This window comes from Dromaius novaehollandiae, chromosome 16 (assembly GCF_036370855.1).
Source record: "Dromaius novaehollandiae isolate bDroNov1 chromosome 16, bDroNov1.hap1, whole genome shotgun sequence".
Lineage (NCBI taxonomy): Eukaryota > Metazoa > Chordata > Aves > Casuariiformes > Dromaiidae > Dromaius > Dromaius novaehollandiae.
In genome coordinates, this window is record NC_088113.1 from 19,734,489 (window position 1) to 19,805,397 (window position 70,909).

Genomic DNA, 70,909 nt, shown 5'->3' on the forward strand with positions numbered 1-70,909 from the left:
TGAAAACAACCCACTTCTGAATGAGAGCACAGCTCCTTATCAGCACAGAGAAAAGGCTCCCTCCCAGGCACAGGAGCCTCAGTGACACCTGAAAGTAGCCTGTGATCAGCAGGAGCAGACATGGGAAACAGCTCTCTGTGGGATGATGAGAACAGTACCTGCAGCAATGCGGGCAACAGCTGCTACCTGGACAGCAGCATGAAGTTCAACTTCACCTTCCAAGAGCAGGCACCCGATTTCTATGTTGTCCTCCCTGTGATTTACTCTGTGATCTGTGCAGTTGGGCTCACAGGCAATACCGCTGTCATCTATGTGATCCTCAAGGCCCCCAAGATGAAGACCGTGACAAACATGTTCATCTTGAACCTTGCTATAGCTGATGACTTGTTCACGCTTGTCTTGCCCATTAATATTGCTGAACACCTCCTTCACTACTGGCCCTTTGGAGAAGTCCTCTGCAAGGTCATCTTGTCCATAGACCACTACAACATCTTCTCCAGCATTTATTTCCTGACAGTGATGAGCATAGACAGGTATCTGGTAGTACTGGCTACAGTCAGGTCCAAGAGAATGCCACATCGCACATACCGAGCAGCCAGGATTGTCAGTTTGTGCATCTGGGTCCTAGTCACCATCATAGTTCTCCCTTTCACCATCTTTGCCAATGTCTACATAGATGACCTGGAGATCAAGAGTTGTGGTCTAAATTTCCCCAAGCCTGAAAGGTTTTGGTTCAAAGCCAGCAGGATCTATACCCTCATCCTTGGCTTTGCCATTCCAGTATCCACCATCTGCATCCTCTATTCCATGATGCTCTACAAGCTAAGGAACATGCACTTGAACTCTAATGCTAAAGCCCTGGACAAAGCCAAGAAGAAAGTCACTATCATGGTCTTCATCGTCCTGGCTGTCTGCCTCTTCTGCTGGACCCCCTTCCACTTGGCCACCATTGTGGCTTTGACCACTGACTTACCCCAGACCTCCATGGTCATCGGTATATCCTACTTCATTACAAGTCTAAGCTATGCCAATTCATGCCTGAATCCTTTCTTGTATGCTTTCCTCGACGACAGCTTTCGAAAAAGTTTCCGAAAGATGCTGGAATGCAGAACTTCGTAAAACAGACTGTTGGGGTTCACAGATCCTTTCCCCCCATAGCTTTGCAGGGGCAACTTTGTAAACTTTGGAAGGGATGGCTAAGGAATGCACAAGTGCTCTCCTTTCTCTTTGATTTACATGTAATGTATGTGCATGTTTTATTTTTATTGTTATCATTCACATGGTTTGTACTGCTTACTTGCAAATCTTGTGTTTTCCTCCTCTGCAGCTCCCAGCTTCTCAAAGTTGCATCCTTGTATTCTTGTTTTTGTCACACCTTGAAGCATTAAAGGCAGAACGCTACCTTTTCAGAGGTGCACTTCTACTACATAACAGTCCTTTATTGCCATCTGCTGTACAGTACAGAAAAGCTGAGTTTCTTCCCATATATTACTATTGAAAAAGACCAGCATTTGAAGATTGATGTAGTCTTCAGTTCGTAATAGATTTATCTGGAGGATTGTTTCACGGAGCAGAGTTAACTACCACTCATCATAATGAGTTAAGAAAATGGACATAGAAAATGGAAGATAAAGGAATATTTGGAAGAAAAAACTAAGCATTTTCATGTCCGTGTATGTGCACAAGTGTTTTGGTTGTGTTTTTGATTTTGAGGGATGTCTAGCTCCTCTCAGATTCCTTCTTTCCTGAGCTGTTAACACAAATTCAAATTTAAACCAAAAGCAAAACCTGTATCTCAAAAACAGTGTTGAACAACAGATACTACAGCAACTGTGGGAATCTTTTTTGCATTAGTAACAATTTTTAACAACATCATTTCTGTTAAATGTCAAAAATATATTTAAGTGTCTGATGAAATAAAGCTCATGGAAAAAGAGTGTGCTCCTCCTTTCACCGAAGGAAGCTGTTATACTAGTTATCCCATGTCATTGCCTTCTATGTTACATTTTACCTCCTGCAAAATAGGATATTGCTGATGTATAACACAATCAGGGTGTTGTAAGCCACAAGAAAAGCCCTAAACAGCCTTGCACATAAAGGTCCTTGTTTAACAGCAAAGCTAAGCACTTGAACATAACCGAGGCCTGAGAGGAAGAGAACCTGGAGACCAGAAAGCCACAGGAACTACCAGCAGCTTGTTGGAAGCCCACCCTGCAAAGGGCCCGTCCGTGAGCAACACCCGGGGAGCTGGAGGTAGGAGCACAGCTCCCCAGCAGTGGGGCCATCCTCCAGCAGCGCAGGGTTAGGTGAGGCGCTTTTCTGAACATCAGCCGCATTCTGGGTCACTTGGCTCAGCCAGTGCCCAGGGCTGTAATGAGAACATCTCTTCCTCACTGATAAATGGGGGGATGAGAATGAAACATCTTCCCAGCTTTCACAGCTGGGACAAAATCTCCCCACCACCATACGCCTGCAGAGACGAATGGGGCCCACTGCCACATTCGGTCCCAGAGCCACATTCCCAGAAGGGCAGTCCTCACAGGGAAGAAGGGATGAGGAAAGGATGATGAGTGCACTCTTTAAAGGTCTTTCTCTTCTTGCTCTGAGCAAGATGTGCTTTATCCCAGGTATGTATCTATACACATAACGTTTTACACTTATCACCAAATGCCCCTGACCAGTTATGCTCTCAGACCAACTCCCTGGTTTATGCACAAGCTTTCTACATGTATTAGACCAATTCACAATACTCACACATAGCTACAGCACCTCCTTGGCTCCCTGGGGCCAGCAAGGAGACTGGCAGTAACACAGTGACACAACAACATCTGGAGCAGCGGTGTCACTGATCCAGTCTGAACATACTGGGTTCAGTGCCAGTGGACAAGGCACTGCAAAATCCTGCAAAATCGCAGCCTGGCCTCACCCCCAGAGCAGTGCCACAGCACTTGGCCAAGAAGAGAGGGTTACTGCAACATCCTGAGGTCTTGGGATGCTCAAGGCTAATACCGACCTATTCATACTGATCTACCGCAGCCAGGAATAGCACACATGTCACAGCTCTGTTATTCTGCCTCAGTATTAGCCACCAAACCACCTTGTTAAATGTGGATGACCATTTTTGTTCAAATGATGCCAAAGATTAACCTCGCCCCCCCCCCCACACACACACACACACATCACCTCCCTAAAGAATTAACCAACACCAGCCCTCATCCTAGAGCATCAGACCCAGCAGAGTACAACAACAAGCGAGCCAGAAGCCAAGGGTGACCACAGCAGTGGGGTACAGACCCACAGGGCCCAAGCACAGGAGGCAGAAACAGGTTGGTAACAGGACTCGTCAGCAGCCCCAGACAGAACAAGTCATTACCAGGTCCCAGGTCCACTCTGGGCCAGACACAGGACTGGACACAAGCCACTGTGGCCCTCACCAACCTTCACATGGAGGGAGGGAAGTGCCAGCAGCAGATAAGGGCGTGCAGAGCCCTTGCACGTCCATGCAGCCTCTGGCCCAAGCGAGGCTGGAGCAGAGGTGTCCGCCTGCGCCGGGCAGGGACGTCACGGGTAGCCACATCTTTAGCACGGTTGCCACCTGGTGGCAAAGGACTCCCCAGTTTCCAGATGAAAAAGGCTCTTTGAGTGCAGAAAGCTGGCTGCAAATGATACCACCTCATACACAATTTGTCTGACTAGCTAAAACGTCACTATTCATCAGTGTTAGGTCTGTAGGAAAGGTAATACATTTTATTAGGCAGAAAGCCAAAGTACCTTTTGAGCATAAGCCACCCTCTTTCAGACCTGGCGATGCCATTGACAGTTTTTTTCCCTTTTGGATCAAATGTCATGATTGTTTCAGACTGTGTTTGTCATTTCCCTATAACTAATGCACCAATGTCCTGCGTGCAGGTGGTGATGCACAGGACACCGCAGGAACCCGTGGCCATCATCTCACAGGGTCGCTGAGGTTGGAAGGCAGTTCTGGAGACGGTCTAGTCCAATCCCTCTGCTCAAGCAGGATCAGCTGCAGCAGCTTGCCCAGGACCAGCTGCAGTCGGGTTTCAATTATTTCCAGGGATGGAGACTCCAGCACCTCTGGCAACCTGTTCTAGCATTCGATCACCCTTAAAATAAAAAAGTTTTTTTTCATATGTTTAAATGGAATTTAATTTAGTCTGTGCTTGTTGCCTCTCATCTGGTCACTGGTCATCTCCGAGAAGAGTCTGGCTCCATCTTCTTTACTCCCTCCCGTCTGGTTTTTATACACACTGATAAGATATCCACTGCGCCTTCTCGTCTCCAGGCAAAGCCACCCCAGCTCTCAGCCTCTCCTCATGCGACAAGGTCCCGCCTGGGTCCGTGCTAGCTGAGCGCCGTCCCGCCAGCGCATCGAGCCTGCCCGCAGTGCCGGCCACCGCTCCCGTTGCCCTGTGCTTCGGCGCAGCTTCGCTAAGCGGCACTCTCTCCTCGCTGCTCCCCGGCGGCATCGCCGCGTCTCCCGGCAGCACCGCCAAGCCTCGCGGGCGAGATGGGATGGCGTGGCTGGGAGGAAGCCTGCAAACTCCCCGCCGCACGCTCGCATCAGGGGCCTCTGCTCGCGGTGCCCGAGCAGACTACTGCTGCTGTGTCTAGCAGAGCAGAAATCACCTCTGATGAGACATTTGCCCATGCTTTGCACAAGTTCACTCTAAGGAAAACCCGTGCGTCTGTTCTTTCGTCTGAATTTCATCAAGGTTGTTGCGGCTGGTTTGCTGCAGATCACACCAGACCCACATTAGCCGCATCCTGAACACAGAGGAAGAGGGGAAATAAATCCCCTTAGCAATTTGCCTAATAAATTCCCTGCTATTGCTCTTCTAAACCAACCGTGCCGTCCAGGGTTTCTGGAGGCTGAGTCGGTGACCTGCACGGCTCCTGTCCTAACCCTGCTTCCCAGCCGGCCACGCGTTGGCCCAGGGAGCCAGCTCAGCCCCAGAGCAGAACTGGGTGAACGTCCCTCCTGGATGGTCCGGGGACACCTTAATGAGTGCAAAGGTGCTGGGTAACCTCGGCACTCCCTGGTTACCGCAGCAGCTAAAGGTTGTAGGACTTGCTTCTCGCTGAAGCAGCGCTGAGGAAGGCAGCAGACTTGTCTGCTCTTCCTCTCCAGGAGTTTCTTTTTCTCCCTTTTTTTTTTTTTTTTCTTTTTCTTTTTCCCTCCCTTTTCTCCCTCAGACTGGAGCCACGAGCACAAACAGTCCTGGAGGACTGTGCTTCATCATCCTTGGAGGAGAGAGAAAAAGCCGTTTTCTGCCTGAGAAGCTTGAATTAGGGCTCATATAGGGCTCATATTCCCACCACCAGCTTTAAATGCAAGCCTCTGAGATAAGAAGCGGGGATCGGAAATTACTATTGCTTTTTAAGTCTTTACACAGCAGCAAGAAATAATGACTGTATCAATCAATTGTCCTCGTCTGAGTTAGTCTGCGACTTGTTCCCACGCGAAGTCGTAATCCCCTGTTACTTACGCCGTCTCACGCTGTCTCCTACTGTCGATCACGATTTTGGATGAGAAAAGAAATAATACACCACTGAGGCACAAAGGCCTCGTTTTCAGAAGTATCTTCAGACGCAAAAAAAAAATCTGAAATAGAGATCTAAAATGAGTGAGTGGAAACTTGAAATATTGCAGCTATGAAGCAGAAGGGTCTCTAGAAGATACTGTCAAAAAACAATCTAAAAGACGTACTTTGCCCCCATTTTCCACAGCACACACCTTGCTGTCTATGGGATGCTGGGACCCCCCGGGTGCCATCTCCACTGGAGAGGGATGGTGTTAATGTGCCACCAGCCCCAGCACTCCCTGACCAGCCCAAGGAAATCACTTTGGTGATCCTCCTCCATTCACTGTCAGTTCTGGGGGACATGAGCCAGGTTTGATGCCTTCAGGGGGCCTCAGCACCTCAGGGTTTAAACTTTCCACCAGCCTTTGAAGGGAATGGGAATTGCCAGCCTGAGATCTCTTTCATCCGGCGAGTCAGGAGGCCATTTCAGGACCATCTTTGATCCATGGGGAGACAGCGCTGGCGGCTCCCTGTCCCGGGCCCTGGGCAGCCCAAGTCGAGTCTTGCCCCATCCACAGCGACACTGTAGGCCCAGCTTTGTCTGGAGCAGGGCAGGACCTCAGGGTAATAAACCCATGGAGTCAGGGCTGCTGGAAGAGCTCCACACATGCCTTTATCACGAAGTCAGATGACACAAAAATCCGGCCAAAAAAAAAAAAAAAGCTTTCCAAAGAAAACCCACTTGCAAAGCTAACCGTTATATTGCCCCATTTCATTTCCCCCATCTCTTCCTTTCTGGAAGGGAGGAAGAGGAGTTAACTCAAAGCCAAATGACAAGTATAAGGACAGTAAATATTGCCAAGAATTTCTCACTGACATTTGCTTTTGGTAAATAAAGATGCAGAGGGAAAGATCAAAGCTGTCTGAATAGCTTTTAATTACCAGCCTCAATTGCTCTATTTTCTCCCAGAAAAGTATTACAATTATCTAACAAAGCTCTTCAAGTGGAATTAGACACTAGCCGGAAGCTTCAAGGGCTGTTTAGTGGCTATTTTCCCTTTAAAAAAAATATTTGATGTCTAGATAAAAAACAGGCACTCCCGTAAGTGCCTAAAGCCAAATCCGGTGCTCACTACATAAACAGCGAGGCTGCAAAGCTCTCTCCAGGAGGAGATAAGCAGCCTCGGTCTCACCTGCAGCTTATCACAGCTCTGCTAAACCACTCCCTGGCAATGCCCCCTCTCTGGGGCCTCGCGTGCTGGTGCCCAGCCACCCCGGCAGAAAGTTTTATCTTATCTGGGTAGCAAACATTGCTTTGCTTTAACCTCTAACTGCTTATTTCACCACCAGCAGACACAGGCAATGGGGATCCCCAAAGCCGAGACGGGGACATCCCACCCAGGAACCACAGCAGTGGCAGAGGAACAAGCCACAGACCTGGATGAGGGCCAGCTGGGTTTTCAGGCCTCCCCTGATGGAGACATGTATTATTTTCATTCGTTGCTTTTTCAGGTGTTTCTGACTCTCACCAGGGCTGCTGGTGGCCCCTCAGCCCCAGGTGCCATTTCTTTTCCCCTCCCTTGGTGAGGTTCCCTCGCCCACCTCTGCTCCCCTGGGGCAGACAGATGGTCCTTGCAAGCAACAGAGCATGAAGAGGGGAGAGAGAGGAGAAAATAAACTCTAATTTGGGAGCAAGACCTTTGACAACCAGGCCCTTTCTCTCCAACTCTTCCACATGTCTCTGTCACCTCCCCATGCTCTGCCTCTTTCCGTGCACAGCTAATGTCTGAAAGCCAAGACATCTCAGGAGAATCCAAGGCCCAAAACATCCACTGGAGAACACTCAATAAGACAGACGAATAAGGAAAGCAGAGAAATAAGGATTCAGTTTCACAAACTTAACCCTCAAACGAGATCAGCAGCTGATAATGAATAAAGGCAGATTTCAATGCAATGAAAAACATCCCCCGAGACTCAGCCCACTGCTGCTTTGTATCGATGCAGATGATAGGGGTGTAATTACATTTCTCCTCTTAGCAGCAGTGCCGCGGACCGCTCTCGGACCACGCTGCCGGTGCAGCTCCTGCCTCGCTCCTTCCCACCGTTTTGCCGTGGAGGTGGCTGGAGGGGACAGGGCAGAGCCTGATGGATCCGTAGGCAAACTTCACATGGAGTCACTGCGTGGAGAACATCCCCACCGACCTGGGTCAGCAAGCACACGGGGCTGTGGCACAGGAGGAATCTGCACTGGCCATAAATTACCCTTTCTGCTTCTTGTAGGTAACGAGGGCTCAGTTTGGAGCCAAATAATGCTCCGGTCATCACCGTACACCAACCTGGCTGATAGCTACGTGGCAGAAGGGCTTGGTTACTTGGCTAATACATATTAATCAGAAGACAAGAAGTATTTTGGGGGCAACTGAGCGTGTTCAAGCTCTACCCTCATTCAGATGCCAAGGCAAACTGTGGGGAGAGTGTCACCGAGAGGATTTCCATACCTACCTCCGTGCCTTCCACGGGAATGCAGGGAGCGAGGATAAACAGTATCACCGGAGGTCGGGCTCATTTTCTGCTCTTTTACACTTAATCCCTGGAGGCAAGTGATTATCTGCAGGAATTTTCTCCATGGTTAAGCAAAGCAAAAACAGTGGAGTGCTGAGATTAGGGAAAGTCCGAGATGTGTGAACAAACGACCCGAGCACATGGAGAAGTTGCTATTAATGCCTAACATTGAACAAACATTAAGTAGCCAAATCACAGCACAGGATTCATTTTACTCTGAGGAAAGCAAGCTGAAAAGCCATTAATCTTGATTATATATTGTCTACATAGCTCATGTCCGTGTTCCCCATCACTGAGTAAATCGGCATGGCATGGTCTTTCGACAGCACCCACTGCGCTGGCAGACCAAAACCCCACAAAAATCAGTGCATATGAAATGGATAGAGCCGGTTCAAACTTTGTCTGTTTTCCTCCCTGTTACCAAGAGAAAGGTGATCTGATGTAATCAAAAACCAGACTCTGGGAATGCACTGATTCGGCCAGCAGTTTCTGTGGAAAAAATCAAATTTCCTGCTCCTGGTTTCTTGCAAATTCATCTTCTGCTTAGCTACTCTAAAACCCGGCTGTGTGGCAGGGCGGGTGCAGCTCGGCTCGTGGCTCCAGCCCACCCCGGGCTCCCAGCAGCAGGCCTGGAGGGGATGGAGGGAGGGCGGCGGGTGCTCTCCCTTCCCAACGTGCGGACAGGCGGGAAGGATTCCCAACAGCGTTCCCCTACCTCCCGCAGGAACACGCGGCAGGTACCTCCCACACACAGCAATACCGGAGAGATGCCTTTTGCTTCACGAGGGGCTATTTGCACAGGTCAAGAGTCTTCCCTGGTCTCTGCAGGTGGGCATCCCACCCAGCTCCGATACGGCACAGGAGGGCATTGAAGGACTGCAGAGGGAAGGGGATACAAGTAAAGCAGGAACAAGAGGCAAGAACGTGCCAAACACCACGGTACCAGGAACCATAAACGATCCAGCCTGCGTGTTCCTGGGAAGGGCCGCAGCCTGCCTAGGTGGAGCGATGGCGTTTGCTCCCAGAGGCCCTCGGAGCCGCTTAACTGCGGCAGGAGCAGACACCCCGGCAGCAGGACACGAGAGACGGTCTCAGGGGAAGGTGATCTCAGCTCGTTTTGGACCTTACCCTGCGCTTTCTATTCCAGGCAGTATTTAATGAGCTTTTGCGGTGCTGAAGCAGAAACCTTAAGTGTTGCACTGTGCGAGGAAGCAGACGCTCTCCCCGCAGCGCAGGGAAAGGGCTGTCTGCGTCCTTCTCCGCTGCCGAGAGCCCGCGCCGCTCCTTCGCCGCCCGGACAGCTGGCGTTTCAGTGCATTAAGGCAGAGAGCGCGCAAAGTGGGTTTATATGCTTGATTAACATCGTCGTTGCCAAGATACATGACCATGCTGCTCTACGTATCGATTATTTCATTGTCATGCAATTTATCCAGGCTGCGGGGCCCTGAAAGGGCGAACAGAGGGAGAGGATGAGCCGTGGGGCTCTTTGGCCTCGATCACCCTGCCCCGCGAGCAGTCCCTTCGCAGGCCTCCCTGCCGCTTGGCAAACTTCTGAAATGGGTCAGCCAAGGCAAAAATGAGTTACTAGCCCCAAGCCTGGCCTTAGCATGGATCATGTGTGTTTTGGGCAAAAGTTGCACATTTTATGCACGTTGCCCCCGTCTCGGTGGACAGGGGGGCAGGGTCAGGCACCCACTCGGGGTCACTTTACACCAACGCGCATCAGCTCAGACACAGCAAGGGTTCCTGTAACATCACCAACCCCATCAACAGCAAAAAAAATCATGCCAAGGACCAACCACACACCTTGCTCTGCTTTCTCATAGTCCATCTCTCTTCCTCACTTTGGACCATGAGATCTTTGGGTTATTGGCTAATGCCAAGACCTCAAGCACTCCTTCCTGCTCTCCCTTTCTGTCCCTCACCTTCCAGCCTCCCCAGCTCACAAGCCTTTTTTCCCCATGAAGATGAGCTCTTTTCCCCTATGCAGGAGCTGCTGCCAGGAATCGTCCCTCCCTGCTCAGCTACACGACTCTCCTCAACGCAGCATTTGTGGAGAGGACCAAGGAGTAAGAACCAGCCCTTCGGGCAGCCCTGAGCCAGGCTCAGGAGATGCCGGTCGCCACTGGCTGAACGCACACCGCAGCCTGGCAAGTGCCAGCACACCACGAAGTCCTGCAAAGTCGGGGCAGTGAAGCTCCCCACAGCCCCACGCATTTGCATGGAAACCCGGCAGAAAATCACGCACACTCAGTCCAGGCACCAGCGTGGGAGCTGTCAGGAGCAGGTTCACCTGGCTGAAGGAAGGAGAATTTTGTTTATAGAAAAATACCCACAAAAATAGCTGAAGGAAAGCAGAGGGAAACAGGTGGGAAAGCAAACTGTGGTCTTTCCAGCAAAGCCTGCTTCCCTGGCTGTTTAAAAGCCCCCTCCTCCGAGCAGGCAGTAAACACTGTGCTGGCCCAAGCAGCTTCTGGAGAGTCCTTTTCACTTAAATATCGAGGCTGTCACTACCAAGAGCGCACACTTTCTCCGCACAGCTGTAAAGCAGCACAGCACAGCCCATATCCCACTCCAGGCACAGCCGATCCCACCAGCAGTGACATCCCCAAGCACCCGAGACATATCAGAGCACAATTACAGCTCTTTAAGGAATCAATGAACTTTCTTTTCGAACACAAAAAAAAAAATCCCCAAAATATCTAGACATTTACAGTGTATCTCCTCACTAAAACACCTTGGAAAACCAGGCATGGCATCTTCTCAGCATCAGACCACAGCTGCGTTAAGGCAAAGCCCAGCATCATGCACCAATGGCATCCACATGGGGCAAACCACTGCTGTTACTTTCCTATAGCCAGGGTTACATCTGGATGGTAAATTGATTTAACACTGGAGTCAAGATTCAGCCAGGAATGGAGAAATTTGGAGGATGTGGAAGGCTTTGAGCTTCTCCTGGGGAATTAGGGGGATGATTTTGACTGAGCACTTGCCTAAACCAGCTAATCTCAATCTGAGCTGTAGCCAGGTAAGGGAGAGCTCAGCCCTTTCCCAGGCAAGTTCTTCCCATGGCATAAAACCACTTAAAGTTCAGTGCAGGTATAAAATCTGCATGTCACCTCTGCTTTTAGGAATTGTGATTCCTCTTGGGGGAAAATTGGTGGCTGAAGAGTCAGGGCAGGAGCTGCAGCACCAGCTGAGCCAGCATCACACAAATTCCATAACACCAAATAAGAACCCAAATACTGAATAAGTGCCCTAAGAATTCACCCCTGGGTGCTTATAATCTGCTGAACTAGAACAGAAATAAAGATTTGGGGTTTTTCCTCACCAACTTTTTCTTTTCTGTAAAAAGAATTGCCACTGCCAATCAAGAAAACCCTCCTGGTATTGCCTGACTCAGTAAGAATATTGATCTCAGTGCAGAGAGCAGACATGTTTCCTTATTGCACAGCTCACTGCCTTATCCATCCTTCTGGGCTGCAGAACAGAGCTTTGGTTTTATTTTCAGAGCAGTCCTGTAATTCATCACCATGCATGGTCATGCCTAACCCTGCAAGGCCTAGGAAGAAAGGGTGACTATTTAGGAAGAGCTTGTTTTAGTCTGGCATCCACCTTTACCTCTGAGAGCAGGTAGCAGCCAGGCACCGCGTGCAAGGCCAAGTGCAAGAGCCGACGGTTATGACACTCGGAGCAGCTTCGGCAGCTGGCAGGGTGCCAGCAGCTCGTGGTCATCTTCCACTGCCAGTTTTCTATCATTTTCGCATCTCCAGTTTCCAGATTGCCTCTAAACAAAGCCAACATAAAAGTTCCCACTGACCTGAATAAAAGGATGCTTCAGTGTTGTCACGCACGTTCAGCAGTGGTTTCAGCTGGAAAAACAAGCCCATGTGCAAACATCCCGGCAGCTCTGTTAAGTCTTTCAAATTCCACAGCATTCAAAGCACAGGAGTTTTATTTTTCCTTTATTAAAGCACACAAGTAGCCACCTAGGAAATTGTCATTTACACTGCAGTAATTGTAAAATCATATGAACACAACCATTTCAGAAGAGAATTAAAGCACCTGCATCCCAGCCAGCCAGCTGATCACAAGCCTTTAATTCCATAGGCACAGTACAATAAAGCTTTTGCTTTCAGGTTTCTTGCTCTTATAACAAACTCCACTGAGCATTGAACAGAATGTCTAAACACATTCACCGCAAGGGCCACGAAATTACCCAAAAGCTTAGTAAACACACATTTATCGAGTACTTGATTATGCAAGATCCTTGCAGCATAGTCATTATAACAAAATTATAAAAATTGCCAAATACCAGTATATTTTTTTAAGAGGACATAAGTCTATTTAAAAACCCAAGAACTAAAAAGGGCAGCTGCTCCTTAACCAGCTGCTACCAAACTCTCTCTTGCTCCCTAAGAGCCCAAACTAATTTTCCAGGGGCAGAGATGCAGCTTGCCAGCAGCGAGGTCCGCAGGCAATGCTTCTTGGCACGCTTGGGGTTTTAGCCTGGGTAGTTGTACGAGATTTCCCAGGGAGTACTTGGGGGTAAATGTCCACTGCAAAGTGCTTGAAGTGCCCAGATTTCCACCCCTCTTCCCCCCCCCTCCTCACCCCCCAATTATTCGAGAGAAGTGATATTTGTAAAGTTTTCTCTGGTATCCCTCCAGATTCCCCATCAAATGCTAATCAGCAAGAACATTCTTCCAGCTTGTGCAGTTTACAAGGAATCTGGGTCCTCTATGTGGGACATCAGAATTGCATCTATATTTTAAGCCCAACCATAAGGGAAACTCTCTACCTAGAAATATAACATTGGATTCTTTCATATAGCATATGTAAAGGACATGACAGCATTAAAATATTGGCAATCAATACATTAAAAATACAGAATCTCATAGACCAGAGCACAAGAAATATATTCACATGAAGACTGTACAGTTCAGATGCTGCTGCCTTTTCTCACACTGGAGTTGACCATCCATCTCCAAATAGAGATCAGAGCCTTATTTTCTGGTCAGCTCCACTCACCACCACTCCCAAAATTTCCTGGGGCTGTTGCAGGACAGGGGGAATACGAGCCTACCCTCCTCACCTGTGCAGACAGTGCTCAGAGGTTCAACTCTTCCATTTCCAGATGAAGTGACAGGGCATTTCATTTTACATGCATTTCTGTCCTACTGGGAAAGGGGGGGGAAAATCAATCTACAGCTGGCAGGAGGTGTGGTTCCTCAGCAGCATCTCCCAGGCTGTTGAGGGAGAAGGGGCTCGCTCTCTCCACTTCGTGTAGATCATTTCATTAAAATGAAGAAAGAAAAGGGAAAAAGAGACAAACTCCCCCCTTTTGGTATGTTTTGTACACTGTTCCTCACATGGAGCTGGTGGGAATGTCCTAGGCTGCCCCCTCCTAGCAGAAGTGTCCATGTCTTTCGGAGGAGCTGCCATCCCAGCTCTTTTAAAACAGCTTTCTCCTGTACATAAATACACATATATTTAGGCCACTTCGTTCCCTTCTCCTCTCATTAGGAAAGCTCTCCAAGGCATGCTTGGCAAGATGAAATCCTATGATACATCTGTACCTATAGCAATATAGAGATGTGTCTACATAGATACACACTGTCCATTATTATACTGAAAATACAGGGTTAAAAGAAAACCATTAGCAGCATGTAAACAAGGATTTGTGTTCATCTCATGTCTTTCCTTTGCCTCTTTTGGGCTACATTCATCACTTTTGACAGTCCCTTCTCACCACCCTGCTCGCCCCTCAAGGCGGAGGGTTTATTGCAGACCTCCAGTCGCAGGAACCGGCGTTGAACTTGTCCCCAGGCTCTGAGCCAAGGCTCTCAGCCAGGCACCTCACCTGGCTCTGGGCAGTCTGAATTTCCCCTTCTGCCAGCCTGTCCTCTGCTCCCTCCCTACTCCCTTCCCTGCATGATGACTCATCCTGGAGATGATCTAGGGTTTTGTCTGACAGCTGTTCCCCACGTTGGCTTCAGCAAAGTCTAATTTCAGAGCAATGCCGCAGGAATAAAATCCACACACGAGCGCCTGGTGAGCCATATGAGCCGATAGCATCTTAAACAGCTCAAGGAGGAAAAAGAATAGTTTGCATTTTGTCTGTCTCCCAGCAGCAATAATGTAAGGCCCAGGAGCAATGCCTGGTTTAAACCCCTTAATTCCTGAATTCTTGATAGAGTTGCAAACCACCAGGGGTTCTTAGGAATCAAAGGGCTGATGTCAAACACATTCTTCAGTGCAGAGCGCACCGGAATTGGAAATGTGTCAAATTGGCTCACTTTTTCTGCATGCTCTTGCAGGATCCGGTTTTCCCAACCCCCAAAATTGCCTCCATGGTTTCTTGCCTCTCAGTTTTGAGGTCCTGCTAAAGAGCCGTTATCTGAGTTAGCTCTGACGTGGGGGTGGTTGGACTCTGCTGGGCGACAGCCACCATGGGAATTTCCATGCCTAGTCAGGCCGGATTGTTAGTCCCCTCCGAGTTCTTGCAGGCATAAGCCACATCCTTGGCAATGCTGCACATCCTGTTGGACATCTGGAGCTCGGTCCTGAAGGAGGTGGGGAAGCAGAACTTCTTGAAGCATGCCTTGAAGTTCTCATCCAAGAAGGCGTAGAGCACTGGGTTCAGGCTGCTGTTGGCATACCCCAGCGCGGTGCAGAAGCAGGAGATGGCCAGCTCGAGCTCACTTTCTGCCTTGGCACCCAAGCACTGGACTAGCACGAAAATCTGGATGGGAGTCCAGCAGATAATGAAGACAGCCACCACCACCAGGACCATTCGGGTGATGCGCCTCAGGTTTCGGTCCTTCTCCTTAGAGCCTGAGAGGACACGGACATTCTTGAGTCGCCTGATCATGAGGCTGTAGCAGATAGTTATGATCAGCACAGGGATCATAAAGGAGAAGAGAAAGACACAGATGCCAAACACTGGATCCCAGTAATCCACGGGTGATGGGAGTTTAATTAGACAATCAATTTCTGCAAGTAAAAAATAAAGAGGAGGAAAGATCAGCAAACCTGTATCGAGAGCAAAAGCATCTGTACATTCAGTTTAATTTAGGCATGTTTAACACTGGAAAAGCAATGGCAGTGATGCAGACAGGCAAGGGCAGAGAGGAAGGAGTTAGACAGCCTGAGAGCAGGCAGCTTAACCCACTAAGGGAACTGGTATCTCTCCCCAATGGGTGCCAGAGCCCAGAGGTTGCTCTGGCCACCAGCACCTCCCTCCCCCAGATGCATTTTTACTGACCGTTGTTTTCATTCTCTGCAGATCCCATCACCATTGCCGGGATGCCAAAGACAGAAGCCAGCGCCCAGATGCAGACGTTCACCACTTTGGCCTTGTGGGGAGTGCGGATATCCAGCGCTTTGATGGGGTGGCAGATGGCGATGTAGCGGTCCACACTCATCATCGTCAGGGTGAAGGTGCTTGTGAACATGTTGTAGTAGTCTATGGAGATGGCAATTTTGCAGAGGACATTGCCAAAGGGCCAGAAGCCCAGGAATGTGTCTGTACCCTGGAAGGGTAAGGTCATCAGGCACAAGGTATCAGCCAGAGCAAGGTTAAAGATGTAAATGTTGGTTGCTGTCTTCATCTTGGTGAATCTAAAATGTAGGAATGAAACATGGTCAGAGCTCCACCTGATTCCTAATTAGCATTTAAACATGTTTGTTCTTTGGAATGATCCCATTTCTATTCTCCTAAACCCCAGAAGGAACAAGATGAAGTCCGAAAAATTTCATCCTAAGCATTTCATGCAAATGGACACAACTGTTTCATATTTTTATTCTCCCATCTCTCTGAAAAGTCACTTGAAGATGAAATATCAGAGAAATGCATTCACCTAACAGCCTAGAAACACAAGGACAGTGATCTTGCAAGGGTGAGGGAGAGTATGTGTCTCAAGACAGGATTTCCAGAAAGGCCTGAGAACAGGCAGGGGCGGGGAAAAACACCATGAATACAGAGAGACCTAACTTACAAAGTTTTCACCATATTTTTGCAGTCAATTCCCTTGAACATCACATTTTTTCCCCTTAATGTTGCAAAAAATAGACATCAGAAACTCCCTACACAAGCAGCTCCCTGACTTATCTTGTCTTAGGAGGAAGACGGAGAGGAGGGAGGGGGCCAGAGGGAAACCATCTCTCCATAAGAAGTGATGGAATTGATTTTTAAAGTGTAATCTGGAGTACATATGTCTGGCAACTGCTTCGTAAAGAACACAAAACATCTGCAAATAAGCAGTAACTAGAGTCCTAAGACACTGGAATGAAACTTGTAAACACTAATAGCACATATAGCAGTAGCCAACAGCAAATCACTAATGGTGGATGAAATAGCAACATCTCCTTCTAACCAGAAAATACTTCTCAAGTAATGCAGAAAAAAAGAAATCCAGAAAAAAGGAAGTGTTTGGATCTGTGAGCCAGAGAAAGTGACTCCCCTCATGTCAAAGGGCACATTTCTATCCAGAAAACATTTTAGGTGATCATGTCAGACTGTGTAAAGCTGATAAAAAATACAGTAAAGATGCATTTTTTCAAAATGAAAAGGAAAGACTTACAGGTTTCACCCTGTTTGGCATCTGGGGAAGGTGATGAGTAGAGAACTGAAGTCTCTTGAAGAGCGCATTTTGTCACTTTAGGAAGGAGATGCTGTATTTTTCTTACATAACATAGGTTGAGCACCACCCTTTTATTCCTGCCTCCCACAGGCTTATTAACACACAGTTCAACCCAGCTCCTTCAACAGCACAAATGGCACTTTCACCATCGTCTTCACGGGCAGGAAAAGCTAATTCCCCACAGACTGCGAGTGAGGACCATGAAAACCCGAGGCTCTCACCTCAGACCGTGCTTTTTGAGAAGTGATTTCAGTAAGGCTAACTGAGGATTTTATCACATATGGCCTCATTATTATAAATACTTACAAGAGCTTTACCCGAAAAGCTGATTTGAAAGGCGTGATATGATCCAGGGGCAAGGTGATTAGCCATTTTCCATGGGCTTATGGCCAAAGACTATGGCTAATTGGGGCTGTCAAGCCAGAATGGGTGAGGCAGCCAGTCCAGGCTAGTGGCAGCTATAAACTGGCAAGAAATTAGATTTTTATCGGACATCAAAATATTACAATGGATCTTTCTAAAGAAATATCATTTTTGGATAAAATTATGAGTCAACCCAGTTCAAAGGGGGGTTTTGTCCTTGCTGTATTGCTTTTATCAGGAGGAATGTTTGAACCGACTGCCCCAAAACAGAGTTCGCCATGCTCTAATGTTTGTCATCTCCACTTCACAAGTGGGGAATGAGTCAAAGAAATGTGTGATCACCTTCCCGAGGTGCCTGCAGAGCCTGCAGAACGAGGAACTCAGCTGCAGCCCCTAAGCCAAATGCCTCAGCCACAGGGCACTTCTCACAGACATAATGAGAACTAAAATGCAGAGATAATTTTAAACCTTCCAGACATCTAGCACTTGCTATGCTAATGGCCTTTGTGGAGATGGTGCCAGACATGGCACACATAATGATGTGTTATTAACCAAGGGCAAGTTCATTCTGGGGCATCACTGAAACCCATGAACTACTGTATAATCTCCAGTTTGATATATATTGGAATATTATGGGGTTTGATTTGACCTAAAAATACCTTTTTTTTTTAAAAACCAAACTGATGCAGAACAGCAAAGCACACAACTGCACGCCTCAAATGGCACTGCTCCCTTCTCAGATGATCTGAGCTTCAACTCCTGGCAAATGACTCAAATGCTTGGAGGAATATCGTGTTATCACTCCCATGCTCTGAGGTCTATTGAGACACGCAGCAAGGTTTGCGGCAGTAAGAGCCAGGGAGCTCCCAGTCTGAAATAGACTCTACATTTCTTAGGAAATTTGGATTGTTTGGATTACTAGTCATATGTCTGAAAGTGCTATTTGCCAGACTGTGGCTTCAGACAGCAAGAATAAATGATCCTATGTTTGACCTTAATAGCCTGGGGAAGCTTTTGGGGCAGGAGAAATCTGATGGGAGTCCCTGATGTTCTCACCTAAACCTGGGTCCAGCTCCTCCTGGCCCAGAAATCACAACCACCAAGCATGCTGGCGGTGCTTAAGGAGCCAGCTGAGATCAGACAGACTTATATAACCAAAAGCAGTCAGGGAAAAATACCAGCATCTTTCCTGCTGGAAAGATGAACAAGCAAAACACATTGCAAATCCAACGTAATCAGAAAGCTGCAAGGGCTTGAGGTAACTTTGGGACTTCCTAAGTAGCTTTACACAGAAAGCAAAAGACTTCAGTGCCATATATCCCAGAGCATCATCACCAGGGAGGTAGGTTTTGCTTTCTTGTTTCAGTTTTTGCAATCTGCATAAACAAGGCAATTTGCACAGGAGGCATGGGATGGGTCTGAAAAGATACAAAGACTTTCTCCTCTAGGTCAGCAGCCTAAGTCAGCAGGGGGGGGAAAAAGAAATTAAATCACTATTCTGTATTCACCCACGTTAAAAAAGTGTTTTCAGCTCAGGCTTCAGAAAATTATCCTAAGGCTGTCTTAGCAAAGGTGTCCTGGGAGCCATGGACTGCCTTTGCATCCCGTAGACCTGGCTGGCCTTGCCCACACTTCCCAAAGGTCAAGCTTGTTCCAACCTATGGTTTTAATTCAGACTCCTCTTACAAGAGTGCATTCATCAAAACTTGGTGTCAGAAAATAGTGCTCCAGCCAGCCTTACAGAAAACATCTTTAGAAAGTGATATGGCAGAAGGGCGCTTAAACTTTGCCTTGGCATTTAAAAATGAAGAGATTCTGGGGAATGAGGCAATTTCTGCACTCAAGTCACCCAAGGCACATTGTTGGGTGCAACAAAAAATATTTCAAGATTGCTTCAGAGTCATTCTTCTTCTGTATGCTTGACTGGAGTTTAATCATTCCCATGCTATTTCAGAGAATAAATGCCCTGTTTTGTCTATATATTTATCTCCTGCAGCAGGGTTTCTTCCCATTTGCCCTACAGTGTTAACACGCCCTTTGCTCACTCAGTTCACTGACTGATCCAGGGCAGAAAAGAGGCTAAACTGAATTTCTTCTGCAGAGGGCCATGTGTCCCACCACCTGCCACGTGTGACACAACAGGCGCTCGGAGGACAGCGTGCCGCCCTGGCCAGCTGCAGCTCTGTCACCGCAAGGCCGCAACAAGCAGCGATCTTGATGAGAGACGTGCTGCAAAAGCTCACGCAAAGCATCCTTCCAGGAGGGCCGGACTTGGAGGCAGCTCGATATGCCCCCAACTCTGGCTTCTTTTCGACATATTCTAATTTGAGAGAACAACTGTATTTTAGAACAAAGAGGGGCCACAACCACTGGCAAATAAGAATATTAGGAAATGTTTTTTGAGCAATGGAAGAAAGAAATGACCTTCCCACCTCTACTAGGCTGGAACCATCCAGCATGCACAAGAGTCAATGTTGCCTCCACATGTACCCCTAACCCAGGTGCAGTGAGAAATCCAGGCCTAATGCTAAACTTGGGATGTCTAGATTGCAACCTTCACCTTCAAGCCCTCCCTCCAGGCTCCTCTTCCAGCCCACGAGGAGACCTTGCTGGACGAGCACAGCTCCAGCTCCCCCAAGGCTCTGGAGCAACTATTCAAGCAAGCCCCGGTGCAACACATTTTGCTCAGCCTGATCCTGCCACACTCCAACAACCCTGAAAAACCTACTCTGCCCCAAAACACAGCCCCTTCTCCGCAGGCAGTGTTGGGGGTGAGCAGCCTCTCTCCTTGCTGCCTCTGGCACTGGGAGACCGAGCAAGGGTGGCTGGCCCTCCACCACCTCCCCTCCTTCCGTCGACCTTCACACCACATCAGAGGCTGGTTTTGTGCTCTTGCAAGGTGGGAAAATTAATTTGCACCTAATTACTCCTAGCTCCACTTTCTCTGCACACTGGGAGCCAACCATCATTACTCTGACCAACCGATGTTCCCAAACATTTCCAGAATGTTCAGTACAAACAAAAATCAATTAATCACTTCTCTGTGGACTCTTTCTTTTCCCTGGGTACTAACAGTGTTCTGTCTTAATCCGCACAAAAAGACAAATTAAAATTTCAGGCTGCAGGATGCACTGCCCCCCCGCCCGGCACAGCTACGGCGTTGATAATCCTGTGGCCCCGTGGAGGATGTTAGCTCCCTGCGGAGCCATTTCTTGCGCCAGGTCACGAGTGCAATTTCCTGATGGAGCATCTTCCCACAGGGCTGCTCGGCCAGTTCTCAGCCCTCCGCCCTGCTCCATCTTTGCCACAGATGCCATAGTTTTGCCCCGCTCCTGTCTTCCCCCAGCTCCTGAAGCCTAAGGTGGAAAATGTACTGATGTTAACTCAGCATTTAGCTTCACCCTCCGTTTTGCTACGTGGACCACAAGTGAAGCTACGCAGGAGAAAGCCGTGCTCTGGCAGAGGAGACCTGCTGCCTGGAAGCAGGGGGACGGGTAGGCAACATCTCATCCCACACGTTGGGCTTTGAGCTCGTTTCCCACCAGGATGGATCCTGCCCCCGGCCGAGCTGCAAAGCTGTCGCCTGGCAGAGCCCACGGGGCCGCGAGCAGCTCCGCCAAGCCCCAGTGCCGACGCCAGCCGGCTGCAGCACGCGGAGAGCGTGCACCAGGGCTGCGGGTGCCAGGGCAGAGGGGGCACAGCAAAACCCACTGCCCCCAGGAGCCTGTAAGGCTCTCGGAGCCTCTCCGTTTGGCTCTTCCTAATTTGCAGCTGATTGAGCTGCAGACAGTGCTGCTCACCGCAGCACGCTCCCTCCGTCCCCTCCCCGCACACCCAGCTGTGGCACAGCCATTGCCACCGTCCCCAACGCACACAGGTCCGCAAAGGGGCAGGGGAGCAGCACGGAGCAGAAGGGGCTAGGGGAGGATTTCTGCAGAGCTGCTCCAACCCTCCAACAGTGCAAATCCGCACCGGCTCCCCGGCATCTCCGTTCCCAAACACGGCCTCAGCCTGCAGACGGTATAAAGGCAATACTCGATCTCGCACGTATGGCCATGGTGTGTGCTGCACTGCGCGCGCGTCCGCCCCGGTGCTCTCCGTGCCACAGCCAGCCCCTCCTGAAGTCTCTACCCAGTTTAAGTCGGTTTGCTCTTAATGGCTCAACAGGCCAGAAGCAAACAATAAATTTAAGAAGGACAAATTTAAATCGTTTCGAACTAAGAGGCCAGATGCTATTGCAAGAGCCATCAACAGCATAGACACATAAAAGCCAATTAATTACCTGGCAGGACTGCGACTGCCAAGCAGGGGTTAAGGAGCCGGCAGACAGACAGCACCAGCAGTGCTGCCCCGGGACAGGCCCCGAGTCTCGCTGCCGGTCTGGGAGACGGACGTGGAAAGCGAGGGGGGCCCTCCCTCCGCTGGTGCTCCCTGGGGAAGGGCCTGGGCATCACACGCAGGCAGCACGTGCATCCCCACGCAGGTGCCTGGCCAGCTGCGAGGAACGCTGCTTTGGCTTAAAGAAGGCGCTTTACATCCTTTCTGCAGCAAAAAAGCTCTGCAGCCATAAGCATGGCAGGCGTCCTTGGCCCTCGCTTTGTCATAGCCCCGCTGCCGGCCGTGCGCCCCGTGGTGCTCAGCCCCTCGGTGTTGACCTCCTTCCTCCACAAATCACAGCAATTCTCTTTTGCCAAGGGAAACGAGAAGCAGAGGGCACAGAAAGAGCAAAGGCCCTGAGGTCTGGCAGCCTTGCAGATGTCCACGGGGCCGGCACCATGTTAAACACTCGCTCAATCCCCACTCCGAGATATACGGCCGGTCAAGGCTCTTCCATTAGAGCTTTCTATTAAGAAGTCAGCATCGCTGAAATGTCGTAATTAACTTCATTTTCCACGTCGCATCACAGCCAGCCGCCCTCACCCTCTCCTCAGAGATCAATACCATTTCAGATGAGATGAAACGTGGCTCAGCCTCCCCCACACAGGAGGGACGCGCGATGCAGAGCTGCCCTGGGCACCAGCAGCCACCAAAATCTGGGTTTCCCACCTCCTGCACAGGGGATTCGCCAAGTCAATTGCACCAGATCTTCGAAGCATCAGACACCAGTGCAGGCACCTGCGCCGCTGTCAACGCAAAGCTCAGAGCCCTGGCGAGGTGACACCATTGCAGCCACACGAGCAGTTCTGCCCTCCGTTTTGCACAAAAAATGCGTACGATCAGGGATGCACAGCGTGGCCAAACCCCAGTCCCAGCCAGGAGCCCAGCCATGGGGGTAGCGAGCAGCTAGCGAGCCTTGCAGAGCCCCAGATCGGGGCTCCCCATGGGACAGGCAGCCCCTGCAGCGCTCTGGAGCTCTTTGCCAGCTCTCCGATGGCACGAGCAGGCGGGAGCATCCCGCCTTGCCCTCGATGGGCAGCTCAAACATGAGCAAGATCCTCAGCAGGAAGCATGGACGTGATCCCAGAGCTGCTCCACACAGCGCATCCTCACCATGGCCCAATAAGCTCCAAAAAGAGCCTTTTTAATTTTTGTAGTCACCTAAAAATGACAAAGCAGCAAATAAAAATCTGGGGGCCTAACAGCTCTAATCTGCCTAGGCAGCTGCTTAAACTGCTCTGAAACGGTGTTAATCAATACGGAGCATTGAACAAAACTCAGTGCTTCGTGGAGTGCCCTGGGCTCCCAGAAAAACCCGGTTTCAGGCAGGAGGGAAAGGCGCTAGCGGAGGAGAGATGACCCGGGGCAAGGCAGCAGCCGCAGTGCTGATGGGTGGCAGCACCCAGAGGAGCCCTGGGGACACGGCACCGCCGCGGGGACGGCCGGAGCCAGGAGGGCAGAGCCGAGGGAGCACGTCCTCCTCGCTGCTGAGCGTCACAGCCATCGGAGGATGGAGATGGGATGATGTGGGACACCTCGTCCCCGGTCCCCCTTCCCTGCCAGCATCTCCCTCCCTTTCTCTTTCCTTCCCCAGGGCAGCAGCTCTGGCCATGCTGCATCGCAGAGCTCCGTTATCAGACAAGGCATCTCAGCAGCCTGTTTTCTCCCAAACCCTCTCCACCTCGTGCCGTTCAACTCATTTCACATTTAAAGCAGTGCGGGAAACACACGCAGAGGAGCTCGGAGGAGCAAAAGCAGCAGCAGGCAGGAGCTCGGCGAGAAACACGACCCGGGAGCGAGCGGAGCAAAGCAGCCGACGGGGCAGCTTCCTACCGCGGGCCGGCTCCTCCGGGAATGGGCCTTCCCGACGGGAGCCCTCGCCATCGCATCCAATTAGCACCGCGGGAGGATTGACAGCCACGTGACAGCTGTAGCTATAAATTAATCATTCCAAATGTTAAATCACTCCGGATATAATAGAGATGTAGGCTGAGCTCTACAACAGAGGGGAAAACCCAGAGGCTTTGATTTTCTCTTTTTTCGTCCGAAATACCAAGAGGATTTTCAACTTTTCCCTCAGCACTGCAAGAAACTCATTCGAGATGAGCAAACAACAAGCCTTCCTGAAGCCTCCGATTTCCTCAAGTGCTGATATTAGTCTTTGTGTTTCCCAACTCACTGAAAAAACAGGAAACAATTACTGTCTACATCACAGCACTGCTCTTTTTATGGAGGATAATACACAGGCCGCGTGCAGGCAGCAGCAACAGTGAAAAACCAGCTTTTGCACAACGCAGCATACCTACGGATAGGGGTGTGACTCGGTGGTTTTGCTACTCTTCCATAAATGGAAGAGCTATGACATTAGAAAAAGTCCCAGAATTGCACATTCACTTGCCAGCACCCAAATTTCAACCCATTGAAACAGATACAGTTTAAGACACAGAGCCCAGAAGCACCAGCGCTGCAACCCCGGGAGAAAAGCTGCTCTCGAGAAGTCGGCTAGGCCAGGAGCATCCTCCTCGCAGGGCTGCTCTCCGGCCGCACAGCTCTGCGTGAGCACATTTACATGAGCGGGGTCTATGGTTTGAGATATTCAGCCCAGTTTTTCCCCCACATTTAAACCTGGCATGGACCTGGCTACCCCACCTGAGCTCAAGGCAAGGATGGAAAGCTCCTGGACAGAGATGCCCCCCGTTTCTGCCACCCGCTGACCCGCCAAGGACTATTTCCCCCAGCGTTACCCAGTAGCAGCCTCAGCCAGGAGCTCCTGAGGGGCAGAAGCAATAGGAAACAGCAGCCTCTTAGACACGTGCTGCAGAGTTTTAACTTTCCTCGGCACACATTACTCAAATGGCATCTCCAGGCTCACACAGCAGTTTTGGAGAAAAATAGGTGAATCCCCCAAAAGAATAGCCAAATAATACAAATATCTATAGGGTATTTTCTATATATAGGGAGTTACTGAGTGGAGGGAGTGTGAGGAAAAAAGGTTGGGGTGGGGGGAGGGCATTTGTCTTGAGTTTTTAATTGCTTTAAACCAGGAAAAAATGGAGGACAAAGTTAAGTTCCAGGGACAATTCCAGGGCTAAATCTCACTTTCCTTTCTTGGGTCCCATTTACCCAGCTGGAAGATGAGTCAGAAAGCAGCAAAAGAGAAGCTATTCTGGAAGCATGGCCTGGTAGCACCAGGTGCACGTCCACCTTGACCAGACTGGGATGCCGGTTTGGGGCAGTTCACATTCTTGGCAATAGACTTGCCGCAGCCCCCAGGCAGGGGCCGGCAGGCGCCTTCCCCGGTGCGTGCCCTGTGCATTAGGCAGGCGGAGGGACCGCTCTGCCCGGGGCCGGTGATGCCAGTTTTCATGGCCAGCAGCATCACATCCATGAACAGGAACCAGTGCCTGACCCACTTCCACTGGGACAAAATGACAGCAGCTCTCTACGTCCCATGAGATCTCTGCAGCCGGTGCTGTGATTCCTCCCAGGGCTTCTCCTTCCAAAATGTGTTAAGATTCATGCAAAGACTCCCTCCCTCCCCTACCTCCACGCTGGCCGTCAGTCCTCCCCAGGTGTTGCATTGCTGGGGGACAGAGACCCTTCGCTTGCAGGGATTCACAGCCCAGCAGCAGCGAGGGGGGCTCCAGCACCGCTGCTCCCAGGGCGCAGGCTGCTCTTGGGGATGCTCCAGCCCTACAGCACAGCATGGGGGGCAAGAGGGAGCCACACGGCTGGTGCAGGAGGGTCGGAAAGCCTCATCTTACAAAGACCAAGCCTACCTGAACAAATACTACCACACCAAGTAACATCAAGGCAAGAACTATCCAAACGTGGCACCACTGCACCGTAAACCTCCTCCCTGCTCATCCGAACTCCGTGCTGTTGCAATCCCTTCTCCCGGCCATAAACTCCTCCGCAGGAAGAGCGCTGACAGGCGACCTGATAAGCTGTGATGTTGCTTCACCCTTGCAGAAAGATGTAACCTCCATTCAGGCCTGCAATACTGCAGACCTCGTTCTGCAGCCTCTCCCCCGGCTGAGCCATGTATATTCACAGGAAAGATGCTCTGGAATCAGCAGGGTTCCCAGCAAGAGCTAGACAATCTCAGTGCCCAAATATCTGCTAAATATTTTCATCCTTTACTGAAGCAGAAGACAAATGTACCTGGTCTCTTTCGTGCTGACAGCATCTATCTGTACCAGGAACCTGCTCCAAGGTATGTATAAAATGGAAGCTTGCTCTTAACATCCAGGATGCACAGATCAGGAGGAGGTTGCTGGCTTTGGATGGAGGATCACAGCCTTAACGTACACAAACTTATTGTGCACTTAAAGGGGAGAAAAAGATTTCTGATATCAGAAAATAAGGGGGTTTAACCATAGCAGAGCCAGACAGGGACACTTGCAAAGCCAGGAACATGGCTTAGCATGCAGGAGGCTGGGCAGTGCTGCCAGACTGGTGCACGCTCCTCGCTCTGGCCCTCTGCAAAGGTCCCCCCACTCTCGTGGCCTCCAGGCAGGGAGCCTGTCTGCAGCCAGACAAGCTGCCCTCGTCCCCACAACATACTGTCACGTCTTATCTACAGCCATAATTTCAAAGAAATTCTTCTAGCTGCATTAATGATTTTCACCTGCGAAAGTAACACAGAGCCACCTGGCAAGCCCTTTCCCTGGGAACGAGATTTGCTTTGGAAAATGCCAGCTCCCAAACGGAGCAGCACCTGCAGCCAGGGCTGGGTGCACTCACCACCCACGAGGGAGATGTCCCATTAGAGTTTAGGCACTCTGGCAGCTAAACATCTCCAGCACTTTGCCCTCACAATTGCATCTCTCAATTTGCAGAGAGCCCTGCTTTTTTAATAGATCCGATTGCTCTATTCCATTCTCCGGGTTAAACTTTAGGAGGCACCAGAGGGCAGCTGAAAGAGCTGATGAGAGCCCTCATCACGCCTAGGAGGGGAGAAAAACAAATAAAACCAAAACAATAAAATGAATGCCACATCTTTACCTCTACAACACACAGCAAATACCAGGGAAGCACCTGCGTGCTTCAGCCAGAGCACTGATTTGGGCTGCTCCGCTCGCACCTCTCCCAGCAGCCGCCCGCGTGTCCTACCTGACAATCACATACATGACGGAGCAGTTGCCCACCAGCCCCACGATGCACACGATGGAGTAGACGACCACGATGGTGATCTTGATGCCCAGCGGCAGGAAGCTGTCCCCCGTGCCGTTGTTGAACCAGTTGCTGGGGAGGAAGCTCAGGTTCAGCATGGAGGAGTCGTTCAGCAGCTTTCTCAGGTCAGGGTCCTCCAAAATGTGGGCAGGGAAGAGAGGATCCATCCTGAAGCAAGGATTGCCAAGGACCTGGGGCAGAGAGACAGGTTTAAGACGCGCCGATCAAACGGCTGGCGGGGACCGCAGCAAAGCATGCACAGGAGAAACGCTGGGGGAGAGGGCTCGCTTATTGCCGGGCACAGCGCAGCCCCCCTTAAACCTCCCCAAGACCGCTTTGGTGGGCTGCAACCCTGCCGCATCCGCGAGCACGCAGGGAGCCCGCGCGTATCTGCACAGCCCCGCGGCCCCCGCCGCGCCGAGGCCGGTCCCGGTCCCGTCCCCGCCGCTCACCTGGGCGCGGGGACCCGGCGCTGCCTCCGCCGCGGCTGCAGCGGGCGATGCTGCGGGCAGGCAGGGCTGCTGCCGGCGCGGGGGGCTGCGCGCCGGAGCCCACGGTTTTAAGGCGAAGGGAGGGATGGGGGAAGAGGGAGGGAGGCAGGAGCGCGGCTGGGCAGAGCCAGCCCTGGCTGCCTGGTTTCTCCCACTGCGTAAAAAGGGAAAAAAGTAGGAGGAGAGAGGGGAGGAAAAGGAGAGGAAAAAAAAAGAAAAAAGCACGGAGCGAAAAGCAAGCCCACACCTGAGCGCCCCGAGCCCCGCCCGCCCCCTCCGCGCCGCGCAGGCAGCGCGCACCCGGCCGCGGCCCCGCACCCCCCCCCCCCCCCCCCCGGGGCCGGTTGCACCCGCAAGCCCCCAGACAAGGGGGCAAAACTGCAGGGACGCTTTTTTAGAAACGCGACTCAGGGAAGCAAAATCCCCTCTGCAACTGTGCGACCCGGAGGCTGCGCTACCGCAGGGGAGCCGGGGCAGGGAGGTGACCCAGCGGCTGCAGGCAGGGCTGAGACTGGAGGGAGAAGGCTGTTATTACCTTGAATTCTTTCAGCGGCATTTGCTAAGGATAATTTGTGCAGCCCAAGACATTCTGCACTTAGGATCAGAGTTGCAGTAGCACATTTATTTTGTTGTAATATGCAAAAGTAAATTCAATATATTGGGGTGGGTGCATGCAAACCTCAGCATGTCCCTGTGTTCCCAAATCCGACCTGCTGGACTCGGTGCCCAGGCGCTGCACAGCACCTTCGAGCCTGCTCTCAGCTCAGCAAATCCACCTTTGCACAAACAGGCTGCAGAGAGGTCTCTGGGCTCCACCCCCAGTTTGATCCCAGCTTAGGGACAAGTTGAGGGCTAAAAATTAGAGCCTTGTGGTCCAGCACCTCCCTGTTTCAATCACCCACCAAGTTCCCTTGGAGAAGTCAACTCCCAATTGCTTGGGCAGGGAGGGCAAGCAGGCACATGGGACATATCCAGCTCAAGGCATGTTACTGCTCACCCAAAAGGAGATCGGCTCTTTGGGCAGTAAATTCTGCTTCCCTTCCCTGCCTGCTGACAGCCCAGTGCAGAGCTGCTTGGGAACCCACTGGACATGCTCAGAGCCTACCCCTGACTGTTTTAATTCCACTTTAATGCATTTCTGGGGGTATTTGCCACATAAGCTGCCCATACTTTACATGTTAAGTCAAGGTAATTTTCCTGTTTCATAAGAATAGCTCCTAGCTCTGACAAGGAACAAGGGAAAAGCCTGACCCACAGACGAAGCCCTCCTGTAAAATACAGTCTTAGTCTTTAAAGAATTGTTTTTCAGTCAGCGCATTAACAAGAGTCTGAGATAAATACTAGACATTAATTGTTAATGGATTGATTTTCAAAGGCTGAAGGAAGGACAGCAGTAAATCAGTGCAGGAGAGCACAGCTGGACAGCCCAAGAGCCTGTGGGAAAAGCACTTGCAAATTCAGCTCTGCTCTCCTCTGCTGGCTCCCACCACAATAAACACGCTTAGCCCTTCAGATACCCATTTTATATTAATTCAGCGCAGCAAATACAGCATGTTCCTCTATTTATCTTGTGGCAGTGGTTGTTTTGACTTGACAGAGCCTAGCGTTTGAGGAGGAGCGATGTGCAGGGCTGAGCGCAGGGGACGGGGTTTGCCACCTTCAGCTACCAGGGCAGGGACCTAGGGGTTTTCCCCCCACCACCTACCTTTAGCCTGCCTAATGTACCCTGAAAACTCCAGAAGCACCACTACAGTCTACCCAGTTGTGGATAAGCAAACTTTATCTATTTCAAGGTAACCTCGTTCAGTACCAACAATTACATCTACAGCTGTTTCAACCAGGTTAACTTTTCAAACACTGCCTCTAGGTGGGGGGGATTTTTTTTTCAGAAAACATCCCACAGCCACCTGCATTTTGCAATAGCAACAGCCCACAATTCAGATTTTGTCTTTCCTTTCAGGAGGTAAAAATGTCTGTCAGAGCTGTTTTGCCACCTTTAGAGCAGTTGGCCTTGATTAAAACAGATCAGCAATCAGGAGCAGAGAATTAATTTTACAAGATTCAAAATGATTCTTCACACAGAAAAGCAACTGAGCTAGAGGAGAGGGAAGACGACATGTTGGGAAATGCAGAGTGGGTCCAAGATGTTGGAAAGGAAAGGCAGGAATTCAGCTGCCGCTCCTGGGATGAGGGGTGGCTGCCAAGCATCCACTAGATGCTGGTTAGCAACATTTGCACCCTAACCACTGGCAAGGCACTGGTCAGCAAAATCATATCTTTGGATATTAATCATTGCCTATTATAAATTTGGCAGCCAAGAGCAACATGCATACACAGGGAGGTGTACAGCCTCATTTCTCCCACCACTGTCCACAGCATAACACTGAGGATCACTTATTAAAACACACACACTCCCCATCAAAGCCAACAGCATTTTAGTGCATTACCATTGGTGAATCTACTCACTCCAGTTATCGTAAAACTGGGCTCAAGCCCTTTGTTACAAAGGGCAGGTAGATTTGCTCTTCATTGTTAAACATTTGTGCAAAAATTAGCACAAAAGGTCCTGCTTTTCTGATCAATGGTTGTTTCTGCTTCCATAGCCAGCTGTTTGTTCCTCATAACCCCCTCAAGTTCACCCTTCCAGAAAAACTGCATCCTAGAAACATGGGAAATGCCAGCATCCACTCCGTCCCGCACTGGCCAGCATCACTCCTGAGCTCTGGGATGCATCACTGCTCCCTCCACCGAGCCTGTGCTTAGCACAGACATTAACTTTGTCTGCAGCTGGTAGGAAAGGGCAGCACCAGCCCTTGCTGCAGCTTTCAACAAAACAAACACCAATGAAACAGCCAGACCAGGTATTGGGGTTAATTTAAAAAAAAATCTGCACAACAGCTACAAAAGCTATAGAGCAAGAGCTCCTTCAGAGCTGGAAAATGCAGAACACAGTATTTAGGGCAGCCAAGCCATGAAAGAGCAAGGTGAGCTCAGAGCACAGGGAAAAATTGCTGCTCACCCCTGCACTGGCTTCAGAAGGAAGAGCAAGAGACATTTGATTCAGTATAGGAAAACTTTGGTATATGAAAATCACAAATCTATGGCAAACAGCTAGACCATCAGAGAAACCAGCAGGAAGAAAGAAGGAAAGGTCAGAGCAGAAAGGAAGAAATTGTCTCTTGGGCCCAAAAAATGCTTCTCCAGAGTTCCTTCTACAAGGCAATTCTGCAGTATTTTGCAGAGATACTGCTGACAAACTCTTTTTCCCTGTGAAATAAGTCACACAATAAGGCAAAGCAAGAGGGATCCCCAAAGTGAATTATCTGTCTCCCATCCCTTAAGGACTAGTTTGAAGAATGAGAAAGAGCATCTTTTAAGGGGGACATTGACTTCTTCGATATTTGTGTTATATATTCATTGTAGCATCTGTATTTGCTCCATCAGCCTGCTTTTAGAGATGGCAGGTATCTCCACAGACTCCTTTTTAAACAGTCTTAAGCATCAGAACTGGGAAAAACAAAGAAAAATCACTTTGCTCACAAGGCTCAAACTGGGAACAAACACACTGGGGGGGAAGGGGAAGAAGTCCCTCCTCTATAGCCCCAAAGCCCCCATTTCTCTCCCACAAGCATTGGGCTCTCAGGAAGAGCACAGTCAAGACAGGGTCTTGGGAGAGGACCAACCCATGCAGTGGGACACAGGTACAGGGCACTGCTCATTTAACAGGGGAGACACCAGCCTCCCACAGGGCCCATCTACTTTTGGACCCCAGTATAAAAACAAGCCCAGGCACCTGATTACAGACAGCTTTTAGCTTTAGCCCCCTGGTCTAAGCCTTGCTGGTGTGCCTGGGCAGCAGCCCCACGCTGCCTGCTCTCCATGCTCCCTGCGCCAGGCATCCGCACACGCTCTTCTGCTGAAAACCGGATGCTGCTGCATCCCTGCTGTCTGCAAGCAAGGACTGGCCTGTAGGAACAGGAATATTATACAATAAAACAATTTCAAGCAAGAGACAGCTGCTCCCTGGGGGCATCTAGGCGGCAGAGCTGAAGTCAATTGATTCCTCTTGGCTAGAATAGCAGGACAGTGAGACAAGTATAATTTGTGGCCATCTCAAGCACAAATACACAAGAAATCTTACTACTTTCTCTTCCGTTCCTCTTTGTCTTTGCATTTGCCCTCCAGCTCCCAAATCCAGGAGCCCACAGTGTTGCCATGCCAAGAACAGCATCAGATTCTGCCATATACCCTGCAACCACGCACTGGGAGAAGAAAGCCACTTAACTCCAAAGCCCAAGCACAGCCTTGCAAGTGAAGGGCTTCTGCCCTCCCGCAGCCCCTTCCAGCACACCTTGCTCACAGGACAGGTCAAGAGGGAGATCAGGGTCCAAACCCCTCGGCTACAGTGAACAAGAGGGTGGTGGTAAGGAGAGTACTAGACTTGCTTCATGCTAGCAGCTGCCTTCATTTTGGCTAATGCAATCTGCAGCACTCACTGCTTACAGGTAATTAGGGTTTTTGTTGAGTACAATCCACTCATTTAGAGCAAAATCCCTCAAGCTCTAACTGGAGAAAGAACACACGATGCTACTCACTTCACTGATATTTTATTGTTTGCCATCATTATTTGCAATTTTCCAGGGACTGATCATTTCAGGTGATTGAGGACGGAGCCATTAAAAATCCTCTCTACAGATTCATATTCTTTTTTTATTGTCTCATTCCTCCTCTCCTCCTCAAAACCACAGACCTTCAAGTGAGCAAATCCTTCCACTCTTCAGAGACAGAAAACCTCCTTCCTCCTGCTATTGCCTCAGATATTTCCCACCATTCTGGGAATAAGCACCTGGCATCCAGGGCTCTCTATTTCCAAGTCCCAAGTTGCCTTCATGCTACAGCAGCACATAAAGAAAAACTTTTGCCCTGAAGATCTTAGTCCAGATGCTAGGAGAGGAAGGATCTGATTTAGGAAAAAAGTTGAGTTGTGATGACTGCATGACTTATAGAGATATTAAGTAAACCAGTACAGGGAAGCAGGTGACAAATTCAGATCCCAAAAGCCCCATCCCAGCATTTAAATCTCTTGTCCCTTGGGGAGGAAGACATCTGTGCCCAGTGATCTCTGCAGAAGCCCTTCAGAGTAAGGAATTGCTCATCACTTCCATGCTGCCCCAATTTCACATTGTGAACAGCTTTGAGGACAAATTCACCCAAAACCCTCCCCCAAAAGAAACAAAAACACACACACACCCCTAGCACCAGGATATTCAGTGTTCTTTTGCTGTTTACCTCCCCCTAACTGCGCTTGCTTCCCTCAAAGCAGTGTCACTCAAGAGCTTGCTGTTATTTGAATCAATAGCAACAGATGCCTGATAACTCGCTTGCAGGCATTTGCTTTCACAGTTTTGACCCCCCTGAACAGTCTCTCAAAAAAATATTCCTATATCCCCATTCCATTTTCTTGCAAGAGGAAAATGCAGCTATTCACCAAAAAAATCCAAGTAGCTGCAGAAGGAAATATGTTTCCTTTTATTTTTCTGAGAGTTGGATATCTGCCTTGAATGCTCAAGTCTATCAAATCTATAACTAGGAAAGGGGGGGAGGGAAAGCAAGGGAAGGGGGAAAAGGAAGACAAATGTCTCTGAAACATCAGGTAGGCACAGAATATTATGTAAATAATATGCAGCAAGCAGCAGATACATCCTGGGTTCTCACATATGCTATTTATGTTGCTGTCATGCTCACTCTGAAGATGTCATGCAAAAAGCCATGGCAGAAGTACTGTGTGCGCTCTCCAGGTCCCCATAATTTTATGCAGGATTGAGAGTCAGCAGCTCTGCAGGGAGAAGCTGGTTTCAGCAAAGCTGTGCTACCTTGCAGGAGCTAAGAACTAGGGCATAAAGACTTGACAGAAGAAAAAAAACACTTCTAAATTTGACTCACAGAGATGCCAGCAACAGTGCCCAGACCCATGCCCACACACTGGTGTGCCAGTGTCATTCACAGCATGAGGGGGGACCTGGCAGGACAACAGGGCTCACAGGAGATGAGGCACGCCAGAGAGGCCAGCAAGTGTGGCAAGATCCCCAGGAGCAGCAAGGGCACCTCAGAGCCACACAAGCCCAGCAAAACCTGGTCCTCTGCACAGCCAAAGCCCAGAGCATTCATGCCAAAATAACCCTCAGCTCCTGTCCTGAGGATAGCTTCTCCCTCACTGCCCCAAACTCCTCATGACACTGAGCTCCAAGTGCATCTCCCCAGGGAGCCAAACTGGGACATCTATTAAGTGCAACAGCTCCAGGCAGGGCAAGCAGAGAAGGTGGCTCCTCTCCTCTCTGCAGGGAGCTCACTGCTCCAATGGAAGGAGCTCTGCAAACAGAGTAAGCCTGGGGCACCAGGGATGCACCTGCACAGGGCTGTGCCTGGCACCCTCCTCCACATCCTCCCTGTCCCAGCATCTCTTCTGCAGGCATAGGACTGCCCAAAACAAAAGGGCAGGTACAGCTGAGGTTGCACCCACCCTTCCCCTGCAAAAGCAATATTTAACCCCCAGCAAGAAACTCTGCTGCCTTTCCCTGACCCAGGCAGAGTCTTACCTGGAAATGGCTCATCCCAGCAAACCATCAGAGCTGATGTACCCCCTACACCACTCACCCTTCACACCTTTCCCTCTGGCAAACAACCTACCCCAGCCTCTCACCGCCCTTTTATCCCTCACCATCCCAATCTGAGGCACCTGTGCTCATCACTTGTGTCCATTTGGAGCCTCATCACCTGGAGAGGCAGCAGCTGAGCAGGCTTTGTTTTGCCCTTCTCCAAGGGCTCTTCAAGACTCAGCAAAGTTTATTGCACAAATGGTTCAATGATGACTTGGAAACTTTGAGAGGCTTCCAGACCTGGTTCAGTAAAGGCTCCAATGCCTGAATTAAGTGTATGTGATTAAATCAGGCTTTTGAGTGGGAAAAACTGTGTGAAAAGTCTCTGAGGAACAGATGTTCTACTGCGTCTTCTACTACTGGGCTCCTAGATGTAGAGGAGGAATAAATATGGTGGTGTTATTTAGGCATTTTTCTACCAGGAGGCACAAAGCTCCTTAAAAGTCCCCTTGTGACAAGGCAGCCCTCAGCACTTGGGTCCAGCCTTGCCTTGGGTCCAGTTTATCCTGTAGTGGGCTTGAGGTGTAAATGATGGTGGAAGAGGTGTAAACCAGAGGCTGGGCAAAGCAGCAGGGCTGGGAAACCGAGCGTGGCGTGGGACTCCCTTCCTTCTGGTGCTAATGGGCAGCATCGCTCAGTTCTTCGTACGGGAACCCAACACCAGGGCTCGTGGGCGTTGTTGCAAAGAGATGCGGACACTTCAGGTGCAAGGGGACAACTCTTCCCTGATTAGATCCATGCGGGGACATGCCGCACTGCAAGTTGGCGCTGGAGAAGGACAGGGGCCAGAACAGGGACTGCGATCGTGAGTGCAGATCCTCTGCAAATGCTCCCGGCGTCGGGAAGGGTGAGGATGAGGCCCAGCATTGCCCTCAGCAGAGGCAAGTCCGGCCCTGCACCGTGGCAGTAGTAGGGGGCAGCAGGGACGACAGGCTCAGCCCGGACACCTGCGGAGCCCAAGTCCGCTCCCTGCAAAGCAGGGATGCTGGTGGAGCAACGCCAGCAGCCAAGGAGGGAGGGGGGACAGAAACAGGCAGAGGGACCCTCCACCCCTTCTCCCTCACTTGACCAGCAGAGCAGTGAGCATCTGAGGAAGATGATGACGATGATGGAAATATGCCCCTTCAGGGAAAGGCAGCCACGGGAGAGGATGCACATCAGATGCTTCTCAGAGGCAAAGAGATTGAAATCTTCCCAAATGGTGATCCACTGCAGAAACGACTGACCAAGGCCATGGGGCACTGCACAATCTGACCACGTGTTATAGAGAGGCCACCAACACCACTCCTTCTGCTACGCCATATATGCCACCCTTATGTATTTTACTGTGTATATTTTCCAAGTCCTTGCTATCAGCAACCCTCAGTGACATCCAATCTTATTAGAAAAACCGCTTCATTCTCCACTGAATCACTCGTTAACAATTGTTTGTCTCCTGGGTCGATGGTGGGGTGCAGCAGCACCTCAGCACCTTGTCCTCTCCCTCCAGCAGGGGCAGATTCTCCTGCCTCCAGATCCGTCCCAGTTTCTGAACCTCTCATTACTTCCCCCAAATTGCCCACAAGACCATTTTGCTTCCTATCTTCTGCTTTTTCCAGACTTCTGCCATCCGTCACCTCCGATGAAGCAGCGTCAGGTTGAGTCCGTCTCCCAGAATAGCGTGAGCTCAGCGCCAGGGGCAGAATCTGCCAGTGACGCTTATCACAGAAACAAGGATTGACTTTTTACATCGCGCTTCCCCTGCTGAGACCCAGGCAGTGCCGCAAACTCTTCGAACTTGTTTACTAAGTGGATGGAGCGGGGGAGACACCAGGCTAGAACACAGGAGGCAAGCCTAAGGGGCAGCTCAGAGAGGCCAAAGTGCCCCAGCCTTGCAAAACGCTGTTGCAGTGTGAAAAGAGCTACAACCAGGAAAATTGTCCAAACCTAGAGCAACCAGAGCACCATCATCGGAAAGCAGCATCCCACCCATATGGATGGACGAGGCACCCATAACCTTCACCCAGACCAAACACCCCTGAGCCCTATCTGCAGCAGCAGCTTTTCCACCTGTCCCCTCACCAGCACAGGCACACAGAACCCCACTCCCTTTCCTAGTTTTTGCATAACGAAAGGCATTTTTTTACTCTGTTCCAGACAGTCCAGCTCTACTCCAAATTGGGTCATATTTCCCCTGGAAACAGTCCCAGATTTACTGAGAAATTCTAATAGCATCCCCACGCGCTGAAGCCTTCTGAGACCATGGACATGCCCAGGTGTTGCTCAGCCTTCTATAAACATCTACTGTGACCGAAAGGTGAAACAGCTGTGAAATATGAACCTGGGAAATTTCATATGCTTTTTTTCATAAGTGAAATCTTACTACTAGTTTGGGGTTTTTTGCGCTATTCAGAAGTGTCTCTGATTCAATCCAGTAAGTAAGAGAGGTTTCCTGACCATTCAGCATGCTCTGTGGGACAGGAAAACTCTTTTCGCCTCAGTTTCCATCTAGATGTCTGAGCACCAGCTCTGCATTTTGGAGTGATAAAAGAGACATTGGCTGTCTCATGATTTCTGAAATAAGCACCATATGCTGCCTGAGCTTTCGCTGTGTATTCATATATCAGTAATTCACCAATGCTGGCTGTCCTGGGAAGCTATTCCCACAAGTTCTTCTTAATGGCTGAGGTTTGGTGAAGACAGATTAGGTCCCCGTTCTGCTTTGAGGATCAGCCCATGTTGGGAGTTCAGACTCAAGAGCAACAAAATCTCCCAGCTGTTCTTGAAATAAAACAAATTGTCCAAAATTACAGAGCTCTGTTGAGCTCTTACCTTTGTATGAAGTCACTCTTCAAGATGGAGCATGAGCTCATGCTGTCAACTGGTTTTATGAAAATCTGAATGGAGAGTTGAGGAAAAGGAAAGGCAAAAGAAATGGCATTTTTAATATCACTCCTGGAGCTCAGGGGCAATTATACTTGGGAAGGTTTGGATTTATGCCTTCCTGCATTTCAGAGGGGCTTGTATGAAGGGTCTGTCCAAGTCCAGTTCACAAGTCATGTAATAGAAATGAAATAGTAACAAATCTGGACTTTTTTTCCCTTGCCAAGAGTCCTTCCCCAGAATAATACCCTGGGGATGTAATTTGTAAGCTAACAAACTCTCATTTATCTGCAGACATTGATTTTTCAGAGGAGATGGATTAGATTTTATGACGAACTTGGAGTTGCTTCTACTAACTTTAAACTAGATATTACAGCAGTTCAGTGCCATGGTCACTGAGGGTGGGGGTTCAGATTTACCCAAGGATGCATTTAGTTGCCTCCTCATTGTGATTCTTGCAGTATGACAGTAACATTTAAATGATTAAACCAGTCTGCCATCATTCCTGTCCTCCTTACCCTATTTTTTTTTTCATTTAGGCCTTTGGGTGTTGAGCCATTACAAAGTAGCACCTATGTTTCCCATTAAAAATCCTAAAACCTGCAACATGGGCTACTTTGCACCTCCTGCCCAACACCTCCTGAGCTCTTTCATCACTTTGCATATCCCATTAAAACCAGCAGGTGATGCTGAAGCAGAAAACATGGAGTTCATTCTGCCTTCTATTAGGCTTTTATTTTCCTTCCATAAAACTCACAAGTGAGAAAAATACTGTGATCTTCGTGGGGGGATTTAGAAAGTGTAGGATATAAATGATGACATGTAGCATATGGCTTTGCTCTCGCTGTCTAGTCAACTCTCCAATCCCAGCTAATACACGTGGGTTTTTTCATACCTAGAATACAGTGAGGTGACTTGAAAAGAAAAATAGGAACTTTTCTCTACTGGAAAGTTAGTGAGTTCTAAGCTTTCCTCGAACTGACCTCCTCGCAGCCCTTGCAAAGCCCCAAAGCTGCACTTCCCTGACCTCGCTTTGACTTTCTCGGGGTGTGACGGGCCTCGCATCTCCCCTCGCCAGCGCGCAGGTGTTAGCGTGAGCAGAGCAGTAAGCAGCTGTGCTGAGAGCAGAGCCCCGTGTTCAGCATGTTACTAACTTCCAGTGCATTCCTCTGCAGCCGAAAGGTAGTGAAGCAGATGACCGTCCCTAGAGAAAGAAGAGGTGGCTTTTCCAAGACATGCTCCATCAGCAGTTTTGTGGAGTCATCTCCGTTTGCAAGGCTCCATGGCAAATTATCTCGATGGTCTTCCCTCCAAGGAGCTTGAACAGGGCAAGGGTTAGCAATGCTACAGACGCACCTCTCTGGGATTTTTAATACGTCTTTACTGCTTGATTTAATCCTGCACCTAAATGTTTCAGTAGAGGTCTCAACCTATGACAGATATCTCATAAAGAGCAGGAGAAATCAATGGAATGAGGGACAAATGCCCAAATAAAATCCTTTGCTGGCTTAACAATAAGGCCATCCAAGTACAAATCCAATGAGAATCATCACTACATACCAGCAAAAGCCCTTGTTATTGCCAGCATTCACTGAGACATAAAATGCTCCACCATCCTTCCCCAGCATCCCACGACGGGTGGGGAACCCTGACGCCTGCACAAGCTCCCCATCACGTCTCATCCCCAGCCAGCACACAGCTGGTCGGTCTGGGACACATCCAGATGTGCAGCCTCTGCCTTGTCCCCCCCCCTTTCCACGGCGTGCTCAAAGTGCCACGGCTTGCTGGAGAATTCATCTCCCTCTGCTCACGGGCACTCGCCGGGTGAGGAGCAGGCACTGGCAGCCCAGCGCGGTGCCACCCGTGCTCTGCAGACGTTCACATCTCTGCACACATTCACTCCCGCAGCTGGAGCCGACCCAGCCTGAATGCCCGGCTTGCCGTTCGCTTTGTGTCTCTGCCACCCCTTTAAAGTGCAAAGAGGGATCACATGGGCTAAATGGCTTTTGCCTTCTACAGCTGGCCTGCTGATGTGCCCCCAGGAGGAATAATCCTGGCCATCCTTGTTTTTTCCCCTAATTGACTTTTGAAGGCAGCTCAGGCATGTGATGCCTGCTAATTCTGTTGAGACAAAATCAAAAACTGGATCACTAGACTTACCAGAAACATTAAACTGTGGGGAAGAGACACTTGATAGGCAGCCTCCACTCCAGGGGATGGGAAATGCAAAAGATCTTCCTGACAGGCAGTGACATTTGCAAATGTTGCCAAATTTCATTATCTGAACGAGAAACGCTTTCCTCATCTTTGAGATTTCAAAGGAAGAGTCAGACAACCTTAGTCCTGCCCCTCTCACCATCAGGGCCCAGATGTCCGAGAGGGCATGAACGCGGACACCAGCAAGCTGGCCAGTGGCTCCACAGCACCCCAGTTCCTGTACAATATATTGCAACACTGTGTGTAAATGAGGAGTTGTGGGTTGCAATGCACAGATCCGGGCATGCAGAGCGTGCTCACAGATTTTGGCTGGAAGCCCTTCGCCATGGTACCCAGGTGCCTTCCACATAAAACTAATAGTAAAGTCTGGTAGTTTAGAGTTACGTAGGATACCCTTCTTTCCCCAGCATTGAAACGTACTTAGCTTAATGGTTTTGCTTCATGAATATTTTTGTAGAGATTTTAGGGTTTTTTATTTTCTTTCACGTGCACTGATTTATCTGAACACATGCACAAGTCATGCAAATCCGAACAGAACAGAACAAAGAAAGAAGTTCAAAGCAAGCTTTTGTATCCGCTTTTAATTTCTAGATCAATTCTAGATGAATTTAGCCCAAATTTTCAGGTACTTTCCCTCTACCTGACAACATTTTTTCTAGTAAAGAAACGATGCCAATAACATTTTCTTGAAAGCTCCGACTAAAGAAAGATGCAAACTCTGGGTAAGAGGCAGGGTGACCTTGGTGGGAAGCAAACAAAACGAATGTGAAGCAGAAATGTTCAAAGTCCGCTGCGGTGTCCTCCCATGACACAGGCTACCTCAGCTGCAGAAGATGTCACCTCTGGCAACCAGATGGCGTGGCTGAAAATTAATTTCTAGGAAACAGAGGAAACAAGGGAAGAAAAGAAAAATATTTGCTTTCATTCTAAGAATAACCAGCTGCAGTCGCTGTCCTGAAGGAGAGTGTTGAAAAATCAGTTCCCCATTAGCCGGAGGGTGGTTGGGTTTTTTGCTGGTTAACAGTGAGACAAATCCAAGCCAAACAAGGCGGGGTGGAGCTGAACCAGGCGTGCTAAACCCTCCTAAGCCAGAGGAGAGAGCTCTGTGCTTCTCAGCGCGGCCCTTGAGCAGTCTGGCCTGGCAGCTGCCTGCTCTCAGAGCAGACCGGGCGCTATGCGGAGCAGCAAAGGGCTCTCAAGAGCGAGCCGTGAATTCGAGATTGCTAAAACACTGTTTATGGCAGCTGCAGAAGCTGGCAGTAAACAAGTGCTGCTATAAAAATGAGCCCTACGAGCACTGCAATAAACCCGCACAGCAGCGATTTCCAACTTCTTCCCTCCTGCAAGTCTACCTTCACCCATTTGCTCCTCTTGCACCCGTAATCTGTTTGCAGCCCATCATGAGCTTTGTGCAGGAGCGTTCCCCCACCTCCGTCCACGTGAGTCTCCCAGCACCATCTTGTGTCTTTCCTGCACCCCAAAATGGCACGAGGACCCTCCGAGTCCTCAGCAATTTTCCCTTGCCACTGCTGAGCCTTCCCGCTGGGTGCCCTAAAACACTAGCCAGCGCTCTGTTTCTTCCCAGTCCTCTACAACTGGGTGCAGTTAAAAAAAACACGGGAGGTCTTGGGGAAAGTATTGAGAGAGTCGTGTTTCAAATGTCTTTCGCAATTCCCAAATCACTTTACAGGCTGCTGATTAATGCCAGGAGCACATTAGCAGTGCTCCGCATGCCCTCTCCGGCTCTGAGCACACCAGTGATTTAAGAACGGTGCCGCTCTCTGCAGAAGCCAAAGGAAAGACTGTTCCCTGCTATGACGGAATTAGCCATGAATGACCTTCACGTCTGGGATGAAACATGACCACATTTATGCAGTCCTGTAAGCACAGCAAAAGCCTAAGGGGCAGCAGGGTCTAGATCACCTTTTTCATATCCACATCAGCCAAGCCCTCTCGCTGGGTCGGGCTAACCCTTCCGGCACATCCTCCAGCCTGTCCTAGGCTGGTGTGGTCCAAGCCTTGGAGCTCCCCAGAAACTTGTGCGAGGGCAGAACACAAGTTGACCCAGTGCCTTTGCACGGGCCCGAGGTCTCATTCACGTGGCCTAGATGGATGTGGCAGTGTCAGGTGTCTGGGAGGCCTGGGAGCACAGGGGTTTACTGGGACGATGCTTTCACTGCCGCCCTTCCAGAGAAATGTCACAGACCACGTAACACTGCTGGCTCCCACCTCAAGCAGCTGGGCATGAGCCACCACCATTCAGCGTGGAGGACCTCGGGGCTACAGCAAGCAAATGGGCATCTTGCCTGAGGGGCTGGAAGGAGCTGGGTATCACCTGCACCAAGCTTCATCACGAGCAGGGAACGACCCGCTCCTCATGCATCAGCCCCTGGCTGTTGGGGACCCGGAGGATGCAGGACCCACTGGTGGCCCTGACCTCATCCATCAGCCCCGACTTGCCACCCTGTGAGCTCCCTTATCCCTGGAGAACAGCCCGTTGTACTGACTTACCTGGGACTCTACTGACAGATTCAAACTGGGATAAAGAGGCCCCAGATCTTTTCATCTGAGACCACGAATTGCACAAATTGCCCCCAGCCCTGCTGGGCTCCAGGTAGACACACTTGAACATCATCTCTGAGCCTTTTCCCCATCCAGCTGGGCAGCCACCACCTTCACTCACTTCACTCTACATCCCCTCGAGGGCATTACGCACTTGAAACACACCACATGCCTTGTTTCCTGGCTAACTCCTGGTTCAGCCTTTTATGTGTAAAGTGAATCTCACTCAGCTCTGAATCACAGATTCACGCTCTCTCTTCCAAATCCCTATTTTTCAGCAAGAGCTGTTCATGTGTGTCAAGGTGACTCTTCAGATCATGTATCTATTCAGCTTTGGGCTGTTTGGAGGATTTCATTCGAAGATGTTAACATACAGCAGCGTAAAGAGAGCCCTTAATTTTTATTTTTTACATGAAAACCTTAATGCCTGGGGACAGCTGTTGTCCCTGCAGCTGAGCCATTTTGAGAGTACAGCAGGATTTTTCTGGCCTGTCTTCTTTTTCCTCCCTCTGCAATATTTGTTTCCTGAAAGAAAATAACAGATCAATTTTGCTTCATTAAGCTCACAGGACATTTTCTGAGATTTCTTCTAAAATTTGCCACACCGTTCCACCCTGTTCATCTGAAAGGTTGCAGGAACTTTAAGCATCATTAGATACTTGACGGGGATTATTTTTGCCTACAATTTACCATCACCGCTTGCAGAAAAACCTCGAATCAAAGGCAGAAGAGCTGCCCTGAAGCTTGTTAACTTTGTGAGGCTCTGCCCTCTGCACAGACCACATCAACAGCTCAGCAAATGCTTCCAAAACCTGCTGGTGGTTTGTGAACGAAACCCCCCCGGGACACTGCTCTGCCTCCAGACCGTGTTTCCCAACCCGTATGCAGTGACTTTTTTCAACTCTGAAGTCATGGCAGGAATACCGCTCCTTCATCTCCATAGTACCTGCTTTCTTCATATTCTACATAAAAGTTTCCCAAACCCAGCCAGCTATGAGCATGTTTAATACCACTGCTGAAAATAACTTCTCATATTTTACCATTGATTGCACATACTCTCCCAGTTGTCTCTCTTCAGCTTTAATAGTAAACTCCCTGAGGCCTGGACCGATGTGCAGTGTGTGTTGGTGCAGCATCTGCCGTGGTGGGGCCATGACTAGCCACCTGGACACTGCTACAATACAGTAAATGCCGGGAATTGCATCCATCCACTTTGGCTGCAACCATCGCTTGACCCTTCCGATGCCTTAAATGAGGGGGAACAGCTCTAAAGCACCACAGTTCATAGATTTCTTCACCTTGGCCAGAGAATGTCACTGGAACAACACAGCTTACTCCCAAGAAAAGTTTCCCTTTTCTTGGTAATATCTTCTTAAGAGAGAGCACTCAGGCATTAAAATCATGGCTACCACGCACTAAAATATCTCCTGTTTGTCATGTTGGAAGAAGTGGCCTTAAAACACTTGCTCATAGATTCATCCCCTAATATTGCTGGACCACTGCCAAAACAGCATTTGATCTGAAATCATGATGGAACCAGAGAGATGATAAACCAAACAACATTTTAAAGTTATGCTGTAAATGTTTAGCTTGAGAAATTAAAACTCCTTGGAAGCCCAGAGGAACATCACGAGTGTTTGCGTGCACACACACAGGGGTGGGTGCTTTCGCCTGGGCCCAGCTTGGCCTGGAACAGGTCACTTCACTTCCCCCGTATCTTGTGGTTCCCGTCTTTACAGAGAGGATGCGAAAGGCTTCTCCACCTGGTAGGGACAGATCAAAAATATTCAGACAAGGTTTTTGATCCTCAGTCAAAGAGGACTATCCAAGGGGGCATTTCTCTTGCCGTGCTCTTGTGCCAGGCGCAGCCCTTCAGCACGGAGCCTGTGGAGGGGCAAATGACGGGGATGCTCCTCCAGGGCTGATCCCAGCCCAGCGGCCGCGGTTTGGTGCTCTGGAGCAGGAGGCTGAGCACCTCCAAGGTAGCAGGAACCTTTCTTGGCCAGCTCCAGGAAAACCGCCCCCGTAATCCTCCGCTTCCAGCAAGGATGCCTCAAGGAGCAACACCCAAGTGACAGTGTCTTAGTCCAGTGGATGCAAACACGATGCACCGCTCGTCCTCGGAGCAAACGTTCTTGGGTGACCGCAGCCAGCGGGCAGCAGGCAGTTACCTAGCAACTCTGGAGAGGCTCTGCCAGCACAAACCAGCCCTCCTGGCACGTCTTCTGCAGCACGAGGTTGTGTCCTTTTAAGTGCACGTTAGAAAAGAGGTAGGATCACGAGGAGGAGGAGGAGCTGGTCTGCTCCTCTTCTGGGGTGGGGTTGTTCTGCTTGCCGGGCTTCACGACTTGCCCGTGCGTTATCTCTCATGACCAGGGTGATGCTGAGAGGAAGAGGAAGGTGCAGGCATCCCTCCCTGCTCTGTCTTCCGTAAGTGTCCCTTGGTAGAGCTCTGGTTTGGCATAGCCCCAGGCAAGGGTAGGCAAGGGTTTACTCCGGTCCGGTCCATAGGCACACGTGGGTCCTCGGAGACGTGCCAGGCCGGCGGGGCAGGATTGCTCAAGCACACCCTGACAGCACATTCCCTCCAGCACGCAAACACTGTCCTTAAGGTGTCAGAAAACAGCTTGATGAGATGGAAAGCAAACACAAACACCTTGTTCCTCTGAGCTTGTCTCACTCCAGGCAGCAGTTTCCCAGCTCCAGTTCACACTGTGCCAGGGCAGCTCTGAGCCTAAAGGACCTCTTGGCCCACCCGCGCCCCGAGAGCTGCAGCTGGTGCTTTTAAACGAGACCTCGGCGAGATGCAGAGCCCTCAGCATCTCTGGGGAGACAGAAAGGTGAAGATCCTGCCTCTTGGCTTCGGAAGATGCTATCTACAACTCCTCTGGGCACAGTAAAGAAGGTACCTCTGGGCACAGCTCCTACGATACTGATTTGTGTGTAGCTGAGTCAAGCCAACAGCACTGAGGACTTATCCAAGCACCCTCTGGGATGGAGTATAGCCACATGGATAGACTCTACCATCTTTTTTTTTAATTTTCATTTTTAAAACTGCTCCCTTCAACTGGATCCCACCCTCACCCCGGATTTTTACGGGTCTGGATTACTGCATCCTGGAAAAGAAAGCTCAGTTCTACAGCAAACAGTGCAACAAGAGGCTTTATTTCCCCCCCAAAGGCCCCAGTGCTGGACCTGATGAAGGCACCGTGCCACGCACTCCTCACTGCCCGTCCCCAGCAATGCTCCCGCCGGGTGATAACCGTTCCCTGGCTCTTCTCGGGCTCTGCCAGCTAGCTGCTCCCCAAACCATTTCAAAGTGCCTCCTTGGATTGCTTAATCCAAATGCCGTGTGAGATTGCGTCAAACGTCTTGCAAAACTTTCGGTGCATTAGAGCTACCTAATAGCCATGACTAAGTTAATGAATTCAGGCTTGTTTTAAAGACATATGTTTCATAAACTCATTAGTTTTATTCTTATCCTTTAATTCCTTATCATTTGAATTCCCTTTCATCTATTCCATTATTTTGTCCGGGGTTACTAGCTTGTAGTTATCTGAGACATTATAGAGGCTTTTTTAAATATAAACTAGCCTTTTCCCAGCTATTCTGTTACTGATTAAAAATGAACATCTGCAGACCTCAATGTCCTCAGCCAGCTCTTCTCAGACTCTCAAATACAAGTTATAGAGTCTAGCTGATTTCTAAGTGTATCCCCTGACAACATAGATATCATTTACTACCCTTTCTGATTACTGATGGGCTGAGAAAGGTTTCATCACCCTTTAGTGATACAAAGCACATCGTTCTGCATCTTTCCACATGCCACAAAGCAATACTGACTGGATATTATTGCATGGATTGGACACTACGGCACGTCAGTGGTGATTTCACCATGTCATCCAGTGATGAGCCCACCTGCTTGTACCCTTTCTTTTCTGTTTAAACAAACTAGAAGTTTTTTGTCCTTGTTCTTGACAGCCACAGATTTCATGCTCTTTTAATAATCATCTATTATCAGTTGGCTAAGCTTCATAATTTCTAATATATTCCATTTACTATCTACTCCCTTTTCTATCTACTGCTTATTTCTTTTTTTTTTTTTTTTTTTTCCTTTTAAGATCTGCTCTGACTTGGGTCACGAATCTGGGTGGATCTGGAGGCAAAGTCGGAGTCTCTTTACTATGAAGTCCAGGGGCTCAGGCCGTGTGACAAACTTTTATTCCCACTTCTCTGTCCATATTTCAGCTCCTGGCCAATTCCAATCACATTTTCCCCAGCTGTGCAGAGACAGCCCTTCGGAAGCAGCCGTAGGACCGTGTAGCCGCAACAAGGACAATATTGATGTAAATGCACACGAAGCTGCCCTTTGGCAGCCCGTATTGAGCATAATCAGGTGCTGATCACCAGTTCCTAGGCAACCACAAAATTCCTGTCCAGCAACGAGGTCCAAAATAGATTTGGGGGCTGTTTTGGTCAAAATATCTTTTGTGTTAGAAAATTATTAGCTACAATTATGAGGAACCCTTATGGGGTTTTAATTACTGGCTGCCCAGGACTTCCAACAAAAGTCAGCCTCAGTGACCCTGGCAAGGACAGCAGTTTTCGTGCTGCAGGTTACTAGCCAGCACGGGCAGGTCCTGGCTCCACGGTGCAGCACTGGGGCTCGCTGGCAAAGCACAGGTCCTTGCTCGCTCTTAACTCCTTGAGCATGAAGCGAGGGGAGCTCACAGAGCTGCAGCAAAAGCAACCCCTGACTCCTGGAGGCAGCAACAAAGCTCCTCCCTTCCCAGGCAGGTGATTCCCAAATTTCCAGCTTCCCAGCATTTTCCATCACATTTCTGAGCAAGCAGCTACTTACAGGAGTTGGATCTCCGCAGGTTCCTGCACCTATCTGCCTGTCTTATGCTACTCACAGTTTTCCCCGTGGACAGAAATTAAAACTGAAAAGGAAAATTCTCAGTGGAAAATAATATTATCCCTTTTTCCTTTCAATTAAAAAAGTAGTGAATTAGACTCATCCTTTTCCACACTTGCTTGAGGTCCTAACCAGTCTGGAGATTGCAGGCAGCTTAAAAGCAGCAAAGAAGTCTCAAAAGAGCATGAAACAGCCCTCTAGAGTAGGAGATGAAAGAGTCAACGCTCACAACCAACTCTGCACATCCAAAGGACCTGGGAAGGAAGGAAGGAAGTGTGGGAGCCAGCTGGCAGCAGGGCAGGGCTAAACAGAGATCATGGAGAGACTTTGTCACGTGAATCTGCTCTCAGATGCTCAGCGGGGCCCCTGGAGAACAATGTCCTGAAACACAAATGGTCCAGACACACCAGTCTGCCGAAACCTTGGCTGCTGCTCGCCGCTGTTTCCCAGTCTCTGCGGAGGGCACATGGAAATCACAGCGCTGGTCACCGGCAGGAGCAGCCCACGGCCACACGCAAGCCAAATACCAAAAGCAGCCTCCCCCTCCCTCCATCCTCAGGTTCCTCGAGGCTCAGTTTCTGGCCAGCCATCCAAGCTCCCTGCTAACACATCTCGGGCTCTCCCCAAATCTCCTGTCCTTGCCACGTCTTGGAGGCTCCCAGGCTTGCTGGACCATGAGCATCCGTCCAGGAAAGCAATGTATTGGGAAGCAATAGTGTGTTCAGCTCTCTCTGTTGGCCTCATTTTGGGGGCAAGACTGTCCTACAAGAACATTTCATACCACAGCTAGTTATAGATCGGCTTTCAGAGCAGTAGAGATTTAAACAGAGGCTAAACTTTATGTTTTGGGACCAGGTACTGAGGGCTTCTCACATTGCTACTTAAAAATACAAGATACAGCCTCAGAAGGAGAGGATACCCTGCTCTTTAGGGAGAAGGGGGGGACATTGCCAGCCTCAGCAGATCATAGATAATTAAAAAAAAATGAAGCTATCCAGCTTCTGCACATGGACAACCGCTGATGGTGTAGGACTCTCTGATGAGAGCATCATTAGATTATGCCAGATCCTAGGGTCCCAGGTATGGGAAATAACTCCGTGGCTTGCAAAGTGAGGTGGGTTTCCTAAAGCCCACCTATTCCCTGAGCTGTATGAAACCCAAAGTCTCTGCATGCCCAGGCCTTACTGTTGTCTGTGAATTGGAGATTCAATCCACATCTCCCTTGGAAAATGGCTTTTTCAGCCTCGTGTGCAAAGAGCAAAACAAAGTATTTCTGTCCTGACCCCACTGACTCAAAATGCAGCGTCTGCTGTGGTATCCAGGGAGGAGAAAAAAGTCCTGGAGTCCTTTTTATCCAACATGCCCACTACCTTTGTTTACTTATCAAAGGATTTTGCTCCAAAGGTGGGGGTTTAAAGATGTTTCTGCAACACCTCAGAGCACTTCCCACCTATTAAAGCAGAACTTCCCCAGAGCAGCACGTTTGGAAGGCAACAGCCAGTGTGCAGCACTCTGAATTCAGCACAATGTTATTTATCTAAGCAGAGAGCAATAATAACACAGCAGAGATTTCATTTCCTTTCAGCACATAAGAACTCCACTGAGTGAAGGTGAGATTAAATAATACAATAGACAGAAAAAGAGCAAGGCAAAGGAAGGTTTTCAAGTCCTTTTCTTTTGCCAGGAGTTATGAAAATGTTACAAGAGCCTTCACATCTAAAGCTCCCTGGATATCTTCACCTCCTTATCAAAGATGGCCCCAGTACTCCCCGTACAAGCTCACCATCTGCCTTCATGTGTGGCTCTAATGGAAACTGATACGAACTGCTGTAGGTTTTGCTACTCAAACCATTGACCCAGCTTCATCATTATACTGCAAAATTGCTCTCTTGTTCCATATGTCAGGCAAAATGCACTGCTGAGTTTTGGAGGACACTGAGCAGCATCCAGTGCTCACAGTGGAAAGGAATCTAAATTCTCAGTGCTGTTCCCAGAAAAATATATAATGGGTTTGTTGGCACTGGCTTTGCAGACACAGCAATGAGCCCATGGGCCTCAGTTCAATGCAGCACTTAAATATATGTTGAAGTCTATTCCTTTCCAGGAAAAAAAAAAATAGGTGAGATTGAAGCATGTGCTTGAGCAGGTACATCCAAGCTTCATCAGACAAGGTGGGCAACTGAGTCAGCCCAGATCTGACAAACTGCAAAGCACCTGATTGCCGCAGAAGTGCAAGGAATATGCAAGCAAGATGCACAGCAAGAGGAGCCATTTGGGCACTTTATTGCAATCCAAATGCTGGGATTTGGCTGTGCCTCATGGCTTTACTTTCAACCAATACAGCTGCAAATGCTGTGCCTCCTGTGTGCATGCTCCTGCAAGAACCGGTCAGACTCATTTGAAGCCAAAATACTCCTGGCCTTATCACCAAAGACTTCTTGAGATCTGGACATGAGCCAAGAGCTGCAATGAAATATAGGACTTAATTATGTCTGACAAAAGCAAATCAATTAAAGGCTCTTTCACATCTGTGTCATTTGATAGGGGCTTCTGCTTTATCGTCTCTTCTCTGCTCCCTTGCAAAAATCTGAATATTTATGGCCAGAAATTAGGTCAAAGCCCAGGAATGAATAAATGTTTGCTGCTCTGTGCAGAAGATAAGGAGAATTTCAGATTGCTAAACATGAAGCAAAAACCACATTAGCTCCCAGAGCGATCAGATAAAGCCTCCACCAATACAGAGCGCGCCTCATCCCAGCACGTGCTGTCTCTGGGCAGCCCGAGCAACGCAGGAGCGGTGGGACTGAACACAGCCTCCTCCAAAAGACAAACACTTCCCCTAACCGTAAGGTCTGAATCAACCTTGGCAGAATCCTTTTAAGTGAATTTATTGAAATGTAATATTTATACATTGCTCCTTATAGCATCCAGGGATTGTCTCTCATATGCTTCCTCTCAACACTTTAATATTTCTATCTGTATTAAACTATTTACACTGCTTTTATGTAATCTTCTGCCATCGCTCGATCTTTAATAACTTGCCTGGTATGATTAAAAAGTATACTGCAAACTAACAGAATGTTTTGCAGTATACTTTTTAATCCCACAGCAAGAGCTCAAGTGCAAGATAAATCATCAGTGTCAGCTTTATATAAGGTTTGGACCCAGCAATTCAACATAGAGAATTATCATGCTCCAACGGAATTGTAAAATATAACATAAATACGGTTCAAAACACATTTTTGAAGGTTGCTGCTGCTCTTTCAGTGCAGCAACGTCCTGCCTTGCAACACGCAACCATAAAAACCTCGCTGGGCCGGTCGTGGCGGCGGCCCTTTCCTCAGCCTCGAGGCAGGATCCAGCGAGAAGTTTCCTCTCAACTACATCACTCCTGCAATTCAGGCTCAATCTTTTTCTTTTCTTTTTTTCTTTTTTTTTTTTTTTTTTTTTTTGCTCAGCCAAAACGGGGAGCCCTTTCCACTCTGCTGATTGCCATTGCCGGTCTCCTCTGGCTCCCAACCACCAGCAGACCGTTAACCCATCCTCGAGAAGATAAACAGCAAAACAAGTAAAGCAATGGCCATGTGGATGCATTCTGCATCCCCGAGGTTTGCAAAGAGAAAAGATAGAGGCCTTCTGAAGCCATCTCCTTGCCGAGGTTTGTCTTTCACATTACAAAAGGGAAAAGCAACCTAAAGTGAAGAAAATGAACCCCAATGAAAATCTACACTTGAGCCTTCTAGAGCCACCCACAAAAGCCCCCCCCCAAAAAATAAAATCCATTATCCGCATGGCTTTAATTCCAGCGTTGCTGGAGCTGCGGTCACCCTTTATTAATCACAAAGGTCTCTGCACTGCACAACTGGCAAGGAGGTAAAAGCTTTGTTGACTGCCATTTATCCTGCCTTCCTTTAGAAATATTAAGCCCAAAGATAAACAGAAACCTTTCATTCCCCTCGGGCCGTAAGCACAGCCGTGTCCCAAAGAGTTCGTCAGCCCTCAAAAGCCGGGTACCACAACCGGGGGGGGGGGGACGTTTGACGCACTTGCAGAGCATCGTCTCTGCCGAGCACACGTCTCGTACCGCTCTAAATAAAGGTCTGCTTTAAAGCGCATCCATTCAAGACTGGTTTTAACATCACATTTCTTTGCTCAGTAAATAGCTTAATGCATTGCAGAAGGAGGGCAGGAATTAAGTGCTGGGGCTGAAGCAGAAATGCCCTCGGCCATTGCTGAGCCGGGGCACAGCCGAGGCTGCTCTTCCCGGCTCCCCAGCTGCACCCTGTGCTGGTGGACAGCCACCCACTCACTGACTGCATTTTTGTCCTTATTTTAAGAGCTTTCCATCTCCCCATTCCCACCGGCCACCCATTCCCGAGGCTCCGGCAGGGAAAGTCTCCGCAGGACACGTCCTCCCGGCAATTCCCGCTCCGCCGAGGTCTTGCCGTGCTGCCTGCGGCTGGGGGGGAACCGCGTGGGGAGGCAGGGACCGCAGCCCCGCAATCCTCCGGTTGTTTTTCAGAGCACCAAATGCAGCGGGATGTTATTCGCGGGCGGCGCGGCGCGAGCGAGCAGCGGCTCGTTTCCAGACCGGGGGCATGGGCAGCCCGATGCCCCCGCAACCTGCCATGCTGAGCAAATTTCAACCTCCGTTGCAATGAGAATCACAGCCGCCAGGATAGTAAATTCCTAAAAGTTTTGCAAGAGGAGGCATCTAGATAGAGGAGAAAACCTCCACTAATATTCCCACTAAAGGGAGGCCGGGACATCGGCTCAGCCCTGGCATTAGACGAGGGAGAGCAACGCTGCCCACGTCCCAGACACGGCGAGTGCCGCTACGCTCCCCGGCAGGTCCCAGCTCCGCTGGAAAGATGAGAAATTTTTTTTTTTTTGCTTTCTCAAGTGTATATGAGCAATAAGGGCTGCCTGCTTTATTTGCGATAATAGTAAGTGAGCACTCATGAAATACAAGTAGCATGGCTGGTCCTTTCTGATTTCAAAAAAAACAGGTCTCTCTCATATCACTAGAAATCTTCCATGGGAAGAAACCAATTTTTCCCTCTATTCATCTTTCTATTGTGGCATTTTCCATCCTTTGTAATTTGCAGCTCGCTCTGTCCCAGCAGGGTTGAAAATTAGCTCTGCCACCTCGTCTGTCCTACAGCGTTGTGCGTCTGGCAGCAACACCGATTGCCCAATTTTCTTCAATAGTTAACTCCTCTGCCAAAAGGAACGGAACAATTTGTAGCCAAGCTGCCTGTTTATTTTACACTTTTATATATTTCTTTGTCCTTGTCTTGTGCTGTCCCAAACAAACGTGCGTTTGTTCCTAACTGGCAGCGCTATCACCTGCAAGAAATGCAGTGACACTGGGGGGAAAAATAAAAAGAACAACAAAAACCTGGTGCGGAATGGGTCAGGCAGGCCTACAGGGGCGTCCAGCTTTCAGAAGAACAGCAAGGAACGCGGGAGACCTGGGAACGGAAAGGCTCGAGAGGGCACCAGACGTTTTGCCCTCCGGGGCTGCCCAAGGCGACAGCAGCCCCCTGAGACGCAGCTTGCAGGTGTCCCTGCGCGGGGAAGCGGCCGGCGAGGTGCCAGGGTAAAGCAGGGGTCTTGCAGAGACGGGCCAGAGCTCAAGCTCACTGCAAAGAGGAAACATCCCCCTGAAAGAGGAGGAATCGGGGAGCAGACTGATGCTATTGCAGGGTCCTTCCCACTCCCGAAGCCACCCGACGCCCATCCGAAGCCAGCAGCGTTGCATCCTGCGGGCTACTCCCAGCTAGCGTAGAGTCAGGACACTTCAGCTAATTAATCCCCTCTGGAATCTGCATTAGCATCTCCTCGCAATAACAACTCTCTCCTGATTCCTTATAAATAACCTGCCGGCGACCCGGGGAGCTTTGAGGCAGGACCCAGGAGTGCAGAGCCAGGACGAGCTGCCGGCTTCCCGAGGTGCCTCCGGAGGCGGCGGCAGCCCCGATTCCGCGGGACTCGCCAGCATCCCGGCACGGCCGCACCGGAGCACCAGCCTCCGCCAGTTCTGCTGCTCGTCTTATTTTATTGCTGGCAGAAGAGAAAGCAAGACCTTTTAAAATCCCCCATGAGGCAAGGGGCTGTATTTATGGGACTGCACAATCATTAAACTGGTCACAATTTATCCTAGCTTACTTTTCCATATGTTTGACCGATCTTTATAGTTTCGCGGGTTAAACATATGCAACAGATCGCCAGCTCGCTGGTACATTTACAGCTGTGCTTAGGGCTTCATCCTGGGGAGGGATAAGCACCTCTGCTGCCACCGGCTCCAAGGATGGGAAAGGACACTGGCACCATGCAGAACCGAGCCCGGAGGCACCTGACATCAAAAAGCCTTTAGCTCCCTCCCTCTTTACAGAGGCTCATGCCTTTAGCTAAATCTTTAAACCTCTCTATATCCTGCTGCTGGAATCTAATCCCTCCCCCTTATTTAATTTTGCATTTTGCATTAAAAAAGTGGAGTTAACTTCTATTCAGTGGAGATGTTTCTCCAGGCAAAAATAACTCACCTTGTCACGGCTGAGGGTACCGAAGGGTTGGTTGTGCCCCGGGAAGGTCTGGGCAGTGGGAGGACAGCGGGGCTCTGCCACACCAGGGCTCAGAAGCAGCAGCTTTCAAAGCTTTGGTTTCCATCTAGCAGTCCCTGACGCTGCACCACGCTCACCTAAAGGTGCCGAATCGCCTGATAATCTTCCCTTAACTCAGCTGCACGATCCCACCCGGAGCCTCGGTCTCCGCGGGGCAGCGCCGGGCCAGCCCTGCCCCGGTTCAGCATTGCGTAGGATTTCCTATCGCAGCTCATCCACCCATTTTGGTCCAAGTTGCCCTTCCCCAGCTTGGAAAGCCAGCAATGAGCCAGGTCTTCCCCGGAGTCAGTAGCTGCCGCTATTCTCTCACGTACCCATGGGATTTTTTTGAGTAAGTCTGCCTGCAACTGGATTTCTTCTGTTTTAAGAGAAGGTAATAAACAGTACCACAAAATCTAGCTCAGTAATTACGGAAACACTTGACTGTTAATCACGGTGTAATTGTTTTGTACCTTTTGTTAAGTCCTGAACTACCCAGACAGCGATAATCCTTGTCATTGATGTATGAACCTTGGGGCAATATTATTCTAACATCTTAACATTTGCACTCTCTCGTTAGAGTACAGCATCAAATATGCAGACGAGAAATCAGAGCAGAAATGAAAGACCTCGCTGGAATACCAAATGTCCTAATCAGAGTTAATGATCTCGCATCCACCGCGGGAAGAGGCAGGGGAAGAACAACTGCAGAGCCGAGACTGCCACCGGTCTTCATACGGGTGCTTATTCTGAGTGTAATCCGTGTATCTTCACCCCAAAAGTATTCGCAGTCCTCCAGCGCTGGCCGCTGCCAGGTCCTTCACAGGGCAGGGAAAGACGTGACCCATCGAGGGAACTTCACCACACCATGCCCGCGCTGAAAATAACGGCATTTAGTTACGCTGTCCACGGATACGACGGACACAGTGGTTATCCGGACGCGGCTGGACCAAGGTACGGTACCGGATGGGTGCTAAGGCCTGGCAGGCGAGCCGGTGCCCAGGACAGCCAAGATGCCTCGTGAGCGCTGAGAGCCAGAGTCTGGTGCCAAGTAATTTCTGCCACCTGAGGTCTGCCATCTACCCGATTCCACTTATTTTGATATAGCGTCTTTCATACGCTGTCGCTCAGAACAATTTACAGCCAGAGAGAAAATAACAGCTCCGGGGTTTGGTGAATTGAGTCCAGCAGCCTCCTGGAAGAGTGACAGGGCTTTTATACCCAGCTCTCGTTACGTTTTTATAACGATTGGGTAATGCATCTCAACCCGTGCGGCTCCACAGATAACTCCACCGGCAGGAATTCAACACACGGATCAGGCAGGCTTCCGCTCTATTAAAACATGTGAGCAATAACACCCTTGAAAGAGAACTGGCAACGATTTGTTTTAAATGCACAGCCTAAGCCATCAGCTCGGGGCTGACAAGGCCTCTGCATCTGATTAGAAAAGATGCTCTCAGCACCAGCAACACGCCCTGGGCTCCATCTACACAGCACTGCGATACGGAGCGGGGCACCAAGCGTGTGTCCGTGCAGACGGCAGCAGATCAACGTTGCAGGGCTAGCGCCGGTCCAGCCCCACCAAGGGGTTCATAGCAGGATGCAGAGAAGTCATCACCAGACGGGGACAAGCCTCAGCTTCTTCACCCCCGGCAGAAGACTCGGATCCCTTTAGACATGTCGGTGGTGCCAACGCAGCATTTACTAGCTTTTTTCCTGGTTTTTCTCCTTCTGCAAATGCCCATGGCTCTGCCCAAGGAAGTCACTGCCACTGTACTGAGGCTGGACGTGCGCATGGACTTGTCCTCCCTCTCCCCAACACAGAGGTGGGAGGTGCTGTACAAGCCTCTCCTGTTAATCAGCGGTGTTTCAGCACACCGCATTTAGGCCAGGACAGCATCTGGTGACCATTCAGTGGCCCAGCAGCAAGGACAAGCTGCATCGTGAAACTGCGCTCGAACACATTCATGGAGGAAAGGCTGAACCGAGCAGGAAAGCCGGAATGTCAAGCAGCCCAAGATCCAGCAAAGAGTTGGGGAAGGGGCATCTCTGCTAGATGGACAGTGCTGCAGGCTCCATGTTTCCAGATCACCACGTCATGCCCTCTTTCTTCCTTTTAAGCAGAAAAAGAGAGATGCCCAGGTGAGACTCGGTGACCCTTTTCACCTGTAATCTGCAGCCACCTTCATCCCCACCTCCCTGCTGGCTTCCATCCTGCAGCCGCCTCCAGCTGCATATTTGCAACCCTTTCCCCAGGGCAAACACGAGGCGATGCCTCCACACAGCATCTTTCAGGGCAAGGCACGCGCTGAGCTATGCAGAAAGCTTAGAGGCCGCAATGTTCCAGCCTAATTCCACTTACGGCGGACAAGAGCCATCTACGGAGCTGTAGTTCTTCATGGGGGCCTGGTGTCCCTGCAGACCTCCAGCAATCACACTGGAGACAAAGGATGTCACTGAGGAACTGCAGGTCTTCTCCTTAGCAACTTCACCCACTCTTGCCAGATATGTATTTTCAGTTGGCCTTGTATTTACTCTTCCTTTCTCTAAAGCAATAGGCAGTGGCTTTTATCAGAAAAATCTGCAGGGCATTTATGGTCAATGGCTTCTTAATAACATTTTTAGCATTATGTTCCCAAAGGCTCATGTAAAAAGAAAAAAATAGTGGAAATAAACAGAGCAAAGCACACAGCTTATGCACGGTCTCCTCGGATTGTTTAATAATCCGCCGAGTGAAAGTCACCGCGGGGGAGAGGTCGGAGCAGCACTCCCAGCTACACTGCGTCTGGGTTTTTAATACACCAGGAAATTGAGGCTATTGATGGTGGTCCCCACACCCTAATGTTTCTTAACTGCCTGCATTTACTCTATTTTGTTATTATTGCTATTTGAAAGACAAGCCACTGACTCCTGACGCTCAGGTAGAAAGCGTGCAGGGAATGAACACCTCCCATGCCACCCTTCCCCTTGGCCTTTCTGTTCCTCGCAGGATCGCTCGCAGGAACCGACGGCTGAGCTCAAGCACTTGAGACTTTGCCAAAGGAAAATCTGAATCTTTCAGGTATTGGCAAAATTTGCCGCTTGCCCTGTGCTGGCTCAGCTCACAAACCCATCAGACCCGGTGCAAAGCTGGTAGGTTCGCGTGCTCCCAGCAAACCCCCACCAAAGTGGAACTGCTTGAAAACAGAGAAGGGAGACGTACCTAGGAATAATTCTCAGCATAAAGCCTCAGGCTCCATCCCACAATGATCCAAACTTTGTTATAGTTATTTATCTCAGAACAAGAGAAAGGCAGGTCATGTCAGCAAAAACGTTTCTCGGCCGTACGTGCTGCAGCAGCAATTTGTTCGGAAACGGCAGCAAGTTGTTGGTTTTGTGGCAGAGCAATAGCTGAACAGGTTCGGTTTGGCCTCACTCTTTTAAAGGCTTCGGATTTTGCAGCTGGAACTTTTATTCCTAGCGAAAGAGAACTGTACAGATTCACTACCCGGTGGGCAGGCTGCAAGGAGCCCCGGGTGTGCACGGTGCTACCACGGACTTCTTCACTCCTGCACCCGCTTCAGGGGGACCCAGGCAGAGGCAACTCGTTCAGAGACCAAACTCCGTCGTGCGATGGGGAGGACTTGTCAAGCAGGGTCGGGAAAGTCCACTTGCACAGCAGCACGGGCACAAACACAAACGCCTTCACGTTTCCAGGAGCCACGGTGACGCCTCGCTCTTCGTGGCAGGAAAAGCGTCAGAACTGAGTGTTTGCACATAGCTAAAAGTCATTGCCGTTTTCTCGTCAGCGCAGAAGCAGCCTGGGATACCGAGACCCAGAGAGTTTGCTGTTATTTTACAGGGCCTGGAGGGGACATTGAAACTTTCATTGCTCTTTTGATTCATAACACAGCTCCCCTGGGAAGACCGTGCAGCTATGCACAAATAAAGTTTACTGCAGCTGATTTGTCTCCCGCTTACCATAAAAATCCTGCAGACAACACGACTCGCACCTTATATCATGGGACTGCTTCTGGCAACTTGTAATGTTTCAAATTTTTCAAGTGTAGCATCCCTTAGCCTGGAATCAGAGATATGGATGTAAGGGATAATGGAGAAAAAAGTCAATTTGGGGGGAAATAACTTTTTAAGCTCTCCTTGGCAAAGAGTTGTCTGTCATTTGTACCGTACTAAGCAAGCAAGGCGTTGTGTTACATGGACCTTTTAGGAAAATTAAAATGCTACTGCTACTCCAGCTCTCTGCTGCGCCGAAAGCTGACACCGTTACTTGCTAATAAGCTTAAAGGATTTCACAATTTCATTACAAGCCCCTCAATATCTGGATGTCACCCCAGTCTCAGTCACAGGTACATGCCAGAGTCACGTCATGCAATTGAAGAGGGGAAAATTAATTTGCAAATTGAACAAAAGCCCAGAAATATGTCACGAATAACTCCCCCAAGCCCGGCTGCCGGTGCGGCTCGGCAGAGAAGGAGCTGAGCAGGCCGCTTTAACGCGTCCCTCTGGCTCTGCCCAGGCTGCCAGTGCTTCGCACGTGCACGCAAACGGGGACGTATTGCAAAATGGGTTTGGTTTGATTTTGCACTGTTCTGGTCCAGCCGCCCAGAACTGCTGCTCTTCCTCCCATGGAGACACCCCACGAGGAACCGGCACTTTCTACCGGGTGCAGGTCCAAAACGCACGTCCGTAACCTCAGCTCCCATCCCCGCACGCGGGGCCAGCAGCAGAGCAGGCAGTCGCGGCTAATCCATTCCTCGCCTGCTGACGAGGAGGCAAATCTCCTTCCCAGGGAGTTTTACCAGCTTGTTTTTCAGCTGCTGAGAAAAAAATAAAACCCCCGGAGCAGTCAATACCCTAAGACAAGACTAGCACAGAAAACCAGAGATGATAACAGAAAAGCTACCTGGTGCCACGAAGGGGCAGGAGCCACAGCCAAGACCCAGAGCTCGGGTTTCGCTCAGCTTTGGGAAATCAAGGGGGGACCAATGCAGCTCGTCACCCCGTTCTCCGGCCTGGCAGAGCTGCTCCCAGCCCCAGAGAGCCACGGCACGGCACCGCGAACGCCTCCGACGCAGCCCTGCCGTGCAGCGAGATTAATGCAGAGTTGAGACCGGCACGGCTCACGCTCACGGCAAGGGGCCTGACGCGCCGGCATTTGCAATTTTCCCGAGTCTGGCGATTTGCCTGCGAGGTGCAAGATGAGTTATCAACGCTTACAGATAACCAGGCAGTTTGCAATTGCCACAGTAATTGCACAGAGAGATTAGAACCTTAATTGAATATCTGCTTTTCTAAATGCAGATGCATGCCAAGTTTGATTTGCCTTTTTTTTTTTTTTTTTTTGAATGAGGACTCTATGAAGCCATTAGCATCTGCTGGGGGGGGGGGGGTCTCTCCTTTTGACTGCTGAAACTCCCCCTGCTAAGGAGCAGGATGTGTCCCACGGGCTGCTCCCACCCGCCAGCGTCTGGCGCTGGTAATTGCAGGACACAACAGAGAGCTTGCCCAATTAGCTAATTCTGTTAATTCAAAACATCTCAGCAAGGCACAGGAGAAGATATAATTTGACCTGCTCTCACTTACTCCAGTGACTCATATTCTGAATTCGTTGCTTTGTTTTTCAGGGCAATTTGAAATAAAGAGCTATCGGAGGAAAATAGCAGGCACGTCCGCTTTGCAGGGGAGCGCGTGTGCCCGGGACAGCACCGCCAGACCAGAGAGGGGAGGATTATTCCTGCGCTTACCCGAAAATGGTCTGATCTCAGCCACTTCTGGAGTCCTGGTGATTTCAGCAAAACACACTCAACTGCTTCAATTGCCGTCTCAAACCCTTTTGAGGTTTGAGACATTAGAAAAATAGGTGAGACTCGGGAGAAAAACTTTGAGTGGCAACTTCCTTCGGTGTCTGCCAGCGATGTGACATCCTTGTTGATTCCTGCGTCTCAGGCACCGATTCTCAGGATGCTCTAAGTGGCAGCGCTTTCACATTATCGTGCCTCCGCACCACCGCGGCGTCTTAGCGGGGGGGACACGCCAGGTACCCCCGGTGCTAATGGGACAGCAGGGTAATGCTGGGCTTCAGGGCAGTTTGCAGCAGCACGGGGGCCCTGCCGGGGGCCCAGCACGAGCGGCAGGGGCTGGGGAGCACGCAGGGAGCAGGAACAAATCCCCTGACTTGCTTATCAGCCCTTTAAAAGGATAAGGGTGAAACAAGGAGAACCCAAACCGAAGGCTATAACCAGTCCATCATTATTTTGGAGGGGAAAAAAAGAGAAATCGTGTTTCGATCACAAATTGTTTCCTCCAGGATGAGCACCTGGATGTGGAGATAGTTGTCCACCAAACAGACCCCCTTGAAAGTTGTCTCTTTAGCTTCAGCCTCATCCCCACACAGCTCTCCAGCTCTCCTCCACCCCGGGGCAGCTCATAAAGCAATCTCTGCACAGCTTCACCAACCGGCACATTGACACTTGCCCAACAGCCGTAGGGCACCCGGTTCATCAACCCAACTGTCCATAGCACAGAGAGGCTGTTTGATGCTTTGCAATTGCAGTTAAGTAGCAGAAAGACTGGGGGGAAAAAAAATACAGAGCAGCCTTGAGCTGGGAACATGGCAATATCACCAAGCCAAGGAGCAAATCTGAGATACGGCACTGATAGCAGAGACAAAGCTTCAGAGCCGGCAGCTATCCACACGACTGCTTTCATCTGCCTCCGAAGAGGCTTGGAATTTAAATCAGGTATTCTAGCCTGCGCCCGCTTTATAGCTGTAATTGCATCAAAGAGCATCTCATGCCTGCTACATCAAACATGAAGAATTGCTCAAGGAAAATTAAGGTAGAATTAGAGTCAGAAGCCAATGCACGTAAAAATAGCTCAGGCAAAGGTAGCTTTTCCGTACTCACATTTCTCACACTGCGGCTGCACGGTACATAAGCAGTGAGCAAAGACTCCAGGGGTGGAGCATTTCATCAGGCTACCGAACCTACCTCCTTCCTGGCATCACCTCATATATTAAAACACTCTCCAGGTTCAACAAATTAGGAGAGCAACAAGGAATTCAGGGTAGGTGTGAGTAACTGATGCCTTCGCCTTGCTAATTTACCCAGTGGTTCCACACAACTGACCCCTTCTTTCCTTAAGGGCTGCTTCAGGGCCTCCAACATCTGCTCTTCAGAAATATACAGCAGCTTCCTTGATGTCTAAAGAAAAACACGAGATTCATGTTGCTTTTATTTTTGCAGCTTTACAGAAACATAATTTAATTCGCAGAGCCACGTTAAAATAACCTGACAGTCAAGACTTACTTGAAGGTGTGAAGTTATTAACATTACAAGCTGTTTATTGGCCCTTAAAAAGAAAACATATTCCTGGTGATGAATTCATCCCTCCAGGATGAACCAGGACATCTCTTGTACGCCTTGTCAGTGCCATTTCAGTTAAGTTGCTAATGGCTTCAGAAAAACACCCTTTTCAAAGTAAATGGATTTCATTAAGCCAAGCTTAAAGGAAGAAAAGTAGAGAAAACGGCCACACTGTTTTCTCTGGCTCCCACCTGAGGGATATGATCTCCTTTTCCCCCCCGGGAACTCCCCATCTGGGGCAGGCCACCACACCCCCGCACCCGGAGCATCTTCAGCTATCAGCAACATTTATACGAAGCAATAACGGAGGAGGTAAAACATTAATGCTAGTCAACAAATTCCATCATTTTTTAAGTGCTTTCCCTTCCAAATTGCTGCTGCTGGCAGAGGGGAGCATTTGGGGATGTTCCCAGCTCGCTCGTAGTAAATAAATCCCTCGCGTCTCCATCTGCCGTGCCGAGCATCCTCCTCCCGCGAGAGCAGGGAAACCCACCGCAGACATGGTCCAGCTTGGTGGGGCTGATTTTGCCACCAACGTGGCAGGTGGATATCTCATAGCTGGTTTTTCCCCAGCTGCACAGGAAAACTTCATCATTGCACTGGTTATGCAGTTACCGCAGCAGGGAAGGAGGAGGAGAGGCCAGAGCATCATCGAGAGAAGTGCCCACAAAATCACTAAGAGGAGTATTACACCTTGCTTTTCCCACAGCTCTGCTCTGGGTCAGAAGAGTGCCTTGAAACCGAAAGCACTCGCTTTCATTACACGTAAGGGGAAAAAAACAGTGGAAGACCTGCGAGAAATCAGCATCTCTCCTGGATGGGATCAAATCACTGCACGTTATACCTGACCGCTCATTAAGCCCATCCGGATGGCAGGCGACAGTCCCCTGTGAGCCCAGAGCCTTCTCCATGGCCATCTCCACGGCAAATCCCCGGCGAGCCTTCCTGGAGGGTCTTTAAAAGTAGGAAGGGGAAAATAAAGAGTGATAGAAGATGAAAAGCGCGGAGGAAGGTGTAGCACAGCTTGTCTCTCTCGCCCTGCCCTGCGCCGCCGGGGTCCCGCGTGGTTATTCCCGAGCCGGGAGGGTCCAACCCTCAGGAATATGGAACACGCACCGGCTCAGATCCAGCAGGGCTCCTCTTCCAACGCAGAGCTCCTCTTCCAACGCTTTGGATGCAAACAGCATCGCGGGGCACCACCTGCCTGCGTCGGATCGGATCAGCGTGTGCGCTGGGGCAATTAACTGTCCCAGTGTGAGCGCAGCTCTCACTGCTAATTGCTCTCAGAGAGGAAGATTTTCAATAAAAATTAAAGTCCAAGAGGGTTTGAGTATGATGGCTTTGAAGTACACAGCATCCCCGGGAACTGCAGGCTGCTCCATGGAAGGTAAAGGTCATTCTTCTTTATTATTTCTTACAGGGATGCAGCAGAAATAGATGGTTTTGAGGACAGAAGAGCGATAAAAACAAGCTAGCAGAGCTGCAAAATTCAAACCACACTTTGTTCCATTGTATTCTTCCTCGCATCAATTAAAAAAAAAGGGAACATCCAATTTTGGCTTCGTCGTGCCTCCCGGGAGAGCGCGGCTCGCGCCTGGCAGGGAAAGGTCCTGGCGCCGCGCCGCACCGGGGCTCAACCCCGCGGCCCTGGCACCGGCCAAGGCCCCTCCACGGAGGAGAAGGAGGGTTTCTCCTCTGCAGAGGGGCGCACAGGGTCAGGGGCTTGCTGCATTTCACCAAGATATTTTTCCATCCAATGGGCAGTGAAACTAAATCCATCCTTTCCAGGGAGCCTGCACTGCCCTGCCCGGAGCAGCCTCCTCCTCTCCACCCCACACCTCCCCATGGAAAAGCAGCAGAGAAGCAGAAAAGGATTTTCCAAAGGCGCAGGAAGGAGGGGGGTGCCCGGTGCCCTCACATCCCCCGGGCGGGCTGCTCCCACCCTTCTCCTCGCCCCCACCCCAGACTCCCACCGGCAGCACGTGTCTGGAGCGCGCTGCTTCCCGCAGCCCGTCTGCCGCTCCGCAGCCATCAGCATCCTCCCACGGCTTGGGCTGTCGTTGTCTCTAATGATATATTTAAAGAAAATGATACCACAGGCAAAGCGTTTCTCGCCGGCGCTAACACATGGCAAGCAACACCATTAGGCGTGAGTCAACGCGCGCTGGCTGTGATCGTGTTTGCTCCGCGGCTGCTCCGCGTCCGGAGGCGTTGCAGGGCTCAGCGGCTGGTGGTCCCGGCTCTCGCGCAGCCCCAGCACGGCGTATGCAAACTCCCGCGTGGCTGAACCAGGGCAGGGCTTACAGAGAGCGAGGTTTTTCTCTGTGGCACCGCTCCAGGCGGTGCATTTGCTAGTCAGACCCATTTTTTCCTCTCTTTGTGGCTGAGCTGTGACGATTGCTCAGCGAAGCCCAGGGATGGCACTTCCAAGCCATCTCGCCTTGCAGCTGCAGGGCAAACGGCGGCTATTTGAGACGCCTAAACACCGAGCAGAAAGAAAAGCGGCCAAACCCAGCTGCCCGAGCAGCTCCCCGGTGCAGGGACATCCCAGCCCTCCTGGGACTTCATTTATTGCCATTAAGTTGTAGAGCAGCTGCGCAAAACCCGGGGACAGACAGCTGTTGTGTGCACGTTTCAGGCAAAACTGCATCTTCTCAGCGGCAGATCCCCCCGAGAGCGCTGCCAAATGCTCCGTATTTGCCTTAAGCGCCTCGAATAAAGCTATAGGAGAGGAGGCAAACGCTGAACCTCGCATTAACAGCAGGTACGGAGCCCATCAGCACGGGCAAAGCCTGCTGCGGCCGCGGCCTTCAACCGCGGGGGCCGTTCGGCTCGGTTCGGTTCGCCACCCAGTAAACTGGTTAAATAAATAAAGGAAACAAAAGGAGAAGAGGAAAAGCAGGAATGGCTAAGCACAGCCCCCGTTTTAGTCAGTGGGGGCTGTTCAGCCTGGAGGGGAGAAGACGGGAGGCAGAGAGCAGCCTTCAAACGTGCAAAACCCCGGCTCAGCATCCCGTGGAGGAAGGACAGGGATCATAAGCCTAAACTGCAGCCGGAGAGACCTAGACCAGGACTTGGGGAGCGCTCCCAGCCCAGGAGCAGAGCAGCTCCCGGAGAGGCTGCCCACGGGCAGCAGGAGCATTCACACGTCTCCCCGGGTCGGACAGACGTGTTCAAAAAGCACCTGCCAAGAAGGGGTTAAACCCCCGATTTGGGGCAGGACTGGCAGGGTGAGCTCCTTTGGTGGCCTTTTTTTGTGGTTTCAGGGGGTTTTAGCAGCACTGGCGCTGCCAGGACTCCCGGTCCTGCTCTGAGCACTGAACTATTTTGCAGTTTTTCACAAACACACATTTGGGTGAAAACCTCAACTTTCATCAGGAAAGAGAAAAAGCACCTCAATTTCCTCGTGGCATTTCTCACCGAAAGGCACGTTTTAACCACCGTGCTTGCAAGGAGCAGCCTGAGGCAGTGACGAAGCGCGTCAGGAGCAAACCCAGCTTTACCCGAAGGTGCCGGAGCCGCCTCGGGACGCCGGGAGCCGCCTCTGGGGTTTCGAGAGCTGCGAGCTGGCAATATCCCAGCGCGCAATTTCCCAGCTGGGAACAATAAGGGAGAAAATTGCTTCCTCTCTACAATTTGGGCTGCCGTATTTCCCGTGTCCTGACATGATTGCTGCTCACCTTGTCACGCGGACTACGGCACCGCGTCCTGGAAAAGCTTGTCGAGCAGGAACACGTTTATTGCTACCTGTCAGCGGGGATTTCTGCCCCCGTGACGGATGCTCCCCTCCCCAGGATCACCTCCGCACATCGGAGCGGGAGTCACGCCGAGCGGCTCCGCACGGCGCCCGCAAGCAAAGGGACGGATGCGGGGGACGGATGCGGGGGACGGATGCGGCACAGCCGACCTCCGTCTGCAACCTGCCCTTGGCCGTTTCACAGCAGTCACCAGCGTCGGGCAGCCGCTCCCGGCCGCAGGGCTTGGCACGCTGGGAACCAAAGCCGACAAGCCGTGGAGCGGAAAAGGCAGGAATTAGGTAGCTGCATCCGATTCCAGGAAGGATCCTGCTTGCAAGGATTGCAAGAATGGATTGCAAGGCATGGAGACACACGAGGGGCTGCAACGGCAAATGTCATGGAAGAAGAGTTAAAATTCAGTTTGGGAAACGGCACCCGTAGGGGAAGGCACTGCCAAACAGGACACGCAGCGAGGAGCTCGTGCCTGTTTCCCAGCCCAGATCCAGCAGGCCTTTTCCCTGATTAGCTTTCCCTTCTGGTGCCTTGGCGAGCTTGGAGAGACACATTGCGCGAGAAATCTGGGACGAGACCCCCGGGCTGGCAGCCAGCGCAGATGGAGGAGCCTCGCCGCCCACCCGCGCTCCCGCCACGCCGGCCAGCCCGGATCGCCACGCTCCCGATTTCCCAAATAACGATTTTCCTCCCCTCTGGCCAGGAGGGAACACGAAACACCGGGTCCACCTGGGTCTCCGCAGCCTCGTCCTGTTGCTCAACACTCCCAAACGCTCCTCCTTAACGCTACTGTGCAAAATTGTTAATTATCGAAGCGGGCGGCAGCGGATCCTGCCAGCGTGCTGTGTTTGCCGTTCTCAAGTATTAATTTCTAATATGCGAGTAATTTAGAAATATCAAAAGTACTGGGTGTGTAATTTGGAGCAGTGTGTCACGAAATAAAAAGTATATAGCTGTGTGGATTTCAATCAGCGCTGAGCCACTTAACTTGCAAAATACAGGTTGCAGTTCTCGACAGGATGGAAACGTCTGCTTTTGTCTGAAACACCACGCGCGGATCTCTCACCAGGAGACATTGTTGTCAGTCAGTCTTATTCCAGATGGCATTATTATTGCTAAACACCGTCTTCTGCTATTTCTGGAAGAAAAAGCAGAATTTCTATAGGACTCTGCGACTACGCAGTAGCTCTGTGTTGTTCCATTTACAGCTACTGGCAAAACGTTCACTAGGGCTGCTGGGACACCGCGATGCAGCTTGCAGCAGCCTGCAATGAAGGAAACGCTGGTGAAGCTCTCCAAAAACTAGGATTTCTGGTTCCCGAAGGCCTCGTAAGGAGAAAGCAGCTGGAAGGGAGCTGCAGAAGCACAGCCACGACGGGGGGCTGAAACCACAGATCAGGCCTGGATGCTTCTCAGTTTACGCTCCCAGCCATAACAACAATAACGAAAAAAGAGGATTGGAAAACTGGAAGCCAAAGGTGATGAGTGCACAGGTGGATTCACTTCTCTTTGCACGCTCGAGCTGGGTGCAGCGAAGAGCAGGACAGAGGCAGGAGGGAGCAGACAGCAAGCAGCTCGCTGCAGCAAGCGCCGGGGCAGAGCTCCGCTTTCGGATACCCCCCCGGGGAGGTTGCAAGGCCCCTGCTCCAATGTGCATTGACCCTCTCGTCTTCCGCATGGACAGATGGGTCTCACGGGCTTGCTGGAGGAGTGAGCGGGAGATTGCTTTTGCAGAAATTTCCCCCCGCCCCTGCAGTGCCGCAGCCACTGACTTCCCACCTGCTCCTCCTCCATCACAAACGCAAAGGAAAATCTTGGCCGGAGTCTACGATTCTCTCCAAAACAAAGCTCAGTGATTCATTTCCTGGCTTGGGGAAAACAAAGGATTCTCTGGCTGGAGGGAAACCAACAAAAATGAAGGTCTTTCAGAATAACCTTTGGGATTCTCTGCTGTTAAATCTCCACTTTACTGGCTACATCTCTCCATCAAGCCGTAGCTCCTGCATGGTCGTGCGCTGCCTAGGACATCACGTGCTGCAAGAAGGTCCCACGCGGGGCTCCGTCCCGTGATCCTCGGCCCTTCTGCGACACGGGCCCAAAGCTCAGCGCCGCGCAGCCCAGGCGAGGAGCTCCCAACGGCGCCCGAGGGCTTTTGTTGCCTTTCTCTTGCTGCAATCCACAATCTTCCCCTTTGCTACAGGCAACGATCTGATGAGAGATGCGTTCGCATGCTCGGAGCGCTTTGACTTCTGCACGAATCAGGTCCACGCCGACGGTGAACGCTTTTGGGAGCGCTCCTTATCTCCCGCCGAACGCGCAGGCTGCAGGAACAAGCCCGTCTCCCGCACGGCACGGGCGACGGTGCTCCTGCCGATAACAGCACAGGCAGGGCTCGGAGCGTGGTAATGAGGCAGGACACAGCTGATTTGCATTTCTATGGCCTTGTTTGGATCGACGTGTATTTTATACACTGCGTTTATGCTGATAAGCAGGTGCGTGCACCCGTGTGCGACTCCGTAACGCCCCAGCTCCCCTCCGCTTCCTTCAATCAAGCTGTCGAAGAGAAAGCTGAGCACCAACGGCTCCTAATGATCTCCAGAAATAGCACCAAGACGACTTGTTAGAGTCTAAGAAAAGCATCCACTGTCAAGATGAATGGAGAAGCCAAGGGCCTGCAGCTCCTAGTGCCTGAGGGTCCTCATGGGCGATGGGGAACTGCTGTTTGCTCCGCGGAAAACCACTGCTTCCCCGGTCCCAGACGGCTCTGTCCTGGTGAGGCTTCACACAGCAACACAACCCAACCACCCTCACTAGGACCCACCGTGCAGTAATGTCCTTTTCTGCTTCTCTGCCCTCTGCTGCCTCAAAAATGGTTGTTTTTCACTCAGAAAGAAAAAAAGAAAAAGAAGAAGAAAAAAAGATAAAGATCCCAGGACTTGTCGGCAGCCCTGGAAAAGGCCCCCAGAAAAAAAGGATCCCTTTTGGCATTTCCCACAGCCCCCCAGGGCTGCTGTGAGCAGAGGAGGATCTCCCCGTGCCCTTCGCCAGGAGCAGGGCTGAGCCTCCTGCGGCCGGGGCAACGCGGGAGACCGAGCGGGGAGCTCACGTCTTCTGCTGCGCTGCCCTTCCACCAAGCTGCAAATATCCCAAAGGAGCTGAAGCAACAGTTTTCCAGGCAGTGTTAGCGCAAGCTCTGGGAAAAAGAAAAAAAGAAAAAATAAAAAGTCAGATCTGGCAACTCAGGAGCTCCAGAATTCAGTATTAAAAGCACATGGCTAGAAAAGGGCCAGAGGAAAACATCCCCCATCCAGGCACCCAGGGAATAACCCGCCTGAGAGCTCATGGCTAGTGCTGTGCTTGCGGCTTTGCTTCACCCTCTCCACTCCCACCGCAGTCGCTGACCCGACGCCTCGCAGCGGCCACGCCGGCACCAGGAGCAGGGCACATTTATCTCCAGTCCTTTCCCCAGAGATAAATTTGCCAAAAAATCCAAAAAGCTGAGACATCGTAGACCATCTGGAGCAGAACTGCCTCAAACTCAAGAATCCTCTGTTTGCACTGAGCAGCTCCCTTAGAAACCTGGTAGCCTTGACGGCCCTCGCCTCTTCTTGCTGCGCCCATCAGCATAAAACAGGCCAGGAAGATTAAGGCCACGCTACTGCCAGGTAAATCGGGCTTCGTTTCTGCATGCCATTACCCTGGTCACGTGCACTGGGAGGTGGAAACCCCAAAAGCTGTTCTTGCACGGGACCCACCAGGGGCCAAGAGCAGCCCGTGGCCGCCGCTGCCCTCCCCGGGTGCTGACCACCCCCTTCCCCGGCCCCCGGGGCAGCAGAGCCGGCAAGGAGCATCCCGCAGCACCTGAGCGGTCCAAGGGACGATGAACAAAAGGTACACGAACCGCTCGCAGCATCTCCTCCCCCGGGGACGGCGAGCTAACGTGAAAAATGAGCTAGAAATTACCCCCGGGACCCGACGAAGCAACGGAGCAGAGCACAGAGACGGCGTTAGCAGAAACAGTCATCTCCCAAAGCACATTAGAGCACGTATTCACCAAGAGGAACTGCCAGCGATTGCCAGTCCGCAGGGATTTCTTACCGCTCCAAGGTGCTTTTTTTCCTCTCCTCTTCCTCTCCCCCTCTCCTCCCTTCCACCTTCCCGCGTGAGCACGCTCCCCTTCCCTCCGTTACTGCCATTCGCATTCAGCCAAAGTTAATGAAAAGAAACAGGTTCCCCAGCTGTTCCTCACACGAGCGTGTCCTGGGACTTGAGAATCCAATTAAAAGTGCTTTGGTCCAGCTTTGCCGAGCCTCATTTGCATTGTACTGGAATATTTGCTTTAATTATTTTTGTGCTTTATTCTCCTCTGCTTCCTCTAAGATCTTCCTGTCTGCAAACTGGCAGAAGTAGTACTTTCTACAACAAAGGACTCAAATTACTGTTTTGCTTTATGTTTGCATAATTCGCTCTTGTTAGAATAAGCTGTCGACGGTTTCTGAAGCCTCTGGCTGCCCAAGTTGAAGCGCGCGGTCATCCCCGAGCCCTGTCGGAGCCGGTCCCGGCAGACCGGGCACTGCAGCCTCCAAAAAGGCAGCAGGGCCGAAGGGGCCCCGTCCCGCAGACCCTCTCCTCGGGCTCTGCAAACGCGCACGTGGCTCCCAGGGAGGATTTGAGACACGTGAGCCCCTGCTGCATCCTCGAGCAGGACCAAGGCTCCAAACTGAGTCAAACACCGGCCCCTCTGCTTTGGCCAGACCGGGTCACCGCGGAGCCGCAGGAAAGGCTTTGGAGCAGACGGTTCGTTAGGAAGACGTGGGCTCCTTGCCTGCACGCTACAGCCGCGAACAGCTTCTGCTTTTCCCAGTGACAGCCATGACGGGAGCGAGTGCCGCTCGCGCGACGCACAGGCGTTTCGGTCCCTGTGCCGCCGGCTCCTCGCTTGGCCGGGTGCTGCTTGGCAGATTTGCCGTGCAGAATTCAGGACGTGGGCTGAGGCCACACGCACTCGTGTCACTGCTGCTTGCACGCAGCGCGCACAGGGGATCGCAGATACCTCCCGGCGGGGGGAAATTGTGTGCTTTCCACTCCCAAAAATGCTAGCTGCTTTTTTTTTTCTCCTTGTGGAAGGGGGAATATATACAGCAGGGTTTTCTTCTTAACACCTTTTTGACTTCACAAGCCAGCCTAGCCACGCTGCTGCTGAAAAAGCTGCTCGAAACACCTGGTACAACATCCTGGAGCACAAACTGCTGCAAATCCTCTTATTCATGCTCATTTGTGTCTGCAAGTGGACAGATTTATGGCTGGGGCAGTTCAGGAAGAGCCTTTTCCTACCTGAACGTAAGAGCTATAAAGCCAGATACCCTCTATCACAGGAGATCCTGTTCAGAGCTAATAGCTACCTTTTGCCATCAACTCCACTGTGCATATTATACTGCCACTTAAATTCATTCTTTGCCCTGATTTTACTGCTGGCACCAAGTTTAGCCTGCTTTGGATAATCACCAGGCAAGTGACATGTTCTGTTCTCATTTTTGTTTGTGAGGCTGACTACAGAAGTAGAATCATGTAGCTGTCATGCCTCATGCAGACAGGTTTTGTACAAACGCTTCCCCGCAAAGCTCTGCCAGGGGAGCTCATTTCTCATCTGCTATCTCCTCATCCCTGCCTGGAGCTGCAGGGCTACTCAGAGCTGACACAGCCAGCAGCACAAGTGGGGCGGATTTAAATCCAAAACACCCTTTCCTGCTGTGCCAGAAATGGGTGGAATAATTGTCTTTGAAGATATCCATTGCTGGAGCCGCCTGTTTGCCAGAAATCTCAGTCGCTGCGCAGAACTGGGCACTCTGATTTCACCTCCGGGTCTCACTTTCCATCCTCTGCGTGCCTTCGCTAGAGCTGCGGTTCTACCTAAACATGCTTTGAAAGATGGTAGGATGATCAGATAGCAAGGAGGAAAAAAAACTCAATTCCCTTGAATATTTAATATTAATCGGGGAAGTGGATGTGAGAAATCAGGTACACTATGCACAAGCCCTTAATGGGCCAGATGGGCTGGAATAATTCGAAGCAACAGTTTAGCAAATGTCTTAAGAAAAAACAAACTCAGCCACAGAGCTGCATAAGTGACATTCAGTAAATGCCTCAATCAACATGCATTTAAAGACCAGAAGAAAGACCATCTACAGATTTTTAAGTAAAGGAACCTCTATGATTTTAATCATGAGACATGAAGGATAATTAGTAACTGGAATTGAACCAGCCAGTGCTATCCAGTGGGGAAGAGAATGGAAAGCACCCATGTGAAAGCATCTCTGAGTAACTGCATTTTTTTAAGCTTTGTTCCTCCACAGTTCACATCAGGAAGACTGGCAGGAAGGTGCTGCTTTGACTCACTTAAGCAGCAAGGACCTCCGCAGCGGTGCCGAGGAGCAGCGCCCGCCCCGCTCTCCCTACGCGCGGTGGCCTGCTCGGTCCCAGCGGCGAGGACGACCTCGCGCCGCCCTGCCGGGATGCAACCGGAGGTTCCCACACCGCCTTCAACGCGGCCCTGCGGCAAACCCACCCGTCCTGCCTTTCTCCAGCAACAGCCAACACGTGAGTGGACTTCTACCACCCTACGGACAAGTTCCTTCTCCCCGGGGCAGACAGACACCCTGCTTCTCGCAGCCTTCATTTCCTCCGAAACTCGGAATAAGAAGTGTCTTGTGTCAGAGCGCTTAAACGGGTGCCAAGAAAGCAAAGCGCATTTCCAAGCCAGCGGCTTCTTTCCATTTCACATCATTTACTGCTTTCATCTGTGCAAACAACAATTATATCC

At 50.4% G+C, this 70,909-nt stretch overlaps 2 protein-coding genes across 2 annotated transcripts in view; one reads left to right on the plus strand and one right to left on the minus strand.

The window, feature by feature from the left end:
* The window catches only part of NPBWR2 (neuropeptides B and W receptor 2), a 3,027-nt gene extending 1,093 nt beyond the window's left edge, over window positions 1-1,934 (plus strand). The window contains exon 2 of the mRNA XM_026092896.2: window positions 1-1,934. This exon is cut by the window's left edge and continues 509 nt beyond it. Coding sequence (XP_025948681.1) covers window positions 121-1,119 — 999 coding nt within the window. The 5' untranslated portion in view covers window positions 1-120 and the 3' untranslated portion in view covers window positions 1,120-1,934.
* A 10,119-nt stretch (window positions 1,935-12,053) lies between these two features.
* OPRL1 (opioid related nociceptin receptor 1) lies at window positions 12,054-27,310 on the minus strand. Its single transcript, XM_026092927.2, has 4 exons — window positions 27,118-27,310; window positions 26,606-26,856; window positions 15,373-15,728; window positions 12,054-15,101 (listed from the first exon to the last, which is right to left on the minus strand). The coding sequence occupies exons 2-4, from the start codon at window positions 26,830-26,832 to the stop codon at window positions 14,578-14,580; spliced, it is 1,107 nt and encodes a 368-aa protein (XP_025948712.2). The 5' UTR covers window positions 26,833-26,856; window positions 27,118-27,310; the 3' UTR covers window positions 12,054-14,577.
* Between the last annotated feature and the right edge of the window lie 43,599 nt (window positions 27,311-70,909).

What these genes read in the sequence shown, in the direction of transcription:
- OPRL1 (XM_026092927.2), bottom strand. Translation starts at nt 26,832, where the DNA reads ATGGATCCTCTCTTCCCTGCCCACATTTTGGAGGACCCTGACCTGAGA. An exon ending in GTCATGTATGTGATTGTCAG is followed by an intron (nt 15,729 to 26,605) that starts GTAGGACACGCG and finishes CCTACATTTTAG; the next exon opens with ATTCACCAAGATGAAGACAG. An exon ending in TGCAGAGAATGAAAACAACG is followed by an intron (nt 15,102 to 15,372) that starts GTCAGTAAAAAT and finishes TTTTACTTGCAG; the next exon opens with AAATTGATTGTCTAATTAAA.